The sequence below is a fragment of the Dipodomys merriami genome, unplaced genomic scaffold (genome assembly GCF_024711535.1).
Source record: "Dipodomys merriami isolate MVZ:Mamm:240054 unplaced genomic scaffold, mDipMer1.0.p SCAF_935, whole genome shotgun sequence".
In the NCBI taxonomy this organism is placed as follows: Eukaryota; Metazoa; Chordata; class Mammalia; order Rodentia; family Heteromyidae; genus Dipodomys; species Dipodomys merriami.
This window is the reverse complement of record NW_027206552.1, coordinates 272291-330000: the sequence shown is the minus strand read 5'-3', so window position 1 is coordinate 330000 and position 57710 is coordinate 272291. Positions and strand designations below refer to the sequence as shown.

At 48.0% G+C, this 57710-nt stretch overlaps 1 protein-coding gene across 11 annotated transcripts; it reads right to left on the bottom strand.

Moving 5' to 3' along the window:
• Nucleotides 1-18531: 18531 nt before the first annotated feature.
• Nucleotides 18532-47383, bottom strand: LOC138821754 (anomalous homeobox protein-like). Of its 11 annotated transcripts, none has more exons than XR_011370209.1 (9): nt 47219-47383; nt 34219-34487; nt 33296-33423; nt 32121-32244; nt 31268-31484; nt 30776-30890; nt 23951-24011; nt 23481-23731; nt 19002-19082 (listed from the first exon to the last, which is right to left on the bottom strand). XR_011370209.1 is itself a non-coding variant. In XM_070014174.1 (9 exons), exons 1-8 carry the CDS (start codon nt 47292-47294, stop codon nt 23974-23976), a joined length of 1284 nt encoding a protein of 427 aa, XP_069870275.1. In that variant the 5' UTR covers nt 47295-47383; the 3' UTR covers nt 19002-19082; nt 23951-23973. The 11 variants fall into 11 exon arrangements, 10 of the variants coding, with proteins under 10 accessions (XP_069870280.1, XP_069870275.1, XP_069870281.1 ...); XM_070014174.1 differs by lacking the exon at nt 23481-23731 and adding an exon at nt 29346-29662; XM_070014173.1 differs by lacking the exon at nt 19002-19082 and adding an exon at nt 29346-29662 and having other exon boundaries at nt 23648-23731.
• Nucleotides 47384-57710: the final 10327 nt, after the last annotated feature.

Sequence of the window (57710 nt, the reverse complement as noted above, 5' to 3'; positions counted from 1 at the left end):
CACAGCTGACTGCTCATTCCAGTCTCTAGTATCCCCCAAAGTTGGGCATAGCAGGGCCCACACCATTGAGCGGGGTAGGGCACGGACTCAGAGCAAACCAACCTCACAACGGCTGAGGCCATGGGAGTGGCCTAACATACACTCTAAACCATTCAGGTTTGGAATCCTGAACACTAACATGTGCCTCAAACATGCCCTAACTCCAATCATAGCCATAAGAAATACCCTAACATGTGCACTAACCCTTACACGTACCTGAACCCTAACATGTACCCAAACCCTAACACATACCTGAACACGTGCAGTAAAACACACATGTACCCTAAGATGTACCCCCAATATACTCTAACATGTTCCCTAACACATAACTTAACCCTAACATGTATCCTAACACATACTCTAACCCTAACATGTGCCCTAATTACTAACGTACAGTAACAATTACCCTAATGCAGTCTAAACCATACACGCACCCTTACATACACCCGAACAACAATGTGTCTTAACAATACCCTAACATGTACTCCTAATATATACCATAATCCTACCAAACATACCTAAAACCTAAACCATGACATAACTAAACCCTAACACATACCCGACCTCTAACACAAACCTGCTACATACTAAAATTTTACCCTTACCATAACACGTATTGTAACATATAATCAAGATACTAACATGTATGGTAACAATTATTCTTACATGAACTTTGAACAAAACAGTTACTCTTACATGTATCCTAGCATGTACCCCAAACACTCTAATGTATACCCTAAGATAGAAATTAGAAGATACTCTGACATGTAACCTAAACATAACATGTACCTTAACCACTGTCACGTACTATAAACCTTACATATACCCTAAGAAGTACCCTAAACTTATGCCAACACACATCCTAACATGTTGCCTAACCCAAACCATAACTGTAACCCCAACATACTCAAACATGTACTCAAACACACACTCTAAACATGTGCACATATCTTACAACGTAATCTCGTGTACTTCAAGTCTTGAGTGCACGCTAACACATGCACAACATATACTGTTTCCTAACATATACTCCAAATAATAACTCATATCCTAACAAGCACCCTAACACTTATTCAAAACCATGCAAGTAATCTTAAACTCACTCAAACGTGTACCCCAAAGTAACCTAATATACACCCTAATATGTGCCCTAACTTTACCAAGTATTTTAACCCTAACAGATTTCCCAATAGTACTCTAACACATTAAACATACTCTAGATACTAACATAAATGGTAAAAAGTACCCTAACATGTACTCTATAAAGCATACAGGTAAGCTTACATGTACCCTGAAATCACCTAATATACTCTAACCCTGACCCTAACATGTATTCTATCAAGTACCTTGACAGGTACTGTAAAATATGCAAGTATCCATACATGTACCCTAACATGACTCAAACATAAGCTAGCATGTACCCTAACATCTGCTCTAACATACCCTAATAAGTACTGTAAACCACACAAGTATGGTTTTTTGCATCCTAACATGTATCCCCAATGTTCCATAACACAGCCTAACATGTGCCCTAACCCTAAAAGATCCCCTAACACATACCATAGTATCTGCCCTAAGACACACTCTAACAAGTGCCCTAACATGTACCGTAACCCTAACAAATCCCCTATCAAGTACCCTAATTCTAAAACATACCCTAACATGGACCCAAACACATAGCCTAATGTGTGCCATTACTTTACCATGTATATTAAACCTAACAGATTTCCCAATAGCACTGTAATGCACTAAACATGCTCTGGACCCTAACCCATATGGTAACAAGTACTGAAACATGTACTCTATAAACCGCAAGTGTACCCTGAATATACCCTAACAAAATATAATCCATACTCTACTAATAAATATGGTAACAAGGACCCTAACATGTACTCTAACCCATAGTTACCCTTACATATACCCTAACTCATACCTTCACACAAAAACTAACCCAAACCTTACTATCCTTACACATACTCTAATCCTAACATGTATATTAACATGTGCCCCAACCACTAACACACACAGTAACAAGTACCCTAACACATACAGGTACTCTTATAAGCACCTTAACATGTACCCCAAATGTACCCTAACACTAACCCTAAGCAATACCCTAACACACGTCATAAACCTAACACAATATTGACTTGTGCCCTGAAACATCATAGTTCCCTAACATGTGCTCTTTTACCTAGGTACCCTTACAAGCACCCTAACATGTACTCGAAATGTAACCCAACACATACCCTAACACGTGCCCAAAAAATAACCAAAACCATAACCTTAACCAATACCCTAACATATGTCCTAATCCATGTCCTAACCCAAACACATACTCAAACACATATCCTAATAAATACCCTAACCACTAATACATGGTCTAAACCATACAGGTAACCTTCATGTACCACAAATGTATAACCTGACACATGACCTAGTGCTGGCTCTAGTCCTAACATGTACCTAAACCCTAACATGTACCGAAAATGTTCCCTAGCATATACCCCATCATACACCCTAACTCTGGCCCATACTCACACCCTAACATATGCCCTAACCTAAATCCACACACAAACATGTACCCTAACACCTTATGTACCTTAAAATGTGCCTCAATAATAAAATGTATGGTAAACATTAACATGTATCCTAACAAGTACCCTAACACGTACTCCAAGTGATCCTTACATGCACCCTAACATGTATCCTTACATGTACCCTAACATGTACCCTTACACATACCTAACCCTAACACATAGCTTAACCCTAACAATCCCAAACACTTACCATAACTGTACCATGTACCCTAATGTATACCCTAACCACTAATATGTACAGAATCAAGTACCCTAACATGTACTTTAAACCATAAAGGTTTGTGTACACCCTAACATGTACTCCAAACCTACCCTAAATGCATGCCCTAACATGTACCCTAATGTACCTTAAACCCAAACATTATCTTAACTTGTTCCCTAACATGTACCCCACCATACACCCTAACTCTGAACCCATACTCACATCTTAACATGTGCCTTATCCCACACTCATACTCATACCCTAAGACATACCCTAAGCCACTCAGCAATCTTATGGCCTCACACTAAACCAGCTGCTAACCCAAATCCATAACTGTTTGACTAACACTTTCTACAACTCCCCAAACCTACATTAATCCTTTACTAACAAATTACCTAATCCTCACTTGTTCAATACCCACTCTGAAGACTGCTCCATAACATATCCAATATCCTAACCCATCCCACAAAGTTCTTCCTTGCACGTTCCCAAACTAACTCTGAACCTAACTTTAACATGTATTTTAACCCTAACAGATTTCACAATAGCACTCTAATACATTACACATACTCTAGACCCTAACACATATGGTTAAAAATAGCCTAACACATACTCTGTAAACCATACATGTAACCTTACATGTACCCTGAATGTACCCTAGAATTCTCTAACCCCGACTTTAACATATACCCTAACATGTACTCTAACAAGCACTCTAAAAAACTGTAACCCTAACACACATCCAAACATATACTCTAATACAAGCTCTAAACACTTACATGTATCCTACAAGTACTCTAACATGTACTTCAAGTATTACATGTACCCTGAAGTGTGTACAACACAGGTAACCTTACATATACCCCAAATGTATAAGTACCCAAACATGTACTCTATAAAGCTAACCTTAGCCTGACCCATTCCATAATCCAAATGTTAATCCCTTCCATAACTCCTAACTTCACCAGATCCCTAACCCATTCTCTAACTAATCCATTATCATATGGTAACATTGACCCTAACACTAACTTAGCTATTCATACAAACCTGCTCTGTTTGGCTAATTGAAAACCCAGCACCTGATCTAACCTAGTTCTGATCCATAACAAAAAATTTAATTCTAACTTCCACCCTGAGTAGCCCTAAAACACCCAAACTTAACCCTGCCCTTAGCATCAACAACCCTACACCTATAACCAATTCCTCAACAATTCTTTCATAACCTTATGCCTCTCATAGCTTTGGGAAGTTGGTCAAAGCTCCTGAATGTGTTAGGTACACACTTTGTGAATGGATTTGAATTAGCTCACAGCATAGGACAGAGGGCAGGGATGGGACTTAAGAGTCATCAAAGTTGTTCTGACAAGTAACAACTTACAAGCAGGAAGGAGTAGGCCTCCCTTCCTCACAAATGCCTTCACCCCTTCTCCAGGTAACATAAGCACAGATGAAAGCACGGTAGACATGAGGATGCAGACCTAAGTTGGGTCTCAGTCTGCCAAAGCATACATTGAGTTGTTGAGCAAGATTCTACATGCATAATTCAAAGTGTGTGAACTCTCCCCAGCTTCTCCTGACACTCAGTACATTTTCTCCTCAAAGTGCCTACAGGCAGAGGCAGGCAACCAGCAACAAAGGATAGGCATCCAGGAGCCCTGTCACAGACAAGGGGGACCTGGTATGTCTGACAAGGAAAAGAAAAAGGCTAGGTTATGCCTTCTGCTTCCCTCAAAAAATCCTTATCAGAATGTGGACATGACTCCAGTCTACAGAAACTGACTGGCTTCTAATGCATAAAATGGAGAGCTTAGTGTTGAGGTGTTGCCCTAGCCTGTGAAGAGCCCTGAACATAGTATCACCAGAATTCAACAAAGCAAACTGAAATACCTTGGAATGCCTGACAAAATGTCTGTAAGGTGTATGTAATGAAAACAAACATGTGTCACACATCCTCTCACCCCCTAACAACCATACCTTATGCAGGACATAGCTGAAAGCTCAGTAAAGACTTGGTGCCATGGATACAGGCCTGGGATGAGCCTAATGTGGTCAAATTTGTTCTGACAGGTATCAACTTACCAAGCAGGAAGGGAGAGGCTTCACCTCGTTCTCCAGGCCCAAGTGTAGACATGAAAGTATAGGTAAAGACTTGATGCAGACTCCGAGAAATGCCAGCGGCAAGAGCAAGTTCTGATGGGATCCGATCCGTCCAGACCATCCCACATTAGTCTATACACCATGAAGCTTCCAGGCTCTCCCCATTTTATCCTGACACTCTGCGTGTTTTCTTCTCAAAATACCTATAGTCAGAGAAAGACAACATGCATCAAAGTCTGAAAATCATGGAAAACAGCTCCGGACGCCTGGCTCAGTGCCTAAACGCACCGAAGTCACCTCAGGAAGGGCACAAATGACACACCGGGAGAGGCAGGCCGCACTGCTCCACCCTGTGCCCCACCAGCACCACCCCGGGCCCCGTCCGCACCTGGCCGGAGGCCGCTCGTCCTCCGCAGCCGCCTCAGGTCCGCTCAGCTCCGCTCGTCCTGGCTCAGCTCCGCTCGTCCCCCGCAGCCGCCTCAGGGTCCGCTCAGCTCCGCTCGTCCTCCGCAGTCGCCTCAGGGTCCGCTCAGCTCCGCTCGACCTCCGCACCCGCCTCAGGGTCCGCTCAGCTCCGCTCGTCCTCCGCAGCCGCCTCAGGGTCCGCTCAGCTCCGCTCGTCCTCCGCAGCCGCCTCACGGTCCGCTCAGCTCCGCTCGTCCTCCGCAGCCGCCTCACGGTCCGCTCAGCTCCGCTCGTCCTCCGCAGCCGCCTCACGGTCCGCTCAGGCCCCGCGTCCAGCCTTCTCCACAGACAAGCTGACCGCGGAGAGCCCGCGTTCTTCCAGGAGCTTCCCCCGTAGAAAAGCCGCTGGCGCCTGACAGGACCGGGTCGGAAGCCCAGCCCGCCACAAGACCACAGCTCCTCAGGCCCGCACTCGGAGGAAGGAGCTGCCCGCGGCCTCAGAAAGAACCGAACCAGACTAGTCCAGCCCTCCGGCCCGCCCCCGCCCCGCTCACTTCCTCTCTCCTGCCCCGCCCCTCACGCGCTCTACCCCACAAGCCCCGCCCATATCCTGCTCACTGCCAATCTAGTTCTGCCCTTCCCATGCTCTATCCCCCGAAGTCCCGCCCCTGGACCACTCACTTCCTCTCTCTAGTCCCGCCCTTACCCCCTCCCGCACAAGCTCCGCCCTGCTCCCCGCAGGCCCCGCCCTGCTCCTGCAAAGCGCCGCAGGCTCCGCCCCACTCCCCACAGGCCCCGCCTTGTCAGGCAGAGCCCCGCAGGCCCCGCCCTGCTCCTGCAAAGCGCAGCTGGCTCCGCCCCGCTCCCCACAGGCCCCGCCCTAGCCCGGCAGAGCCCCGCAGGCCCCGCCCTGCTCCTGCAAAGCGCAGCTGGCTCCGCCCCGCTCCCCACAGGCCCCGCCCTAGCCCGGCAGAGCCCCACAGGCCCCGCCCTGCTCCTGCAATGCGCCGCTGACTCCGTCCAGCTCCCCACAGCCCCCGCCTTGTCAGGCAGAGCCCCGCAGGCCCCGCCCTGCTCCTGCAAAGCGCCGCTGGCTCCGTCCAGCTCCCCACAGACCTCACCTGGTCCGGCAGAGCCCCGCAGGCCCCGCCCTGCTCCCGCCCCCCCTGCTCCTGCAAAGCGCCGCTGGCCCTGCCCCCTCCCCACAGGCCCCGCCCTGCTCCCAGCCCCCCCCTGCTCCTGCAAAGCACCGCTGGCTCCGCCCCCTCCCCACAGGCCCCGCCCTGCTCCCAGCCCCCCCTGCCCCTGCAAAGCACCGCTGGCTCCACTCCACTCCCCACAGGCCCCGCCTGGTCGGGGAAAGCCCAGCAGGCCCCGCCCTGCTTCCGGCCCCACCCTGGTCCTGCAAAGCCGGAAGACCCCGCCCCGCAGGCCCCGCCCTGGTCCCCGCAGAGGCCCCGCCCACCCTGCGCCGAGAGGCGACCCAGCAGCAGGCAGCCAACCAATGGTGGCGGGCCAGCGCTGCAGGGTGCGCTGGTGGTGGTCATGGGAGTCCGCAGCGGGTCCGCGGCCAATCTCGGAGGAGGAGTGGCAGAGGGGGAGGAGGCGGGGTTAAAGCCAGCGCCCGTGGGCGGGGCCAGCAGGGTGGGCTGCGGGGCGGGGCCGGGATTCCCCGCCAAGGTGGTGGTGCTTGTGAGGCTTGGAGGCGCAGGGTGTGGCACGCGGGCAGGGCCTGGATTTCCTGTGGGGCGGGGCCGGGGAGGGGAGGAGATGCGGGGGCGGGGCTTGTGGGGAGGGGCGGGGCTAGGAGTTCCCGGGCGCGGTGGCCCGGGCAGTGCATCGGCAGTGGCGGGAAGTCAGAGGCGCCAGGGCCCACGGGCGGAGCGCTGGACAGGCCGGCACCGCCTGCTTTCGAGACCCTACAGGAAAAAAGAAAAGCACAAATAAGTCCCGAACCCGCGTGATCCGACCCCATACTGGAACTCAGCACACCCGTGCGGGGTGGAGGGGGGGAGGAGTCCGTGTCTGTGCAGGGGTGAAGGGAGGGGTACCGGGGTCAGGAGGAGGGCTCAGGTGGAGGAGGGCTCAGATGGAGGCGGGATCAGGTGGAGGAGGGATCAGGTGGAGGGAGGTCAGGTGGAGGAGGGATCAGGTGGAGGGAGGTCAGGTGGAGGAGGGTCAGGTGGAGGGAGGTCAGATGGAGGAGGGTCAGGTGGAGGTGGGTCAGGTGGAGGAGGTCAGATGGAGGAGGGTCAGGTGGAGGGGGGTCAGGTGGAGGAGGGATCAGGTGGAGGGAGGTCAGGTGGAGGAGGGTCAGGTGAAGGGAGGTCAGGTGGAGGGAAGTCAGGTGGAGGAGGGATCAGGTGGAGGAGGAATCAGGTGAAGGGAAGTCAGGTGGAGGGAGGTCAGGTGGAGGAGGGTTCAGGTGGAGGGGGTCAGATGGAGGGAGGTTAGGTGGAGGAGGGATCAGGTGGAGGAGGGCTCAGGTGGAGGGGGTCAGGAGGAGGGGTCACGAGATAGGGGTCAGATGGACAGGGGATGGTAGAAGAGGGCAGGATCCCCTCCTCTGAGCCCAGGGGCATTTAGGGACAGGGATGAGTGGCCGTGGGGTGGTCAGAACTTGAAGACAAGGGACCGGGCAGGGGCTGAGATCAAAGGCGGCAGCAGAGATGTCTCCTAGACTTAGGGGACAGGGTGTCCTGGGGTTCAGGTCTCCTAGACCTGAGGGTCAAGGTCTCCTGAGGACAGGGTCTCCTGGGGGACAGAGTCTCCTAGGCCTGGGGTCAGGGTCTCCTGGAGGTCAAGGTCTTTCTGGGGTTTCATGAATGTTCCTGGGTCATCTTCAGCGGCCTGAGGTCTGGAGTCAGTGTCTGCCCAAAGAGCAGCAGAGGCTGAGAGTGGGTACAGCAGGTGGCTGGCATGTGGCATGTGCTGGGGACCCAACCCTGTGCCTCAGGCTGCCCAGGATTCCTCCCAGGTGACAGCTGCTGGGTATGCGGGGGGGGGGGGGGGGAGGTGCTAAGTGTCCCCATGGAGGGTCTGACTGCTAAGTATCCCCACAGTGGGCCTGAGTGCTGAGTGTCCCTGTGGTGGCTGAGTGCTGAGTGTCCCCACAGTGGGCCTGAGTGCTGAGTGTCCCTGTGGTGGCTTAGTGTCCCCACAGTGGGCCTGAGTGCTGAGTGTCCCTGTGGTGGCTGACTGTCCCCACGGCAGGCCTGAGTGCTGAGGCACCCTTACTACACCCAAACACCAACGTCTTTCGTAATGCATACCCTAACATGTACCCTTAATATATACCACAACACATACCTAAACCATAACACATGCCCTAACTGTAACACAAACCCTGCCACATACTATAAATTTTACCTTACCCTAATACATACCATAACATACACTCTAAACACTAACATGTATCATAGCAGTAACTGTTATGTGAACTTTGAACCATACAGTTACTCTTACACATACCCTAGCATGTACCCCAAACACTCTAATGTATACCCTAACCAAAGATAAAAATTAAAAGATACGCTAACATTTACCCTAGACATAACATGTACCCTAACCCTATCATATACTGTAGACCTTACATATACCCTAAGTACCCTAAACTTATGGCAACACACATCCTAACATGTTGCCTAACCGAAATCATAACCATAACCCTGAGACATACCCAAACATGTTCCCGAAATCTAACACATTAATGTGTCTCCTAACAAGTACTCTATCATGTACTATAAGCCATACATGTACCAGTATATTTACCCTAACATGTGCCAAACATACCATGTATCCTAGTATGTACCCAAAACACTTATTCATATCCTAACAAGTACTCTAGCACATACTCAAAACCATACAGGAACCCTTACATGCACAATAACATGTACCCCAGAGTAAACTAATATACACCCTAATATGTGTCCTAGCTTTAACATGTATCTTAACCATAACAGATTTCCCAATAGTATTTTCACTCTAACACACCAAACATGCTTTAGACACTAACACATATGGTAACAAGAACCCTAACATATACTCTATAACTCATACAGGTAACCCTTACATGTACCCTGAATGTAACCTAACATACTCTAACCAAAACCTTAATCCTGACCTTAACATATACCCTAACATGTACCCTAGCCACTAACCCATGCTCTAACAAGCATCCTAACCCATACTCTAATAAATACATGTGCCCATACATGTACTCTAACATGTACCTCCAACATACCCTAACATGTTCCTTAACCCTAAGATATACCCTAATATACACCCTAATATGCCCTAACAAATATTTTAATCTAAACAGGTACCCCAATGGGTACCGCCAATGTACCATAGCACATATCCTAACATGTGCCCTAACCCTAACAGTAACCATAACCCTACCCCAATTGAGTACCCTAACACTAACACATTCTGTAACATACCCTAATGTGTGCTCTAACCCTAACCCAGACCATAACACCAACAAATCCCTTATCAATTATCCTAACTCTAACATATACCCTAACATGTACCCCAACACATATCCTAACACATACCCCAATACATAACAGATATATTAACAAAATGTACTGTAAACCATAGTTACCCTTACATGTACCCTAACTCATACCTTAACACAAAAACTAACCCAAACCTTAATACCCTTACACATGCCCTAAGGCAAACGCCAACATGTATACTAACGTGTACCTTAACCACTAATACATACAATAACAAGTACTCTTACACATACAGATACCCTCACATGCACCCTAATATGTACCCAAATGAACCTTAACACTAACTGAAACTCCAACCCTAAGTAAATACATGCCCTAACCGTAACGCATACCCTAGCCATGTACCCTAATCCTAACACGTCATCTAAACCCATATCCTAATTAATTCCCTAGAACATACTCAAAACCATGCAGGTACCCTTACAAGCACTCTAACCCCAAATGTAATCTAACATATTCCCTAACACATGTGTTAACTTTAACAAAACCATAAACCTTATACCCTGAAACATGTCCTAAACCTAACACATACCCCATCACATATCCTAACATGAACCATTAACATTAGCACATATCTTGATATGTAGCCTAACTATGAACACATACTCTAAATGATACATGTGCCTAACATGTTCTCCAAATGTATGGCATAACAGTAGCCTATAACTTGCCGTGATCCTAACATGTATCTTGACATGTTCTCTAACATATATACATATCCTATCTCTGGCCCATACTAACTCCCTAATTTGTAAACCTAACCATAACCCATACCTTGACATGTACCATAACTAACACATATCTTACCATGTACCTTAAAATGTGCTCTAACCTCAAAATATTATTTCAACATTAACATGTATCCTAACAAGCACCCTAACAGTACTCAAAACCACCCTTAAATGCACCCTAACAAATACTCTAACATGCTTTAGCCCTAACAGGTACCTTAACCCTGTCATTTCCTACGCTAACATGTACTCTAAATCATAGCAATACCATTACATGCCCTGTAACATGTACCCCAAACCTACCCCAATGCATGCCCTAACATGTGTGCCAAAACCTAACACCCTAACATGCACCTTAAAGCCAAACACTATCTTAACGTGTTCCCTAACATGTACCCCACCATACATCCTAATTCTGACCCTACTCACATCCTAGCATGTGCCCTAACCCAACTCATACCCTAATATGTACCCCAAGCTACTCATCATTCTTATGTCTCACTCTAAACCATCTACTAACCCCAATCCATACATAACTACACAACTAACACTTTCTGCAATCCTAACCCTAATAAGTTCACTAATCGTCACCTGTTCCATAATCAACTTTGAAGACTACTCCATATCCATACCACATCCATAACCCCAACCCATCCCACAGAGTTCTTCCTCACACATTCCCTAACCCTAAACCTTTCCTGGACCCTTACTCTAACATTTCCTCAAGTGCATCCCCAATATCACCCTTTGTCTACCATATTCCCTACACCCTTTCCTTACCTTAAGCCTGACCTATTCCATAATCCAAATGCTAGCCCTAACCTCACCAGATCGATAACTTTAACCCATAATCCTAACACTGACAATGACCCTGACTCTGACCCTAACCCACAACCCTAACCCATACCCTAGCACATGCTCCAACATGTACCCTATCAGTTATCCTAACACATACCTTTACTCTAAAACCCTAAACTGTAACACATACCCTAATAAGTACCCTAACAAATATAGTAAACAGTGTCACATTCTATCAAGTACCCTAACAAGTACTGTAAACCATACAGGTACATTTACATACACCCTATGATCTACCTCAAATTCACTTTAACACATACCCTAACACTTGCCCTTAACCCAAACTATAACCCTAATATACACTATAGCATATACCTTAACCCTAAAAATACCCAAACTCTAACACAAACCCTGACATATACCATAAACTTCATCCTAACTCAAACACAAGACATAACATATACTCTAAACACTAAAATGTGTGGTAACAACTACTCTTACATGCACTGTAATACATGCCCAAACATACCCTAATACATAACCTTAACCCTAAGCCAAACACTAACAAATACTCTAACATATACCCTACTGATTAACACAGACCCTAACCATTATCATGTACTGTAAAGCTTACATATACCCTAACAAGTACCCTAAACTTATCCCAACATACTTCCTAACATGTTGCCTAACCCAAACCATAACTGTAACCTTAACACATACCCAAACACATACTCTAACACACACTCTAAACATTTACATGTATCCTAACAAGTATTCTAACATGTACTTCAAGTCATACATGTATCCGAACATGTGACAAAACATACCCTGTTTGCTAACATGTACTCTAAACACTAACTCATACCCTAACAAGGACCCTAACACTTATTCAAAACCATGCAAATACCCTTAAATACACTCAAACTTGTACCCAAAAGTAACCCAATGTGCCCTGACTTTAACAAGTCTTTCAACCCTAACAGATTTCCCAATAGTACTCTAACACATTAAACATACTCTAGACACACATACTCTAACAAATACCCTAACACATACTCTATAAAGCATACACGTACCCTGAATGTACCTAACATACTCTAACTCTGACCTTTATATATACCCCAAATACCTTGACACGTACTCTAAAAAATAAATGTACCCTAACACGTGACTCAAACATATCCTAACATGTACCTTAACCCTAACATGTACCCTAACATGCACCTTAACATCCCCTAACAAGTACTGTAAACCACACAAGTATCCTTACATGCACCCTAACATGTACCCTCAATGTTCCCTAACATATAGCCTCACATTTGTTATAGTCTTAACATGAACCTTCACCCTAACAAATCCCCTGTGAAGTATGCTAACTCTAATACATACCATAATATGTGCCCTAACACACACTCTAACATGTACCGTAACCCTAACAAATCCCCTATCAAGTACCCTAACTCTAACACATACCCTAACATGGACTCAAACACATACCCTAATACGTGCCATTACTTTAACATGTATGTTAAACCTAACAGATTCCCAATATACTGTAATACACTAAACATGCTCTGGACAAGATCCCATATGGTAACAAGTACCAATTCACATATTCTATAAACTGTACGTGTACTCTGAATGTACCCTAACAAACTGTAACTTAACATGTACCCTAAACGTAGCACATCCCCTAATAAATACTCTAAATTCTAATACATTGTCTAAACCATACAGGTAACCTTATGTGTACTCCAAATGTGTAACCTGACACAGGCCCTAGTCCTGACACATACATGTACCCTAAAATATTCCCTAACATATACCTCATCACACACCCTAACTCTGGCCCATACTCACACCCTAACATGTACCCTGACTGACATCCATACGCCAGCATGTACCCTAACTCTAACACCCTATGTACCTCAACCCTAAAATTTGTGGTAAACATTAACATGTACCCTAACAAGTACCCTAACGTGTACTCTAAGTGAGCCTTACATGCACCCTAACATGTACACAAAATGCTCCAGTGCTCTGCTTTTCCACAAGCCCTGCCCCTGGGCTGCACACTTCCCTGCTCTAGGCAGAAGGTGCTCTAGGCAGGTGCACCGTCCATGGAGGACACTGGGTGCAGTGAGGGCTGCTTCCCACCAGAGGGCGCTCTGGGTGTGTGCACTGTCCTCCTCACCACCAGGGGGTGCAGTGACCACTGCTTCCCACCAGAGGGCACTCTAGCTGTGTGCACCGTCCTCCTCAGGACCAGAGGGTGCAGTGAACACTGATTCCCACCAGAGGGCGCTCTGGGTGTGTGCACTGTCCTTCTCAGGTCCAGAGGGTGCAGTGAACACTGATTCCCACCAGAGGGCGCTCTGGGTGTGTACACTGTCCTCCTCTTCTCAGGTCCAGGGGGTGCAGTGACCACTGATTCTCACCACATGGTGCTCTAGGTGTGCACATCATCCTCCTAGGACCCCAGGGCCTCCCACTAGCCCCTCCCCTGAACCCCTCACTTCTGCTCCCTTGCCACACCCCTCCTGTGCTCTGCTTTTCCACAAGACCCTCCCTTGGACCGCTCACTTCCAAGCTCTTGCCCCTCCCTTCTCATGCTCTGTCCCTCCACAAGCCCCCATTGATCTGCTCTTTTGCACGCTTGCCCCATCCCTCTCAAGCTTTGACCCTCCACAAGCTCTGCCTCACTTCCAGGATCTTGCCCCTCCCCTCTAGTGCTCTGCCAGTCCACAAGCCCCGCCCCTGGGCTGCTCACTTCTGGGCTCTTGCCCACCTTTCTCAAGCTCTGCTCCGCCCACAAAACCTGAGGGTGCAGTGAGCACTGATTCTGGCCAGAGGGCGCTCTAGGTGTGGAGCCTTCCTGGTGTGGGGCCTGCCTGGTATGGGGCCTGGTGTGCGGCCTGGCGTGGGGCATGGTGTGGGACCTGCCTGGTGTGGGGCCTGCCGGTGGTGGGGCCTGCCTGGTGTGGGGCCTGGCTGGTGTAGGGCCTGCCTGGCGTGGGGCCTGCTTGGTGTAAGGCCTGCCTGGTGTGGGGCATGCTTGGTGTGGAGACTGTCTGGTGTGGGGCCTGGCATGGGGCCTCCCTGGTGTGGGGCCTGCCTGGTGTGGGGCCTGGCGTGGGGCCTGCTACAGGGCCTGTCTGGTGTGGGGCCTGCCTGGTGTGGGGCCTGGAGTAGGGCCTGGTGTGGGGTCTGGTGTGGGGCCTGCTTGATGTTGGGCCTGGCATGGGGCCTGGCGTGGGACTTGCCTGGTGTGGGGCCTGCCTGGTGTGGGACCTGGCATGGGGTCTGGTGTGGGGCCTGCTTGATGTGAGGCCTGGCATGGGGTCTGGTGTGGGGCCTGGCATGGGGCCTGGTTTGGGGCCGGCCTAGCGTGGGACCTGCCTGGTGTGGGGCCTGCTTGATGTGGGGCCTGGCATGGGGTCTAGTGTGGGGCCTGGTATGGGGCCTGCCTAGTGTGGGGCCTGCCTAGTGTGGGGCCTGGTATGGGGCCTGGCGTGGGGCCAAGTATGTTACCTGGTGTGGAGCATGGTATGAGGCTTGCCTGGTGTGGGGCCTGGCTTGGGGCCTGGTATGGGACCTGCCTGGTGTGAAGCCCGGCATGGGGCCTGCCTGGTGTGGGGCCTGGTGTGGGTCCTGCTTGGTGTGGGGCTTGGTGTGAGGTCTGCTTGGTATGGGGCCTGGCATGGACCCTGGCATGAGGCCTGGCGTGGGGCCTAGTGTGTGACCTGGAGTGGGGCATGGTGTGGGTCCTGGTATGGGGCCTGGAGTGGGGCCTGCCTGGTGTGAGGCCTGCCTGGTGTGGGGCCTGGTATGGGGCCTGGCGTGTGGCCTGGTGTGGGGCCTGCCTGGTGTGTGGCCTGGTGTGGGGCCTGCCTGGTGTGGGACATGGTATGGGACCTGGTGTGGGACCTGCCTGGTATGAGGCCTGGTGTGGGCCCTGCCTGGTGTGGGGCCTGCCTAGCGTGGGGCCTGGTGTGGGGCATGGTGTGGGTCCTGGTGTGTGGCCTGCCTGGTATGGGGCCTGGCGTGGGCCCTGGCGTGAAGCCTAGAATGTGACCTGGCATGGGGCATGCTGTGAGACCTGGTGGGGGGCCTGCCTGGTGTGGGACATGCCTGGTGTGGGGCCTGCCTGGTGTGGGGCCTATTATGGGGCATAGCATGGGGGGGCATGTCTGGTGTGGAGCCTGCCTGGTGTGAGGCCTGTTGTGGGACCTGGTATAGGGCCTGGTGTGGGGGCTCCCTGGTGTGGAGCCTGGCATGGAGCCAGCCTGGTGTGGGGCCTGCCTGGTGTAGGGCCTGGTATGGGGCCTGGCGTGGGGCCTGCCTTGTGTGGGTTCTGGTATGGGGCCTGGCATGAGGCCTGGTGTGGAACCTGCCTGGTGTGGGGCTTAGTGTGGGGCCTGCCTGGTGTGGGGCCTGGTATGGGGCTCCCTGGTGTGGGGCCTGCCTGGTGTGGGGCCTGGTATGGGGCTCCCTGGTGTGGGGCCTGCCTGGTGTGGGGCCAGGCATGGGACCAGCCTGGTGAGGGGCCTACCAAGTGTGGGTCAGACCCGGCACTCACCACTCCAAGCTTCTGAACTCGTCCCATTCTCTCACTGCAGCACCTGAGGTCAAGGGCAGTCTCGGGAGAACAAAGAATCGGCGTCCTGCAGGCCCTCCGCTGCTGAGCGGGATCTGGAGTATGGCTGAGAAGAAAAAGAAAAAGCCATCTCAACCACACTGTCTGCTCCCACCTTCTGCTACCAGACCCAGCTCCTAAGGAGACAGATCTCAGGCCAGGCCCGAGGCAGTGATGGTTTACTCCTAATAACCCTGCCAGTGAGAGAGTCCTCCAGGCACAGAGAAAGATCACAAAGGAGTTTTACTAATGGGTCTGCAACTACTGCGTCCTGAGCTCTGTCAGATCTAGGAGCAGCTGCAACCTACAAGGCTTTTGTTTTCTCCTTCCCACAGGTGTCAGCTCTCTGCAGGCCCCTCAGCTCTCCAGGCTCTCTGCCTCTCCGCCAGCCCCTCAGCGGAGCCACGCCGGCCTGAGGAGACCCTGCGCCGGCCTGAGACCCCGCGATGGCCTGAGGAGACCCCGCGCCGGCCTGAGGAGTCCCTGCACCGGCCTGAGGAGACCCTCGCCGTCCCCTCCGCTGGTCCCTCAGCCCAGCCTCTCCCGCCTCAGGAACCCCTCTGCCAGGCCCCTCCGATAGCTGGATCCCATAAGCGCCGCTCACTTCCTGTCCTGCTCTATTCCACAGACCCCGCCCTGTGCCGCTCACTTCCTGTCCCTAACCCCGCCCCTCTCCTGCTCGGCTCCACAGACCCCGCCCTGCGCCGCTGACTTCCTCTCACTAACCCCGCCCCTCTCCTGCTCTGCTCCGCAGGCCCTGCCCTGCGGCGATCACTTCGTCTCCCTAACCCCGCCCCTCTCCTGCTCGGCTCCACAGACCCCGCCCTGCGCCGCCCACTTCCTCTCCCTAACCCCGCCCCTCTCCTGGTCGGCCCCACAGACCCCGCCCTGCGCCGCTGACTTCCTCTCCCTAACCCCGCCCCTCTCCTGCTCGGCCCCACAGACCCCGCCCTGCGCCACTCACTTCCTCTCCCTAACCCCGCCCCTCTCCTGCTCGGCCCCACAGACTCCGCCCTGCGCCGCTGACTTCCTCTCCCTAACCCCGCCCCTCTACTGCTCGGCTCCACAGACCCCGCCCTGCGCTGCTCACTTCCTCTCCCTAACCCCGCCCCTCTCCTACTTGGCTCCGCAAACCACGCCCTGCGCCACTGACTTCCTCTCTCTAACCCCACCCCTCTCCTGCTTGGCCCCCACAGACCCAGCCCTGCGCCGCTGACTTCCTCTCTCTAACCCCGCCCCTCTCCTGCTCGGCTCCGCAAACACGGCCCTGCGCCGCTGACTTCCTCTCCCTAACCCCGCCCCTCTCCTGCTCTGCTCCACAAACCCCACCCCTGAGCAGCTCACTTCCTCGTCCTAACCCCACCCCTCTCCTGCTCTGCTCTTCCCACAAACCGAGAGGGTGCAGTGACCACCGATTCCCACCAGAGGGTGCTCTAGGTGTGCGCACCATGCTCCTCTCCTCAGGACCAGAGGGTGCAGTGACCACCGATTCCCACCAGAGGGTGCTCTAGGTGTACCCACCGTGCTCCTCTTTTCAGGACCAGATATGCAGTGACCACTGATTCCCACCAGAGGGTGCTCTAGGTGTGTGCACCATGCTCCCTTTCTCAGGACTAGGGGGTGCAGTGACCACTGATTCCCACCAGAGGGTGCTCTAGGTGTGCACACCATGCTCCTCTCCTCAGGACTAGGGGGTGCAGTGACCCCAGATTCCCACCAGATGACACTCTAGGTGTGTGTACTGTCCTCCTCTCCTCAATACTTGGGGTGCAGTGACCACCGATTCCCACCAGAGGGTGCTCTAGGTGTGTGTACCATGCTCCTCTCCTCAGGACTAGAGGATGCAGTGACCACTGATTCCCACCAGATGGTGCTCTAGGTATGTGCACCAAGCTCCTCTTCTCAGGACCAGAGGGTACAGTGACAACTTGTTCCCACCAGATGGTGCTCTAGGTGTGTGTACTATGCGTCTCTCCTCAGGACCCGGGGTGCAGTGACCACTGATTCCCACCAGATGGTGCTCTAGGTGTGCACACCATGCTCTTCAGTACTCGGGGTTCAGGTTCTCACCAGATGGTGTTCTAGTGTGTGCACTGCCCTCCTCAAGACCCCGCGTCCTCCCACAAGCCCAGCCCCTGGACCCTCACTTCCACTCTTGCTCCACTCTTCTTGTGCTCTGACATGGAGACCCAGGCACGAACCTGGGTTCAAGCAGCGCCGATGAGGCCTGCCCTCCCTGCCACTGAGGCCTGCCATCCCGGCCGCCCATGCCTGCCCTCCCGTCTGGGTCCCGCCCTGGTAGTCTCCTGCTCCTCTGCCTGCCTGCCACCCGCTGCCCGGCCTGGCCAGGCCTGAGCCCCACTTCCGGGACACTGATGCGAGGTGTGGAGATAGGGGAGGGCAAGAGGGGAAAGAGGGAGGGAAAGGGAGGAAGAGGGAAGGAGAGGGCAGCCCAGACCAGGGAGCAAAACAAGGAAACACGAGCTGGGTTTCTGTGGATGTTTATTGATTATTGTTTATTGATTATTCCACTTTCCTGGTAGAAACCGGGAAAACATTTCTTCTCCACGAGTCTCCCTTAGACCTAGACCTGTAGAGCAATCCTGTTGGTGACGGATGAATTTAAATTAAAACATTCAGTCTTCTCCTGACTCCATCGACCAATCTTTCCTTCAAAACTTTTAAACCAGGCCGGGTGCCAGTGACCCATGCCTGTAATCCTTGCTACTCAGGGGGCTGAGATCTGAGGATCTCGGTTCAAAGCCACCCTGGGCAGAAAAGTCCATGATACTCATCTCCAGTAAACTACCAGATAACTGGAAATGGTGCTGTGGCTCAAGCGGTAAGAGTGTTAGCCTTGAGCTGAAGAGCACACGGACAGCGTCCAGGCCCAGAGTTAAGTCCCACAGCAGACAAAAAAAAAAAAAAATTAAACCAGGGAGTCAGCAAACGGCCACGGCGACTGGAGGCCAGGAATTCAGAGACACGTGCCATCTTCACAAAGCTTCCACCCAAGGTTGGTCTATGTGGACTTTCATGCTCCCTCATAAACTGCAAACACAAATGAAAAAAGAATAGTTTGTACTCTTCCTCTCCCTCCCTGCCTCCTTCCTTCACCCACTCTAACCTCATCCCTGCTTGCCCAAATAATACTCCGGAAACAGTAAGGAGATCTTAATGAAACTCATGCTAGAAAACACAGAGACAAAAACAAAAACAAAAACCACTTAAGACAAAATGAGGCCAGAAAGGGGACTGTGCCTCAAGTTGTACAATTCCATCCTAAGTTAAAAAGCTAAGGAACAGCGCCAAAGCCCGAAATTCAATCCCTATAACCAGCACAAAAAAGGGAGGGGGGGGTTAAAGAAAAAAAACATGGATGCCTATTTCCACACTATCCCACACATGGTGTTTACATGTCACAGCTGGCATTTCCGATATAAACAGCAGAAGGCACCCTAGGACCTGGGACGGCATCAAGAGCCCCAGTATGGCTCTGAATGGAAAATATTCCACAGATATTCTCTTGCCTGCCTTCTCATTGAAACATTGGAGAACATTCTACATCGGTCATTTAGCACAGGGAAGAGCACAACTACTACAGAAATACCTAGAAGTGAAATGACAGGGTCATAGTATAAGACATCTGTTATTTTGACGAATTCTCCTACAGTGGCTTCCTAATTTTGTGTGCCTCTACCCACAATGCATGCCAACAACTCTCTGAACTGAGAATGTGGAAATGAACTCAACACAAAACTCATTAATAAAGTACCAGGCCCAGCATGTGTGAGGCTCCTGGGTCCCATACCCAAATCTACAATGCAGTTCAGAATATGGAAATGGTAGATGAACTCAGACCTACTGTGTATTTTCCTAACACCTAGCATAATTTACAGAGCTTCAACAATTAGTTACATTTTCCTTCCTTGTTGACATCTTTGGATTGTGTGCCTCTCACATCATTCAGTGGTCTATTCTTGATCTATTGAATCTCTTTGTCTCTGGACAGTTTTGCAGCTTATCTTTGGAATCTTAGGGAGGTTTGTACTGATTTCCTTTGAAACATTTCAATTTATCTGACTTTTCTTTGATGGCTTATGGATTTGTTACCCTCTATAGAACCTACTAATCTTCAGGCTTCTTCCTGTCCAGCCCAAACGTCACAGTGTCCTTTGCTGACACCTTCTTCACTTAGCCTCTGAGGCTCCAGGGCTCACTGCATGCTTGGGACACCCACTCTATATAGACAGCTCTCATGTTGATCATGTGAGGCCTGTGCTTATGTTGCCCCAAAGGTTATGAGGAGTGTCTGACACTCAGATGTGCCTCGGGTTATTATCTCAAGTCAGGAACATCAAAACCCCAGACTCTGGCTTATCTACACTATTTGCCTAGGGCTCAGTGAGTACCGGTAGAGGCTGGATTCTCATGGATGCCCTTGTGCAAGTTTGCACTCCAGATGGACAGTATCTTCTCAGAGCCACGTACTGTGAGCCTCCACCTCCATGTCTCCTGGGATCTGGATATGGTGAGCCTCTCTGTGCATTCAGTTACCCTCCAACACCAGTGGTTTCATGCATGCCTTCACATACTCTAGCAGCAAGACCCTGCAATCAAGTTGATTCATACCCTGTCATGGGACCTACAGAGGTTGGTTGCAGCCTCTGGTAAACCCTCAAGATCATGAGTTCAAGGCCAAACAATGAAACCCTCTCCAAAAATAACATGTGCAAGATCATTAGCCATAAGGTAAATGCAAATGAAAGACACAAGACCACTTCAGAAGTGGCAGAAAGTAGGAGGTGGGGTCTACAAGGAGAATGTAGGTCACTGGGTGCTGTTTCCTAAGACCCCAGACTGAGATGCTTCAATGGAGCAATTCTTCATGGCACACAGGGAAATCATATATATCTAATTTATTCCTAAACCCTGAAACTCAGATTCTATCTTGGCTGCACAAATGACTACAGAACAATTATGGAGAATGGACCATATCAAACTCATATAGGAAAAAATAAATACAGACACAAACTTTATGCCTTACACAAAAATTCACTCAAGATAGTCCATACCAGGGTACAGTGGCTCAAATCTGTAACCCTAGCTGCCTGGAGTATAGATAAGGGGATGATGGTTAAAGGCCACACTGGGCATAAAAGTTCACAATGCTTCATCTCAACTAATGGCTGGTGATGATGACTCACACCTGTTAATGTTGCCACAGGTTGAGCAAATGGTTGGAATAGTGTTATGTGCCTGTTGTCCTCAGCAATGTATAGGGAAGTACAGGTGGGAAGATCACAATCCAGGCTGGGTGTAAAGCAAGACCCTACCTTAAAAATAACAGGCACAGGGCTGGGAAGGTGGCTCAGTGGTAGAGCGCTTGCCTTTCTTGCATGAGGCCCTGGGTTCAATTCCTCAGCACCACATAAGCAGAAAAAAAAGCCGGAAGTAGCACTGTGGCTCAAGTGGTAGACCGCTAGCCTTGAGCTGAAGAGCTGAGGGACAGCGCCCAGGCCGAGTTCAGGCCTCACAACCAGACCCCAAAAAAAAAAATAAATAAAAGAAGTCTCATCGTTCCAAGATGTCCTTTAAAATGGTTAAGGTTCATCAGAATGGACATCCATACACCTCTTTTGGCAGGGGACAAATCCAGAAAAGGGAGAGGTGAAGGTAGGACCTATTGTCAAGCTCTTGAGGGCATAGGTCCTGTCCCACAGGGACAGAGTGGGACAAACAGGGCTCTGATCACTGCGTAGGTAGGTGTCCCAGCTAAGCAGGCCATCCCACACAAGTGTCAGCTCCAAGCAGACTTGTCCACTTTCCCAAAGACAGACATGATACAGCTAGCTAAATCAGGTATTTAGAACTCGCAGAGCCTATGGCTTTGCCCAGAATATGAAGGATAAAATTGTCTTGGAGATCCTCAAACAGCTTGTCTGTGGCCAACTCCATCACTGACTTCCGAATTTCTGCATATCTAGGCCCTGTTGGACACAAGAAAGGCCGTAGGCAACAGCAGGAAGATTTCCTGGCACAACTATAGTATGCATACTCATGGCAGCTGAAGGTACAGAAGTTGCTGCCACCACCCTAGAAGTCATGAAGGGGGGCAGCTGGGTGGGGATCTGAGGCCCAGTCTTCCTCCAGCAGGTAGATGGGTGGCTGTCCCCAACAAAGGCACTCAGTATTCACTCTGATGTGGCTCTAGGAGGATGAGTCCATATTCTCCTCCCCTTCATGGACTCACTGGGCGGCGGGGGACCGGCGTGAGGGCCTTCAGACACTGCGTTCCAAGGTTCTGTTCCTTTAGCTGCACCATTTCTAACCCACTCTCCAAAATTTCTTTTCTTCTTTGGTGCCAGTTCTATTCAGGAGTATCACGCTACCACTTGAGCCACAGCTCCAGTTCTGGCTTTTTTTGGTAGTTTGGTAGAAGTAAGAATCTCACAGACTTTGCTGCCTGGGTTAGCTTCAACCCACAATCCTCAGATATCAGCCTCCTGGGTAGCTAGGATTACCTGTGTGAGCCACTGCAGTGCAGCCAAAATTCCCTTTTCTATGACAGTCAAGATTCTCCATGTCCTGACTCCACCTTCAGGTCTTCCATTAATGGTTCCACATCGCACATGCACAACCAATGGAAAGGACCAGCTTGGGAGTGTCTGAAAGGAAGACTGGGGTCTGATGTTGAGCATACCCAACCCACGCACGGCTCTCCTCTGCCATGGACAGCTAGGCAGATGGGCAGATGGCTGGTCACAGACACACAGAATTACAGTCTACTCCTTAGCTTTTACAACCACCAAGAAATTCAGCTTCTAGGAATTTAGCATGAAGAAATAACCAAGCAAAGAGCAAAGGGAAGAGAAAAATGGATGCTTAGTCTGATGCTGTTTATGAAACAGACACTGGAAATAGTCAATGACCATCACTAGAGTAGCGGAGAAGTCAATCAACACAACCCCATAATGAAACACTAGCACAGGACTGAGAGTCAGGCATGAATTTACATGCTAGATTTGGACGGATGTCAAGATGCATAATTAAGTGGAAAGTGGGACACATACAAAACACTGAACTTTAATATAGTTGAATAAAACAGTCCTTTTGCAGTCACAATGAAGTGCCACCTGGCACAGAAATCCACTCGAGCCCAACCTTCCGGGACAAGCTCCTGAAAACATTTTCCTCTCGGTACTCAAGGGAAATACTCCTAAACACAGCAACACGAGAAGTCTCCCCATACCTTACAGTGATAACAAATGGATGGGGAAGGCCTTGTGCACAGAGAAGTAGGAAGGGACATTCTATTCTCTGGAATCCTTGCTGACAGAACTTATCAGTAGCTTAAGTATGATTTATCACTTCACAAACAGAACAGACATTCCTTCAACTTGACCCCATGAATATGTGCCAGATGCTTCCTTCTATATAGACAATTACCAACTAAACTATTCAAAGAAGCCTTGCAGTTTCAGGGGAAAAAACCCTTCATGATCCATGAAGAACCTCTCATTTTATTCAGGAAAAAGCTCTGCAACTTGTGTTGAACAGCTGGGCAATCCACATCTCCTTCTCTGGCGCTGGCTTGGACCCCCAGGGCTGCCTTGGCCCAGGCTGCCCCCTGAAAACTCAAGGAGCATTCTGGCTCCCCAGACAGCATCACAAGAGACCTTGTTGCGAGACCACTGCACCTGAAAAACAACACAGCAGTACACGTGGACATGTGTTCCGCCAGGCTCCAAGACTCTCTGGCCTCAGGAGAACCCCTGCCCAGTCTGAGGCTACTTATGTCCCACCATGAGTCATATTTACTCCTCTTCACTGTTTCCTTCATTTAAAAAAGCACTAATTAAGCCCTCCTCAGCCATTAGCTGTGTATCAGGGTTAGGAGAAAAACAAGCAGGTCTTACCTGGCTGGAGGGCAGGGGATGGCTCAGCTCCATGGTAGACACAGGCACAAACTCTGCAGAGCTAAGAAAGGTACAGGGTCAGAACAAGCTACGTATCAGGGGATTAATCCATACACAATTCTAATCTGCACATCAGGACAGGTTATGGCTCAAGGTGCCAAGACCCCCAAGTCATATACCTACAAATCATAAGCCAGTTGAGGGGTTCAATTCCAATGAACGCTCTTTCTGTGTTGACGGTTAGCTAGGAGGGGAATGTGGTTCACAGCAGGAGATGGCAAAGAAGGGATGGGTCTGAGTTGAGAGTCTATCTGGACCGAGTCAGGGAAAACAGGAGGGACAGCAGAGACTAGACAGGCACAGTGGTCAATGCCAACACATACACACTATCACATGACCTGACCATTACACTCCTAGGAGTGCTCCATGGGAAATGAAGGAGGCTACCAAGAGGAACTATGTGCAGGAACGTCCGTGAAGACCTTCTATGAGATTTCACCAAACCACAGACACGGAATGCCAGCCACAAGAGAACGCCCTACAAGGCCACCCACCCACACTGGTGATTAAGTCTCAGCAATAAAATGAATTATTGATATACTCAACAACAAAGGGAATCTCAAAAGTTACACGAAACGGAGCCAGAGAAAATGGAAGCAAAAGAAAAAACCTGAGTACTAAGTATAGAATTCTATCCACATAATGCTCTATACAATACAGTTTGTATTTTTTGTGCCAGTCCTAAAATTTGAACCCAGGGATTGGGTGCTGTCCTTGAACTATTACCTTTTTTTTTCTCGATGCTAGTGCTCTACAACTTGAGCCATGGTTCCACTTCTCTTTTTTTTTGTGTGCATAAACTGGTCCTGGAGCTTCAATGCAGGGCCTGGATACAGTTGCTGAGGCTTTTTTGCTCAAGGCTAACACTCTACCACTTTGACCCATGGCTCTACTTCCGGTTTTTAGGTGGTTAACTAGAGATGAGTCTTATAGACTTTCCTGCCAGCCTCCTGAATAGCAAGGATTACAGGCATTAGCCACTGGCACCCAGCTTCGGGTAATAATTTTGACAACACTGGTAACTGATCTAAAGGCCTCATCTTTTCTATACAGGTGCTTTACCACTTGAATCATGCCCCCAGTCCCACTACAACTAGTCTTCACTGACAGAAGCAGATCTGTGGTTCTGTGGTGGCAGAGTCCTGTTGGGTGAAGGCAATAAGTACATTCACAACCTCCACCAGACTCTGTGGCTTCACAGTATACGTGAAAATCACACAGAGAAAACTGTGGCTTGTTCAACCTACACACTTGCAAGTAAGATGTTTGAAGAAGGATTCAACCAGCTACCAGTGGTTCATGCCTGTAATCCTAGGTATTCAGGAGGCTAAAGTGTGAGGACCACAGTTCAAAGCCAGACCAGGCAGGGAAGCCTACAAGACTCATCTCCAATTAGACACCAAAAAGTTTTTAAGTGGAGCTGTGGCTCAGGTGGTTGAGCACCAGCCTTGAGAAAAAAAACTCAGGGAAAGTGTTGAGGCAGGAGTTCAAACCTCAGGACTGGCACACACGAAAGCGTTCACAGCCATCACATCAGGGGACTACAGGTAGGAGGCATGGGGAAAAGAGAAAATGTCAACGTAGCCATATGGATAAACCACAGTGGATACACCCCATCTGACTGTGACTGTGAATGCAAAAGCGACTGAATCTGTGTGGTTTGGATTCTTTTACAACTCTGTTATCTCAACAAGCAAAGCATTGATGTGGGGAATGTTTCTCCTATGTTACATACTCCTTTATGTTTCTTCCATTACTGGGCACCCACTTGAATCATATGACCTTTAGTTCCCAAATTAAGAGGATCCCACATCCTGAGGACATTGTCCTGCTGACTCCCTAGCATAAATAGGACATGTGTCCTCTTCAAAAAAAAGACCATACCATCGTACTGTCCCATCCCTTTCTTCAACCTGCAGTCTCCTGGTCCCGTTCTGCAGCATGGGGGCCTCCATTATCATCTCTCCACCCAAGGACCCTGAACCAACCCATCGACCATCCACTGTCTCTGCATTCCCTCATGTGGTTTAGTCAGCTCTGTACCTCTGAACATCCAAAATATCGACATTGTCACCTGGGCTATAGAACCTCTCCTGGGCTATTTGAACTCCTCCCAAGCCTCATCCAAACTACAATTTGGAAGGTAATTCCATAGCCTGTGGGGAAGAAACACCAGAAATTGGCTAATGGGGCCCAAGGTAACATTGAGTGACTGAGCACAATCCAAAGGATGGGATGCCCGCATCTGCTGTGATGTCTAGGCAAACCACTCTGCTTTAAGAAGAAGCAGGATGAAGGGACTGTTACAGTTTTTGAGGACCAGAAAGAAAAGGTCAGATCTGCATAGACCAAGGTGATAAGTCTATAAATCAGCTCTACCCCACCTCATAGCCTGCAGAGAATGTCTCCAGACCTCCAGCCTCACCTGGGGGAGATGAGACACTCACAGGCCTGCAGTGGAGGCTGTGTCACCAGGAAGCGGCGCCCCTCTGCCTGCCCACCACTTGAACCAGGGCCTTCTTCTGAGTACATGACCTGGGGATTGTCACGACGTGTATCAGTATATCCTGCAGGTAAAACACACACACGCACACACACACACACACACAACCTGCTGGGAAGGAGGAGCGTGACACGCATGAAACTACGGCCTCAAGTCAGTCATCGGGCACTGTTCTTGGATCTAAACCCTCCAGAGCAAAGAACTGTCGGAACGGCAACAGTAACAACCTTTGAGTCTTCAGAGATCACATGAAAGTCAGGCAATGCTCATTTCAACCTGTGTTTTGCAACTCCAGAACTCCTGACAGCCAGTGCCAGAGCCTACAACACAGTCATTCAGGTCTGAGTAGGCACATGTGTAGGACAGAAGAGGCCTGTTTCTGTCTAAACTAAGTCCATGGGTGGCATGGACTTTAAAAAGCCTAGCCTCAAACAAAGAAACATAGACAGACCATGGTGAGAGTCATGCTTTGCTCCCTTCTAGCCACCAGAATGACCACCTAACCTGGTAGATGGATGCACAGGACCTTCTGATGTCAAAGGCCCCTTCCTGACTACCCAGTGTGTGACTCTCCCTCTACTTCTGCTGACTCCTCATCCACACAAGACTTAAAGGGATTCTGAGTAGAGAAAACAAAGCTCTGGTATCAACTTGGACATTCAAGATCACAGGTAATAAAACAGTAAATCATAAATTCTCTCCTGGAGAAAAACAAAATCAGAAGCACCACATTCAATGTCTGCAGTTCTGCAGAGTGAGGAAAAACAGCCACATGGCAAATGCCTACAGAGTCCATGAGACTCAGGATTTATGACAAGGAATATTACCAAAAAAAATCATAAGCTTAGACAAATTTTCCCCCAAATGTACTATTTCTTTTTATGCCAATGCCTGGGCTTGAATTCAGGGCCTGGGCGCTGTCCCTGAGCTGCTTTTGCTCAAGGCTGGTGCTCTACCACTTGATCACAGCACCACTTCTGGCTTTTTCTGTTTATGAGGCACTAAAGAATCGAACCCAGGGCTTCATGCATGCTAGGAAAGCATTCTACCACTAAGCCACATTCCCAACCCCACAACTTTCTCTTTAAACCAAAAAGCTTAACTGGAAAATGATCTAAAGAGACCCCTATCTAAGGCCATCAGTATGTTTTAGAACACCAGGTAAAAAAATAACCTCAAAACTCCAAGGTAAGATATATAGGTTAGTTGGGTGCTGGTGGCTCAAGCCTGTCATCCTAGTTACTCAGGAGGCTGAGATCTGAGGATCAGGGTTCAAAGCCAGCCTGGGCAGAAAAGCCCATGACGCTCTTATCTCCAATAAGCCACCAGAAAACCAGAAGCGGTGCTGTGGCTCAAGTGGTAGAGCACTCGCCTTGAGCTGAAGAGACAGTGCCCAAGCCCAGAGTTCAAGCCCCACCACCACCAACAACAACAAAAAAGAAACAGAGGTTATCTGCTCAATAATAAACATGTGATTCATCACTAAATGCTACAAAAAATTAACAATGTCTTCAAATTTCTGTCCCTGCCAAATTGTTACTAAAAGGTAAGGGAAAATTAAAGACATTTTTAGAACACGAAAGGATTTAGAACCTTTATCTCACAAAAACCATCTTGCAAAGCTAACTGAAGGTGTTTTTTAACAAAATAAGAGAGTCAAGAGAGAAAAAACTGACAGTAATCTGGAAACAAACTCAGAGAGCAATTAAGGGGGCATTGAACATGATGGCTTTACCCCAGATCTAGGAAGCCATCATTTGCTTGTCAACAGGAGGAGGGGCTCCAGCTGTGAGTTTCAAATGGGATACTGAATACACTAGAAGATATTACTAGAGTATAAGAGCAGATGGCATAAGAAAAAATAAAAGGCGGCTGGGAAGGTGGCTCAGTGGTAGAGCACTTGCCTTGCATGCATGAGGCCCTGGGTTCGATTCCTCAGCACCACATAAGCAAAAAGAATAAAGCCAGAAGTGGCGCTGTGGCTCAAATGGTAGAGTGCTAGCCTTGAGCTGAAGAGCTGAGTGACAGCGCCTAGGCCCAGAGTTCAGGCCCCACGACTGGGGGCCTGAAAAAGAAAAAAGAAAAGGCAATTCACAACTCCAAGAAAACAAAAGCTGAGGGCTGGAAATGTGGCTTAGTAGTAGAGTATTTGCCGGACTAGCATGCATGAAGCCCTGGGTTTAATTCCTCAGTACCACATAAACACAAAAGGCTGGATGTGGTGCTGTGGTTCAAGTGGTAGAGTGCTAGCCTTGAGCAAAAGCAGCTCTGGGACAGTGCCCAAGTCCTAAGTTTAAACCTAGGACTGGCAAAAAAAAAAAAAAAGCTGAAAAGTTATACCCACAGAATACTAAAAAATTCAGGTAACTCCACAGTGCCTTATAAGAGTCTGATGTATTGGAGAGGCACAAACAAATATATAAACAATATTTAAACTTTTAGTTACAAATAAACTTCAGAAACAAACTAAAATAGGACATTTCATTCTGAGTTGAGGATAAAAGAGAAAGTGGTCTAAGGAGCTTACCCTCCTCGAGGCCAGGTGGCACAGTAAGGTGACTTCAGCAGAGTCACAGAGAGGCAGCTGTTCCCTATCACTTCAACTCTTTTCTGTCTCATTTTTCATTTGTGTGTATTTTTCTTCAAATTACAACTTACAAAATCCAGATGTGTATTGGAAGAATCTGTCTTTCTTCTGCACTGCTTCTGGGTCTCATCAAACCACACAGATTCAAGCAAAAATTCATGGCCTCGCCTGATACTACCACAAAACACTGGAGTAGTTGTACTGTAATGATGCTTAATCTCATAGTCTATGAAAACTACACCCACCTGCAGGGCAAGGATCACCAACAGAGGCAATGGGCACGGACATGGTGGAACCTAGTAGGTGCATCCTGGAGTCCAGCCTGCAGCTATGGGCTTGCTGCCCAGGCTGGAAGCAGACTTCCTTGGAGGATGGCAGTGCAAAGGACATCATCCATGACTCAGAGGCAGCCATAGGAGGACCCGGCATGTTGCTGTCCACAGTCAGAGAGCCGAAGCTGGGGCTGAGGCCGACGGGACTGAGGGTGGCAGGGTCATGATCAGGCCCCGTCCGGTACCTTTCGCCTTCTTGGAGAGATCTGAGGTATGTGGAAAACAATGTCCTATGGCAGGCAGAGACAACAAACTCGGGGTTTTTGAGTTCCCCTCCTGATTCAGCCACTGAAGACTGTGGCACCCAGAATGTCACTCATCATGCTGCCCGGACCCTTCCCCCTGAGGTTGGTGCAAAGACTGACCATTGATAGCTATGGACCATGGAGACTTACTAAAGCCATTTACTTGAAGCCTACAATACCTCAGCCCTTTATCCACAATGACTGCCCAAGAAATGTTAAAAACTGAAAATGATTAGCAAGACACATTAATCATGTATAAACAATAGTTAACTTTAAAGTACTATTAGGAAGTAACTGATTAATAGTTTAAGGAATTAGCATTCCACAAATGTTCATGATGTGCTTCTAGGATTTTGTTCAACCTTCCCTCGACCTTCCCAGCAGCACACACGGCCTACCATGAACCCCATTTCACAGGACAGAGTTCAAAGGAACCTCCCTGGTGCCATACACCTGGATGGTACCAGACCCGCGTTATGAGCCAGACATGCCAACACCAAGAGATGCTGTGTCATGAGCCTGTGCAGAAAAGGAAGGGGGTGAAGTGGGCACAGATGATGAGCGGACAACTGTGAGCTGGACCGACCCCAACACTAGGCCTGAGGTGACTGGCACTGGACCAGGCACACTTCCTGTCCTCCTATCACTATCAGGTTGATCCCTCCTCACAAGTGAGCACAGAGAACAGGGAGAGGCTTGGACAACAATGACACACAAGGGTTTGAGAGGTACCCAATGCTGCAACCCCACAAGATACAAACCTGGCAAAACACTACCCAATGATATTGGATTTGTCTTTAGATGGTAAGTCTGGACTGAATATTTTTCCATTTTTTTCTAAGTATTTTATGTCATTAAAAAATTACACATGAGGTCAGGCCATATTTTAGTCAGATTTCAGGGACAAAGCATAAGGTCATACGGAAGTTTCCCATCTAGGACCTTGATGTGGGCTCCTTGGTTTCCCTGCTATGTCACTGGCAGGTGTCCTAGCATTAGGACCTAGCATACCCAGGCCCACTCAACACTCTGTCTCCACTCAAGGAAGTGGAGGCTAAGTAGGTAAGATGGTCCTATGGTCTAAATGTAAGGCCATACCTGGCAGCCAGTGGCTTTGAGATTGAGTTGACTCCAGGAAAGCCCAGGGCAAGGGGCAGTGGACGCCACGAAGCTTGAGTAGGAGACCGTAGATTCCTACCTTCCTCACGTCCTGCTGAAAGCAGATCAGAGAAGAAAGAGCACATGAGGCTGCGTGTTCCGGTCCCCTGCCCAACAACTAAGTGCAGCCCTGCTGGTTAGAAATAGACATGGTCTCATGTCATCCCAACACTGTTCTCTGTCCCTTGGGTCAGACTCTGGTCTGCATCAACAGTCCAGTATTACAATCCTGGAGCTTGGCTCACTTCTCAGATCTATTCACTATCCCTTTCCTTCTGTCCACATGAGGCCTCACTTTCAGAATGGCACCCAAACATATGGTAACCTGAAATACAAGGGAACTACTGGCCCATCATGGCCACTCCTGTGCCAGACGGATCCTGTCATAAATCAGCCCCAAGTACAAGGAGGCCAGATGTCCTGGCAGCTAACCTGACCACTGAGGCCTGCCCACCAATTCTGAGTCACCACAGGGATTGCATGAGGGCTGCAGGAGGGTAGGGTCCCACTCCTTTGTGCTGCAAACTTCTGAAATGGCCTGCTGGGCTGGATCCACGCGCTGGAGAAGGTATCTTTGGCGTCGCCGGTAGTTGGCAAACCAGTTGTGTACTTGCTTAGCTGTCAAGCCTGTCTCCAAAGCCAAAGTCTCCTGCACCAAAACAAGAAGACTTCTGACCCCGAGTTACAAGGGATAATTTGCACACAGGTGGCTGAAACAGCTCAGATGCACCAAAAAAAAATAAGTGAATATGATTCCAGGTTGTCCTGTGCAAGGAGGGCAGACATGGCCATCCGTGCATTAGTACACTGGAGAAAGGATTGTCTCCTGAGCATGTCCTAAGGCAGAGAAAGCAGGGTCTCCATGAACAGGACACACAGGCCTTACCTCCTAAGTTGATCCCAACCCTGAAGTGCTAAAGCCTAAGCATTCCATTCCCTAAGCCAGGAAAAGGGCCAGGCTGAAGGCCTACATTGCCCCTCATCAGAGATCTTCTTTCCTACAGCACTCACTGGCTAAGAATTCCAGGTCAAAGAACTAAGGGCCTCTATAGATTTCAGGGTGAGAAATGGATGATTTTCACATGAGAAGAAAACAAACCTTAGAGAGCAAAATTCAAACAGCACCAGCCCCCCGGGAGGCACACCAACAAAAGATGTATGTGTGGGAGAAAGAAGAAAGAGAAATGTGGAGAAAGGTACAGGAGCCCCAGGAGAGAGGCAGAGCCAAGTAGAGGAAGAAGGAGCCATAGAGGGGGAGGACATGAGGAAAGCCACTTGTTCTTACCCGCTCTGCCTTGCTGGGGTTGGTGCTCACACCTGAGGCAAAGTCCTTCAGAGTCTGACGAACTTCTTGAGGAAAGTTCCGGCTCTTGGGGCTCTTGGGGCATAGGGTAGGGGGTGGTGGGTTCCTGGGGGAAGGGGGATAGTGGAGGAAGCTCTACAGAACAGAAGCATCTGCGCTCTGATTAGGACCTGGTCTTCTGAGGAAGATGATGAGCATGTCCTTCTGTCCCACAAGCCTCCTCCTAGTGGTCCCTTTCTCTGTCTCCACCTTGTGAGACCCACAGCCTCTCTCACAGGAACATAACATCCCCATACGTAGTGACCACAGGACTCTAGCAATCTGCCTGGGAACCCTGTCTCTGGGCCCTAATGATGCTGACAAACATCTCAGCCACCTTGGTCCCTCCTGGTTTGCAACTCCTGCATGCTCTGCATCTGCCTCCTCATGACCCAGTCTCTTCATCATGGCTCTCCTGTCACAGTCCTCTTGTTCTACAGATGGCACAGCCCTTTCCTCTCCTCTTAGCTCCAAACCTCCCACCCTTACCCATGGTGACTTTCTTTGTTCCTGTTTCCAGGGATGTCCCCTGCTGGTCCACCACACTCCCCGATCACGTTTATATCCATAAATGGTCATAATGGGGATGAATATTAACACAATGTCTAATTACAGATGATCATTAAGATATTCGGCACCTATCATTTGCCAAGCATGCGGTTAAACAAGGGACACGTAACTCTCCTGAACTGTCAACGTTCTCACGCCGCTCTTTAAAGGGTCCAGCAGCCACAAGGGCAATCTGGAGCAGAGACATGGGAATTCGCTGATAACCTAAGACATGTGACGCAGCTCCCACTTGCCCTCCAAGTCAATCAACCATGTCCATGTGCTCCTAGCCCAGCCAGTCCAGTGGGATGCCCACCAATGGGCTCTGCCTCAGTCTCCCTGCAGAGGAGCCTCTTTTTCCAGCTACCACCTAACAGAAGTGGAAGGAAGAGTGCGGTGTAATGATGGAAGCACAGTAGGTCCTACTGCTCATTAACAGTGTGACAATCTGCTTATTGAGACCTCCTCCCACTGTCCCCTCATTTCAGGGTTTGGATGGGAGATCTACTTCTCAGGGGCCCAGGGAACCAGCAGAGAAAGTTTTTCTGTGGAATACAATGAAGAGGTACCTCTTTCTGCATCGGAACTTCTGCACAGGGCTTAGGGTGGCTACGCCTAGCCTCCTCATGGCCAGGCAGTAGTGGATGTCATTCCAGAGCTGCACCAGCTCCTGACTGCCGCCTGAAACCCGGCACTCCTGTGGGAAGAGCTTGCTGAGTGCTAATTACCCCTGCCTACCCTGGAGCATGTAGAGACCTCTACCCACCCACACCAACCCACCTTGAGTAGAGTAGTGGAAAGACCAGACACCTGAGTTCAAACACATTTATCCACAATGTGCCATTGTACTCAAGTAGTAAAGATACATTGATCCCCACCAGACCTTAGACCAGCCATTTACTACAGAAGCTGTGGCAGACACTTCATGTCAGTCATGAATAGACAAGTCCTCACACACACATGCATATAAAACATTCAAAGAAGCAGGGCACCGGTGGCTCACACCTGTCATCCTAGCTACTCAGGAGGCTGAGATCTGAGGATAGCGGTTCAAAGCCAGCTTGGGCAGGAAACTCTGTGAGACTCTTATCTCCAATAAACTACTAGAAATGAAAGTGGTGCTGTGTCTCAAGCAGTAGAGCACTCGCCTTGAGCTGAAGAGCTGAGGGACAACGCTCAAGCCCAGAGTTCAAGCCCCATGATGGGGACACACACACACACACACACACACACACACACACACACACACACACACACACACACTCAAAGAAACAGATAATCCAAGTTCTCAGCTGCACCTTACAGGCGGGAAATTGAGGCGCAGAAAAATCCCATGATTTACCTCTAGCCATACAGCAAGAGAAAGAACAATGGTCGAAGCAATGGGGACCGATTCGACACGCAATGTTTGACAAACATCACACCTGGCTATTACATGAGCTGTCTGCCGGTTTCTCTATCCCCGTCTGCAACCCCTCCCGCCCCGTCCTACCTCCAGAAGCTGGCAGGCTGCCTGCAGCTGCTCCTGCTGAACCAAGACACGGGCACAAGCCAGGACCACGGCCCCATTGTCCAGAAGGTGCGGACGAAGTTGGCTGGCGAGAACAGCTGCCACCAGGGGTCGCAGATGCGTGGGGTCATCCCGAAGGTCCCAGCACAGCTTCGCCGCAAGGGTTACCAGCTCTGCTGGGGGCGGACAGGAAGCCCCGTGCCTCCTCAGCAGCCTCAGGAAGTTCTGCATCCGGTACCAGGCAGCCCGCTCTGCCAACACACAGCAAGCAGACGGCGCTAGCACAGACCCGTGTCCCGGCACTGGTCCTCGGGGTAACGCCTGACCGTCCACCCAGGGACACTCGAAGGTGACAGGAGCTGGCCGGGTACGAGGCGGGGTGGTCGATGTGCCCCCCGATTTCACCCCAGCCCTGCTCCGAACAGCTGGCCGCGCAGAGGCCCGCCCGGTGCTGCCTGCTTTCAGGCCCCTCCTCTGCCCTCTGCCCTGCTCGCTCCTCCCGTCTCCGGACCCTTCCCCTCCTCTGGGTTCTGTCTGGAGCCCAGGGGACACAGGCGCTCTTGGGGGCTGCAACCTCTTCACCCCCTTCACGGTACACGTCTTTAGGAATCGGAATTCGCAGGCCAGGCAAAGGCCTGGTGAGCGGCGCCCGCCCACTGCCGCACGCGCCCCTCGGCGGCCCCGCCGGCCCGCCGGCCGGCTCCGCGGGCGAGGCCGGGCCGCGGGCGCTCGGGGCCGGCGCCGGCCTCCTCCGAGCCCCTTCGGGGCCTGAGCTCTGGAGTGGGGCCGGACACCCACTCCGCAGGCGGCGGGCCCGGCCGGTGCGCTCCGGCAGCGGCTCTGCCCGCAGCGGCTCTGCCTACCCGTCCGCCCCGCGGTCCGGTCCCCCCGCGCCCCGCGCCGGCCGGGAAGGACGGGGCCTCCGCCGACCCCTGACGGGGAAGGGGCCCTCTGAGGACCCACACGTCCTCCAGCGACGCGCCGGTCGGGGCGCGGTGGGAACCCCGCGGAAGGATGGGCTGGGGCCGCGGCCCGAGCCTGCGAGGCCCCGCGGGGCTGCTCGCGCGGAACAGGCCGCCCGTACCTGTCGGTGTGCGGCTCCGACGTTCGCCGAGATCCTGACGCCAGCTCACGTAAGCTCAGTTCTCAGCCGGCGCCACGCGCCACACCTCTAGCGTCCGCGAGGCCCCGCCCCCCGCGCGGCCCGCCCCGCGCCCCGCGAGGCCCCGCCCCGCGCCCCGCGAGGCCCCGCCCCGCGCCCCGCGAGGCCCCGCCCCGCGCCCCGCGAGGCCCCGCCCCGCGCCCCGCGAGGCCCCGCCCCGCGCCCCGCGAGGCCCCGCCCCGCGCCCCGCGAGGCCCCGCCCCGCGCCCCGCGAGGCCCCACGCTGGCCAGCTCCCTTCCGGCGGATGCCCGCGGGCGCCCCCAGCCTGCTCGGGATGGCTACAAAGTATCCACCCGGCGGGGTCCGGCCGAACGCGGGGCCCGGGGCCACAACCCCACCGCGCCGTCGAAACCCCTGCGGGAGGAGAGCGCCCGGCCGCCTAGGCGGGCTCCGAGGCCCGGCTGCCTGCCCGGCAAGCGGCAGCTCTGAGGCCTCGGCCGTCTGAAGCGCTGAGGGCAACGCGGCCTCGAGCTCTCAGGGGCCAGAGCCCCTGCAAACCTCCCATGCCCGCGCCGCCCTAACCCAGCCACGAGTCGGAGGCCAGCTCGGGAAGCACGGTCCTCACCCCACCTCCGGGCGACCGGAGTCCCGGGCCCACCTCCGGGTAACCGGAGTCCCGACCCCACCTCCGGGCGACCGGAGTCCCGACCCCACCTCCAGGAAACCGGAGTCCTCACCCCACCTCCGGGCGGGCGACCGGAGTCCCGACCCCACCTCCAGGAAACCGGAGTCCCGACCCCACCTCCAGGAAACCGGAGTCCTCACCCCACCTCCGGGCGGGCGACCGGAGTCCCGACCCCACCTCCGGGCGACCGGAGTCCCGACCCCACCTCCGGGCGACCGGAGTCCCGGGCCCACCTCCGGGCGACCGGGAGTCAAGTGGAGCTCCGCGGTGAGTGGCAGGCCAGCGACAGCGCCCAAGCCCGCGTTCAAGACGGGGCCGGAGGGACCCGGCCGTTCCTCTGGCGTCGCTGTGCGAGTTGAAGCGTCGAGAGGACCCGGAGCTTAGAGCTCGACACGGCCCCGAACTGGCACCGCTGATCCCCGTGAACGTGGCCACACGCTTCGGCCTCACGGACCAACACCCCCGGCGCGCGCGTGCACGCGCACGCACTGCGAGCGCCCTTCCAGCAAAGGAAGGAAGCCGAGGGCCACCGCTCCCCAAACGCAGCCCCGGGGAAGGAGCCTTCGTGGACACCGCTGGCAGTGGCTAGGGCTGGAGCGCTGCCTTGCGGGCATGAGGCGCTGGGTTCGATTCCTCAGCACCACAACAGCAGGAAAAGCCAGAAGTGGCGCTGTGGCTCAAGTGGTAGAGCGCTAGCTTTGAGCTGAAGAGCTGAGGGACAGAGCCCAGGCCCTGAGTTCAGGCCCCGCGACCAGACACACACCCCCCCAAAAAAAAGAAGTAAGTGTATTTCACAAATATAACCTTCATATCTTTTCCTTTTCTAGTGCTGGAAAAGGAGACCGGGACTAGAAAGTCTTACAAGCCAATGATAAAAGTTTATTGATTTAAATGGTTGTATAATGATTCCTATATTTACCTATTTCCCACTTAACATAAAGCACTAATCTAGCAATTTTCTCTCACACGCAGTATTTGACTTCTATCTTTAAAATTATATTAGCACTCTGGCTTCTACTAGATAAGGTTGCATGTGCATTGCATTAGATGACATAGCAAACTAAAACCTACCTAACCTAGGGTAGTATTAAACAAAGATTTGTTTCTAACACATTTATAAGATTATTTCTTTGTTGCTTTGTATGTCCCTCCCCCATGGTATAACCCCTGCTTTCACTGTATTGAGGTTGTATAATTTGTGGAGAAGGGAAAAAACAAATCGTTTAAATAGGGATACAGTGGATCCATTGCAACAATAACATGTACAAGTCCTTATGTGGAAAAACGAACTTTACAACTTTGGGGGGGGGAAGGATTAGGTGGGGGGTGAGGGGAGGATGGGAAGGGATGGGAAGGGGAAACAAAGGAGGAGGCTACAATGCTTGATAAGAAATGTACTCATTATCTTGCCCGTGTAATTGTAACCCCTCTGTACAGTATTTTCACAATGAAAAAGAGATGACAGAGCAATGAGATATGCAAAAAAATTTAAAAATAAAGATTTGTGTCTTACTTTAAGCTACCTACCTTGGTATATTGAGGACAAAATATACTTTATTGTGTTCCATTCATGGGGCTTGAAGTAAGAGCCTGAGCACTGTCCCTGAGCATTTGGTCAAGGTTTGCTCTACCACTTGGGCACTTTTGGCTGCTTGTTAAGAGTCTCATGGACTTTCCTGCCCAGGATGGCTTTGAACTACAATCTTCATATCACTGGCAGCTGGCTGACAAAATGCACTTTCCCTATGTTTCCCAAAGTTACAATATATACCTTTTTTTTTTTTTGTCAGTCATGGGGCTTGAACTCTGGACTTGGGCGCTGTCCCTGCACTCTTCAGCTCAAGGCTAGTACTCTACCGCTTGAGCCACAGCACCACTTCCAGTTTCTAGTGGTATATTGGATATAAGAGTTTCACGGACTTTGCTGCCCGGGCTGGCTTTGAACTGTGATCCTCAGATCTCAGTCTCCTGAGTAGCTAGTTACAGGCGTGAGCCACTGGTACCCGGCTACAAATATATCTTTTTGTTTGGGGGGGGGCGGGGGGTCTGGTCATGGGGCCTAAACTCTGGGCCTGGGTGCTGTCCCTCAGCTCTTCAGCTCAAGGCTAGCACTCTACCACTTGAGCCACAGCACCACTTCTGGCTTTTTTCTTTTTGCTTATGTGGTGCTGAGGAATCGAACCCAGGGCCTCATGCATGCAAGGCAAGTGCTCTACCACTGAGCCACCTTCTCAGCCACAATATATATCTTTTTATGCAAGGTTTCTCATCTCTTCTCTAAATCATTTTTCTTCAAACCAGAAATCCTGAGACCAGAAAACATCACAGGAATTACACATTCATAAATCATTACTTTTCTCATTTCAAGTAATAAAGACACTTTGGAAAAACAACATGAGCTGCTTAGAAGAATGTGTACTGTGTTGTTTTAGGGTGAAAAACTCAGTAAATGTCAGTTAGTTCCGCTTGAAGTATGGCCTCACTTAATTCAGTAGCTTCTTTGCCAATCCTCTGGTTGGTAGACCTGTCCTTTGGTGAGAGTGGAGTGTTAAAGTCTCCTAGTATTATCATATTGGGATCTATTTTATTCTATAAGTTTGAGAGTATTTGGTTAACATATTTGGATCCTCCAATGTTTGGGGAATATAAGTTGATGATGGTAAAATCCTCCTCTTGGATTGCTCCCTGTATTAATATGTAGTGTCCTTCCTTGTCTTTTTGTATTGATTTTAATGAAATCAATGAGATTGCTACTCCTGCTTTCTTACTGGGGGCATTTGATTGGTAGATGCTTTTCCAACCCTTCACTCTGAGTTTGTTTGTATGTTTGGCTGAGAGGTGGGTCTCCTGAAGGCAACAGAAGGATGGGTCATGTTTTCTGATCTAATCTATAGTTCTTTTTCTTTTGATTGGTGAATTAAGACTGTTAATATTAAGAGATAGTATAGAGAGATGCATTGTGATCCCTGTCATTCCATGTTTTCCTATGTTTTTCTTCTTTCCTTTCCTCCTGTGCTTGCTCAGACTTCTATTAATGCCTGTCTGGTGCTAGTCCCCATTCCTGGTTGCTTTCTTCAGCTTGTGTTCCCCCTCTTAGTATTCTTTATAAAATGCTGGCTTAATGTTTATAGATTCATTTAGTTTTTCTTTACTATTAAACATTTTCAGTTCTCCATCGAATGTGAATGCTAGCTTTGCTGGGTATATCAGTCTGGGTTGGCAGTTATTGGTTCTTAGGGGTCGCATGGTACTTTCCCAGGCCTTTCTTGCATTCAGTGTTTGTATGGAGAGATCTGCAGTGGTTCTAATTTTTTTTCCCATTGTAGTATAGCTCCTTCTTCATTTTGCTGCATGCAAGGTTGTTTCCTTATTATTCAGATCTATCATTTTTACTATAATTTGTCTAGAAGTGTTTCTGCTATGGGCTCCTGATGGGTTTTTTGTTTTTGTTTTTGCCAGTTGTGGGCGCTGTCCCTCAGCTCTTCAGCTCAAGGCTGGCGCCCAACCTTTGAGCCACAGCAACACTTCTGGCCCTTTCTGCTTATGTGGTGCTGAGGAATCAGATCAAGGGCCTCATGCACAAAAGACAAGGATTCTACCGCTGAGCCATCTTACCAGCCTGAGCTCCTATTATCAGGGGCTGGTGGCCTGAGCTGTCCAATTCCCTGCCTGGGATATATGGGTTGGGTTCTGGTGGGGTTTGGGCTTCTGGTTCTCTTGGCTTGGACACCCAGGTCTTTTACTGTCATAGGCTTGATTCACAGGGGGTGCAATTTTGTTTTCCCCCCTCTATGGAGGCGTATGCTCAGCTTCTGACTTCAGTTGGGAGGAGTTGGCTGTGTTGCTCAAGCACTGGTCCCCAGACCTGGTCCTGGCCCCCTGCCTGGGGCACGCCAGTTTGACCTGTGCTGCTGTGTATCCCGCCTGGGTTAAGCAGCCTGGAGTACACAGTTCAAGTTTCTTCCAATGTTGTCTGTTGTGAGCCAGGGGCGCTGTTCCTGGCTTGGGCATTTAAGTTCCCTTCCAGGCGTTTAAGCTCCCTTCCAGGGGCGCTCTTGCTCTAGCCTGGCCAGCTGGGTGTACTCCACAGGCTGGTGGAGCTCTCAAACAGTTCCCAGTTTTAATGGGTCCTGTAGTCAAGGTGTTGGGGTAGGGGTCTGAGTCAGGGTCTGGGTGTTCCCACCAGCTCTGGTCGCCCTTGAGGAATATACTGTCCCCTGTGGGGTACTCATCTTGGAGCTACTTGTTTTGGTGTGATGTAGGTTGCCGGTTGCTGCTGCAATCAGAGTTTAGTTGAGATGGTTGTGGGCTGGGCCAGGTGGTGGTGGCTCTGCATTTTTCTCCTGTCTCTGCCTTTGTTGATGCTGTTCGGGAGGCACCACAAGATGAGCCTCCGGCCTCCAGCCCAGGGGGGAGGGGGAGCTCCGCGCAGGTTCTAAGCACTGGGGTTTGTCTGTTTGCGCTCAGAAGACCTTGCAGGTCTTCTTGCTCTGGCGTTCTATGGGCTACCCGTGTTTCTGGGGTTCCCGCTGAGTGGATTTGGTGGGGTGGCACCTCTCTGCTAGGATAATGAGGGGTAGGGGTTGGATCTTTGTGCAGGCTCCCGGCTCAGAGGTTTCTCTGTTCGTGGCTATCAGCAGGTCCAACACTGGTACCTCGGTCATCTTCTGCTCAGGTGATCTGCAGATGACCCTGTGTCTCTGGGACTCTGGCAGCCCCCACCAGGCTGGGCTGACCACAGCTTGGCGTGCTGCAGCGCAGCCAGTAAAGGTTGGGGGAGGGGTCTTCGTGCTTTTCTTCTGAAATTCTTTTCTTTTTTTTTTTTTCCCATCTCCTGTTTTTCTCTGGGTGTTCGTCTTTTTGTTGGTGGTGGTGGTGGTCTCTTGGGGAAATTAAGCGTTGGAACTCAAACTCTCTTTTTGGTTGGAGAGAGCTGTGGTGATTCCCTACTGCCCTGTCACCATCTTGGTCCCCCTCCCTCATGTATGACTTTTACAAGTTAAATGACTAACTATGCAAAGTTATATTATGACACACAGAAAGATATCTAAATTATCTCTATAGGTCTAAAGTATTTCTGTTATACGGGTCATTACATTTACTCAGTAACACAGCAAAAACAATTTGTATGCTAATATTGTTGATAGTTAATCTCATAAAATCCGGAATATCTGAAAGTTTCCCTTACAAATGCTTATTCTTTGTGGTGTTAGGGATAAAACACAGGGCCTCATACTCTATCATGCTACACAACTTCTCTAGCACTGAGCCACATCCTTAGTCCTCTTATTTATAAAGGAAACTCTTTCCAAACTAATAGGTGTTATTAGAATGATTCTTGTGATACACAATGACGTGACCCTTCCTGTTGAGGTTTTACCTTACTTGGTACTCATAAATCATTCCTTTTATTTTCTATTTGCTACAAGTTTGTCATTTGTGGAAGCATGGCCTTCGAATTCTGGGCCTAGGTGCTGTCCTTCAGCTCTTCAGCTCAAAGCTAGTGCTCTACCATTTGAGTCACAGCACCACTTCTGGCTTTTTCTGCTTATGTGGTGCTGAGGAATCAAACCCAGGGCCTCATGCATGCAAGGCAAGCACCAAACCACTGAGCTACCTTCCCAGCCCAAATTATACTATTGATACTTAAAATGTATGCAATTTTGGTAAATCTGCCACTTGTTGATTATAATCCCTCTCAGATAGTTGAACAGATAGTTGCTGGGCTAATGTACCTCCTACAAGTATTATTTATATAAGGTTGCAATGTGTTTCATGTACGCTTATTTGGCAATCTTCTGTGATAGTTCCTCACTCAAGCAGTCATGGTGAAAGCTCTACATTCTAACCTCTTCTCTCTCTCTCTTGTGAGTGTGTCAGTCCTAGAGCCTGGGTGCTGTCTCTGAGCTTCTTTTGCTCAAGGCTAGCGCTGTACCTCTCAAGCCAAAGCTCCACTTGTTTGTTTTTTTGGGGGGGGTAGTTCAGTGGAGATAAGAATCTCACAGACTTTCCTGCCCAGGCTGGTTTGAATCATGATGCTTACCTTTCAGCCTTCAGAGTAGCTAAAATTACAGATGTTAGCCACCTGCACCTGGCACGGTCTTAATTTTTAGTGAGGATTGAAAAAAACAACTCCATCTTGATTTTGACAATTTATACTACACACAACATTCATCTATAGAACAAAACAGAACATTATAACAGATCTTTTTCTGAAAAAAAATTTTTTCTGGGTCCGGTAGTGGGGCCTCAACTCTGGGCCTGGGCGCTAGCCCTCAGCTCTTCAGCTCAAGGCTAGTGCTCTACCACTTGAGCCACAGCGGCACTTCCAGCTTTTTTTTCTTTTTGCTTATGTGGTGCTGAGGAATCGAACCCAGGGCCTCAGACATGCAAGGCAAGCACTCTACCACTGAGCCACCTTCCCAGCCCTTTCTGAAAAAATTTTAGAGTCATAAACAAGTAAAATAATTTGAAGAGTAGGGTCTTTTGCCTAAAAAGGAAGACCTTTGTACAAACAAAATTTAGCATGCAATATGAAGTTATTTACTGATTCCCAAAAATGACTTTCCCAGGGTAAGTTCTGATTTAGACAAAGGGAAAAAAAATACAACTGAAAGGAAATTGAGAATTCAAGCCACACACTGGTGGCTCACATCTGGAATCCTAGCTACTTAGGAGGCTGAGATCTGAGGATGGCAGTTCAAAGCCAGCCTGGGAAGGAAGTCTGTAAGACTTTTTATTAATTTTTTTGTCAGTCCTAGGACTTGAACTCTGGGCCTGGGTGCTGTCACTCAGGCGAGTGCTATATCACCTGAGCCACAGAGCCACTTCCCGTTTTCTGGTGGTTTACTGGAGATAAGCCCCATGGACTTTTCCTGCCCAGGCTGACTTTAAACTGAGATCCTCAGGGGCTGGGAAGGTGGATCAGTGGTAGAGCGCATGCTTTGCATGCATGAGGCCCTGGGTTCGATTCCTCAGTAGTACCACATACACAGAAATATCTAGACATGGTGCTATAGCTAAAATGGTAGAGTGCTAGTTTTTAAACAAACAAATAAATAAATAAATGAAATAAACTGAGATCCTCAGATCTCAGCCCCAAGTAGCTAGGATTACAGGTGTGAGCCACCATTGCCCAGCTTGTGAAACTCTTACTTCCAATTAACCACCAGAAAACCAGAAATGGTGCTGTGGTTCAAGTAGTAGAGCACTTGCCTTGAGCTAAAGAGCTCAGGGACAGCTCCCAGGCCAAGAGTTCAAACCCCACAACTGACACACAAAAAAAAGTGAAAATTCAATAAGATATAAGATTCCAGACAATGGGTGAATCATCACAATGAGACTCACAGCTAGTAATGATTTTTTTTTTTAGTAGAATGTGTGAGTAGTGTAATTCTAGCATTCTGGAGGCTGAGGCAGGATTACAACCTCCACGGCATCCTTATCCACACAGAGACCCTAACTCCAAATGTAAAAACCAATCCCAAAACAAAAAGAATTGGAATAGGTCAGGCAATTCTAAACTATGTTTTCTTGTTTAATACTGACCACAATTACGTATGTCTCATTTAACATTCATCATAATCACAATGTATGTACTATCATTCTATCCCATATAACAGACTGTAAGTCAGAAATCAGGCATAGAGAAGCTAAACAGCATGCTCAAGACCAATTAGATAGTTACAGACAGAGGTGAGACTTCAACCTAGTCGAGTTCATGTTCATGCTCCTAGTCACCACCTTCCTTTATAAAATACTACCTTGAAATGGAGGGTTCCTTGGGCAAGGGTGTCATTATCTAACAGCACACTTGTAAATGCTGCAAGGCACTCCTACTCTCATTCAGAGACCCCCTTCCTGTTGTGTCCAAACTCCAAATGTTATACTAAGTCCTAACATCCAAATTACTGTATTTGAATTGTCATGACCCGGTGCCACCATGTCTCCGGCCACAACTTGGAATAGGAAAGTTTGCTGGCAGTTGGTGTTACACTTCCTTCATAGAATAAAAAACTACATCTTGGTTTTGACTACTTTCAAATTTCTTACAATTATCTCAGCAAAACCAATGAGACCATAAAACTCACACATATTTCCCATCATTTAAAAAATAATTTCTGTCCTTTAACGATACTTTCTATTTAACACTTGACTACATGAAAGTAGGTACATTTTTAATGGATAATGTGTCTTTTTTTTTTGTTGGTCTTGGGGCTTGAACTCTGGCCAGGGCACTGTCTCTCAGCTCTTCAGCTCAAGGGTAGTACTCTACCACTTGAGCCATAGTGCCACTTTCCAGTTTCTGGTGTTTTATTGGAAATGAGTCTCATGGACTTTTCTGCATAAGCTGGCTTTGAACCATGATCCTCAGATCTCAGTCTCCTGAATAGTTAGGATTGCAGGCAAGAGCCATTGGAGCTGGCTGTAAATGTTCTTTAACAGCATTTTCTATGCTGCTATCCAAAATATAGCTAGAATACATAAATTCATATAAAGCACAAAAACTTTACTCAGTGTCCCAAAAGACTAGCAGTCAAGTAAACAATAGCATTAAAAACTCACTGGAATATTACTTTCAATCTCTTGGTATAGTAACTCCAACCTTTTTTTTTTTTTTTTTTTTTTTGTCAGTCGTGGGGCCTGAACTCTGGGCCTGGGCGCTGTCAAACAGCTCTTCAGCTCAAGGATAGCACTCTACCACTTCAGCCACAGTGCCCCTTCTGGCTTTTTCTGCTTATATGGTGCTGAGGAATCGAACCCAGGACCTCATGAATGCAAGGCAAGCACTCTACCACTGAGCCACCTTCCCAACCCCAACTACATTTTTTTATAGTTCTCAGCAACAATTCTACTTACAATGGTAGACCAATTTGTTTATGTTTCTGGAGAGAATAATGAGGCTAGATATTTTCTCAATCTGTTCAAGTTTTTGTCAGATTGTAGCAGTTAGGGCTTGGTCTAGAATGCTCTTATGATGCACAAGCATCCCATCTATAATCCCAGCTACTCAGAAGATAGCAATCAGGAGGATATTTTGAGTTCGGCTACAGAAGAATGTTAGTAAGACTTCATCTCAATCAATTCAAGAAGTCAGGTGTGGTGGTGCATGCAGGGTCCAAGCTATGCAGGTCATAGGTAGGGTTACATCTGAGGCTGACTCCTGGCAAAAACATGATGCCATACCTGAAAAGAGCTGGTGGTGTGGCTCAAGTGGCAGGTAAGAGTTCCTAACTAGACAGTTTGAGGCCCTGGGCTCAAATCCCAGTATAAGTTTTATAAAAATGCTCCTAGGTGAAGTAGTAGGATTTTTTAGAAAGAAGAAAACCTAGATGATTATAGGCAAGAGTGAGGAGCTCTGAGATCCCAGCTCAAAGTTACATCTAATTATCCACAAAAAAGCCAGAGTGGAGTTGTTGCTCAAGTGATAGAGTACTGGCCTTGACAGGACAGCATCCACACCCTAAATTCAAGTCCCATAATGGTATACACATGCAAATAGGAAAAAAGGAAAAAAAACAAATAAAAAACAACCCTGGTGTGTCTGTGTTCTGAAATGAAATTTGTTGTTTTCCAACCCAGGATCATTTATGTGAGATACAATAGTGTAGTAACAAGATTGAAATCATGGTTGGGAATGTGGCTTAGTAGTAGAGTGCTTGCCTAGGATGCATGAAGCCCTAGGTTCTATTCCTCAGTACCACAAAAACCGAAAAACCCAGAGGTGGCACTGTGGCTCATGGTAGAGTGCTAACCTTGAGCAAAAAACAAAAACAAAAAACAGTGCCTAAACCCTGAGTTCAAGCCCCAGGACTGGCCAAAAATAAAAAAAAAATTAAAAAGGTTGAAAGCATTTTCATGTAGGTTCAATTTGTACAGCATTTCTCCAGAAGTTCTGCAATACACAGTAAAGCTATTGTTCCTGGAGAGTGTTGTATATTCAATATATTAGTAAGTGATTTCTCTGGTACTATTTGTTTGGTATCTTAACTAACAAGCTACTAACCAGTGCTGTCCCACACTGACTACATGTGAATAACTGCTCCCCAGTATGAGCTATCTGGTGAACTATAAATGGAGAGTGCTGGCTGAAGATAACCCCACACTGATCACACTTATAGCCTTCCTCTCCAATATGAATCCTCTGGTGCTTAATGAGGTCATTCTTCCGGATGAAGGCTTTCCCACACTGATAACATTCATAGGGTTTCTCTCCAGTATGAATTCTCTGATGAACAATAAGGGCAGAAGTCTGACTAAAGGATTTTCCACAATCGTGACATTCATATGGTTTCTCACCAGTGTGGGTTCTCTGATGTGAAAAAAGATGAGAGCTTCTACTGAAGCCTTTCCCACAATCTTTACATTCAAAAGGCCTCAGTCCAGTGTGAATTCTATGATGAACAACAAGGTGAGACCTCTGGCTGTATGACTTCCCACATTCATTACATTCATATGGCCGAACTCTGATATGAGTTCTTTGATGCAGAATGAGATGACTGCTCTGCCTGAATGACTTTCCACACTCAGGACACTCATAGGGTTTCTCTCCAGTATGAGTCCTCTGGTGCCTAATGAGCCGGGAGCTGTGAACAAAGGACTTCCCACACTGATGGCATGTGTACAGCTTGTCTCCTGTGTGTGTCCTCTGGTGGGTAACCAGGTGGGAGAACCAGCTGAAGGACTGTCCACACTCTTTGCATTCATAGGGCTCCTCACCAGTATGGGTTTTTTGATGTCCAATAAGGTGTGAACTCCGGCTGAAAGATTTTCCACATTCTTTACATTCATAAGGCTTCTTTCCACTGTGAATAAGCTGGTGCCTGGTAAGATTAGAGCGCCAGCTGAAGAATTTTCCACATTCCTTACATTCATAGGGTTTTTCTCTATGTTTACCTTTTGATATGCAAAGAGCTGTACCAAGAATGTGAGAGTTGTCATTATCAGGGCACTTGTAGGAGGTATCTCTAGTGTAAGTTCTTGCAAACTGAATAAGGTGGATGTTTTCAGAGGTTTGACCAAGTTCATGAATGTTGCTTGAACAGCTCTCCTGACGCCCACTCAATTCTGAATCATGTTTTAAACTTTTGGTTTGTGAATCACAATTACTCAAATACTTTCTCAGTATGAGTTGAGCAGGAAGAAGACAGCTTCCCTCATATTTACATTCACAAACCTTCTCTTGGTAACTTACTTTCTTTTGATGAAATGTCACTCGTCTCAAATGTTTCTTCTGATTTTCTTGATATTTGCCTATGTGGTCTCCACATTTCCAGACATCATCCAATGAGAAATACCACAGATCATCCCTTGTAGTTCCTTTAACTTTAATATTACAGGTTTGTTTATCTCCAGAAGTCTTCGTACTGGAAATTGATTTAATTTCTGAATCTGAAAGAAATGAAAAGCTTTTGTGTAACTAAAGAAAGTATGAATACTGGGTTGTTTATAAGGCTAAAGAACATAAAACATATTTACACCTGCTTCCTGTTATGGTTTCTTTCTTTTTTTTTTTTTTTTGCCAGTCATGGTGCCTGAACTCTAGGCCTGGGCACTGTCCCTCAGCTCTTCAGCTCAAGGCTAGTGCTCTACCACTTGAGCCACAGCACCACTTCCAGCTTTTTCTGCTTATGTGGTGCTGAGGAATCGAACCCAGGGCCTCATGCATGCAAGGCAAGCACTCTATCCACTGAGCCACCTTCCCAGCCCCCCAGTTATGGTTTCTTAAGTTCAGTAGAAAAGGAGAAAGGGAAACACTGAGCTATAAAAACACAAGGAACAAGATAAGAAAGAAGCACCCACAGTTCTAAGCAGGAACACATGGTGCCAGAAGATTCAATGGGGTAGCGGTAAGGGAATTCCACAGAAAGAGCTGCCTTCCTATTTCCTAAATATTAATATACACAATTGTACATTGTTGCAGGATGTCCCCTAACACTTCACACCACTACAATCTTAATATCCTTAAACTATGAGTCTAATCACATGTAAGTGATCCCTTCTATTCAAACCACCAAAGCAGAAGACTAAGGCCCTGACACACAGCCCTCTCAGAAGGGCCACAGTATAATCTAGAAGAGTAACCACTCAGAAGTCAAACTGAAGCTTTATTATTGCTGTGGCTGAATTTAGACAAGTTACTAAACTCTAAAACACATTTTGCTCATCATAACCCAAGGATGATGGTATTTGTCAGTAAAGTAATCACAAGCACACACACACACACACACACACACACACACACACACACACACACACACACACACACACACACACCACACACACGCGCACACACAATGAGCCTATCATAGTTTCTGTCATATTTAGGTCAAAGAAATGTCACAGATAGCCAGACACCAGTGGCTCATGCCTGTAATACTAGCTACTCAGGAGGCTGAGATCTAAGGATCACGGTTCAAAGCCAGCCTGGGCAGGAAAGTATGTGAGACTCTTATATCCAATTAACTACCAAAAAACCAGAAGTGGTGGTATAGCTCAAGTGGTAGAGTGCTCACCTTGAGCTACAGAGCTCAGGGCCAGTGACCAGGCCCAGAGTTCAAGCCCCAAGCCTGAAAAAAAAAGCTACTAATTGTAACCCTTATACTAATTTTCTACTGTCACCTTTGATTCCTTTGGCCTGAGACACTGCTCTTGTTGGAATGCTGAATGTTCCCAAAGATCCACACGTTAAAGGCCTGGTTTCCACCATGGCACTACTGAGAGGTAGTAAGAGCATTAACAAGGGGGGAAGGGAGTTCCAAGGAGGTATTTAATTCATTTGGGGCATGCCACTGAAGTGGAAAATTGGAATCCAGCCCCTTCCTCTTTACCTTTGCTTCCTGTACATAAGGCAAGTTTGAGGCCCTGAGCTCAATGCCAGTGCTGACAAAAAAACAAGTTTTATAAAAACCCTCCTAGGCTAAGTAGCAGGATTTTTTTTAGAAAGAAAAAAACCTAGCCAAGTGCTGGTGGCTCTTGCCTATAATCCTAGCTAGGATTATAGCTCTGAGAAGCTCTAAGCCAGCCCAGGGAAGAAAGTCTGTGAGACTCTTATATCCAGTTACCCACAAAAATGCCAGAAGTGGAGCTGTTGCTCAAATGGTAGAGCCCCAGCCTTGAGCGAAAAGGTTAAAGGATAGCACCCAAGCCACATTTTGCTCTGCCACATGGTCTCACCAGGAGGCACTATCTTACCAGTGGCCAAATTCACGGGCCCACTGGTTACAGAGTATTATAACCCTTTTCTCTTCATAGGACAATTATCTCAGGCATTTTGCTGTGGTGATGGAAAGCTGACTAGTACAAACATCAATATTACACTGCAGGAAACTAACTCAGAACTTGAAGTCTTACCCATATTCTCCTAGATGGTCTACGAGTCTGTTCTCTATGTATGCTAATGCACATAATTTCCCTGCTTAAGTGATGTATTTGTTTTTCAGTGTCCTTAATATGTAATATGGTAATTGCATTTCTAGAACAAAACACAACTTACACAATACTATGTCTTAGTACATAATTGAGTTTGAACTGTGTCCTAGAAAGAAGATATACTGAAGTCCCAACACCCAGTATCTTAGTATGTGCCCTTTTTGGAAATAAAAATCATACAATGAGTAAAGATGAGGTAAGAATGCAGCGAATGAACATCTAATTCAGTATAAATGGTATTCTTATAAAAAAGGGAGAAAACAGCTGGGTGCCAATAGCTCATGCCTGTAATCCTAGCTAATCAGGAGGCTGAGATCTGAGGATCACCATTCAAAGCCAGCCTAGAAAGACAGAGACTTTTATCTGTAATTAGCCACCAGAAAACCAGAAGTGGAACTATAGCTCAAGTTCAAGCTGTAGCATAACCAGCCTAAAAAAAAAGGGGGGGGATGGGAAGGGGAAGGTCACAGAAATAGATGATCAGAGAAACTCCATATGAAGGAGAACTAAGAATGGAGTAATGCACCCACAAGCCAACAAGTCATTCTGAGATTATTAGAAGGTGGAAGAGGCAGAAGGATCCTCTCCTAGAAGCCTGGCATAGACCCACTGACACCTTGACTTTGAATTTTTAGTCTCCAGAACTGTGAGGCATGAGGCAAAGTCTCTCGTTTTAAGTCACTTAGTTTCTTGTACATGTTTTGTATACCTTACCCAAAATTGTTCTGAGTAAAAGTGTTTCAGAGTTTGGATTTCTTCATATGTTAGAATATTTGCATATATATAAGGAGATAAGGGGGGATTCAGGTCCAAACACAAAAAATTCATTTATGTGCATATATGTGCATATATGCACATAAGCTGAAGGTAGTTTTATACAATATTTTAAGTAGTTTTAATGCATGACACAAAGTTTCTACACATTAAACCATCAGGAAGCAAGGGAGTTATTACCTCAGCACCCACACAGATGGTCTGTGGTTACCTAGCATAATCATCATCATTCCTGTGATTTTATATGATACATGATACTGATCAGCAACCATTTCTTACACACACATTTTTTTTTTTTTTTAGTCTGGCATGGGACTTGAACTCGGCCTGGGTGCTGTCCCTGAGCTTTTCAGTTCAATGCTAGCACTCTACCACTTTGCATCACAGCTCCACTTCCAGTTTTCTAGTAGTAAACTGCAGTTAAGAGTCGTATGGTAGCCGGGCGCTGGTGGCTCACGCCTGTAATCCTAGCTACTCAGGAGGTTGAGATCTGAGGATCTCGGTTCAAAGCCAGCCCGGGCAGGAGAGACCGTGAGACTCCTATCTCCAATAAACCACCAGAAAACCGGAAGTGGCGCTGTAGCTCAAGTGGTAGAGCGCTCGCCTTGAGCTGAAGAGCTGAGGGACAGCGCCCAGGCCCAGAGTTCAAGCCCCACGGCCGACAAAAAAAAAAAAAAAGAGTCGTATGGACTCTCCTGCCTGAGCTGGCTTTGAAATACAATCCTCAGATCTCCTGAGTAGCTAGGATTATAGGCATGAGCCACCAGTACACAGCCATAAAAAGTTAAAAAAAAAAAACAAAACTTGTATATCCATGTTTCTTGCTGCACTATTCACAATAGTCAAGTTATAGAAATAGCCTAGATACCCTACAATAGATGAGTGGATCAAAACAATGTGGTACCTATACATAATGGGATTTAACACAGCCTGTAGAAAGAATAATGTCATTTGCAGGGACATGGATGGACCTAGAACAAATCATGTTAAGTGAGGTAAGCCAAGCTCACAAAGACAAACAGCGCACATTTTCTCTCATATGCAGAAGCCAGATCTAAAATACACAAAGAGATGATAAATTGCACAGGACTCTAGTCATTCATATACAGTGAGACCAAAGGAAGATAACCTTAGAGGAGGAACACAAAAGCACAATGTCTCTGTGCCTCTAGTACATTTATCTGTAAGGAGGGTTAAGAAGGGCACAGAAATGGAGGAACAAAGGGTAAACAAATGCAGCCATAGTACTCACTAGACAGTTGAAAATGTTGAAAATGAACTATACAACTTATAGATATGGTCAGAAGAGAAAATCTGTGAGAGCGCAAAGGAAGAGGTGACACTGTTGACAAAGAAATGTACTCATTATCTGACTTATGTAACTGTAACCCCTCTGCACATCACCTTTATAATAACAACAATAATAACAATAAATATAATTTTTTTTAGTCGGTTGTGGGGCTTGAACTCTGGGCCTGAGTGCTGTCCCTGAGCTCTTCAGCTCAAAGCAAGCACTCTACCACTTGAGCCACAGCACCACAGGTTTTCTGGTGGTTTATTGGAGATAAGAGTTTCACGGCCTTTCCTGCCCAGGTTGGCTTCGAACCTCGATCCTCAGATCTCAGCCTCCTGAGTAGCTAGGATTACAGGTGTGAGCCACCTGTGCCCAGCTATAAATAGAATTATTAAATAAATTAAAATTTTTAAAGTATTTTCATATTACTCTTCATTAGTTTAAAGATATCCTGGTCATGTAAGTGAATGAATACACATACAAGTGCATGGCATAAATAGGTCAAAAGAAAAACAGCCGGGTGCTGGTGGCTCATGCCTGTAATCCTAGTTACTCAGGAGGCTGAGATCTGAAGATCACGGTTCAAAGCCAGCCTGGACAGGAAAGTCCATGAGACTCTTTTTTTTTTTTTTTTTTTTTGACGGTCGTGGGGCTTGAACTCTGGGCCTGGGCGCTGTCCCTCAGCTCTTCAGCTCAAGGCGAGCACTCTACCACTTGAGCTACAGCGCCACTTCCGGTTTTCTGGTGGTTTATTGGAGATAGGAGTCTCACGGTCTTTCCTGCCCGGGCTGGCTTTGAACCGCGATCCTCAGATAGATCTCAGCCTCCTGAGTAGCTAGGATTACAGGCGTGAGCTACCAGCGCCCAGCATCCATGAGACTCTTATCTCCAATCAACCACTAGAAAATCGGAAATGGCACAGTGGCTCAAGCAGTAGAGTGCTCATCTTGAGCTGAAGAGCGCAGGGACAGCACCTAAGCCCAGAGTTCAAGCCCCACGACCGACCAAAAGAAAAAAAAAAAAGAAAAAAGAAAAACGAATTTTAATGAAGAAATAAGATACCTTTTTCTCCAAATGCAAACCAAGTGTGCTAAGACTGCAGAAAAAAAGACTAGTGAAGAGAAACAGAAAGTAGATTACCCTGAACCCCTCTCAGAAACAAGGACCTAGAGAGTCATGACCTTATCTCAAGAGGTTCCAGCCCCTGGAGGGCCACATGGATCACTGTCTGACAGCTCCCATCTGGTCCTTACCTGGTTGGGTCTCACGGTAAATCCTTCTCTCCACCAGCCAGGGCTCTTCCCCTTTCTCCAAACAATGAATCAAATCTGGTTTAGGAAGCTGAAACCCTGTTCATATGAGAGACAAAGGACTGTGTAAGAGTGGGAGGGCTTCAGAGCAGAAATAAACAGGAGTTCTAGGTTCAGCTCATCTTCACCACTGCACATGTCTTGTGGCTACTCTGAAAACTGACTATGGTCCAGCGCTTCTTGCATGCATGAGGCCCTGGGTTCAATTCCTTAGCACCACATAAGCAAAAAGAAAAAAGCCGGAAGTGGCGCTGTGGCTCAAGTGGTAGAGCGCTAGCCTTGAGCTGAAGAGCCTGAGGGACAGCACCCAGGCCCAGAGTTCAGGCCCCACGACCAGACCCAAAAAAAAAAAAAAAAGAAAGAAAAGAAAAGAAAAGAAAGAAAGAAAACACAAAGTGAAACTAATTTTTCCACAAAAGCAGAGAATACAACCCTGCTCTATGCCCTAACAAAATCAGGTCACTAAACAAAAAGTCCACCATTTGACACAGGTCTCAGGCTCTGTACCAGTGAAGGTCACTACGGTGACTTCTTCAAAACAAAGGTCAGTCTTACCCAAGAAAACCAGGTTCTTGTAATTCTCCAACATCACATCTTTATATATGAACTGCTGAGCAGCATCCAGAAGCTTCCATTCTTCCTTGGTAAAATCCACCAGCACATCCCTGAAGGTCACTAATGTCTAAAATATCAAACAAGTTTGCACTTAGCCACATACATACTTTTGCCTTTCCATTCATGATCCCCAACAGAAAAGAGGGTGGGCTTGCAGCCATGGACCAGAATCTGGTCCATGACTTGTGTCATGTTTATGTTTAAGGACTTTTAAGTTGAAAATGAATGACTCCTAGGTATATATTTTCCAAAAACAAGGTCCATGAGTGCTTTAGGTTAAGGAACTATGAGAAGCATTTCATTTAAATCAAGTTTATGCCAAACATGTACAGAAGGAAGAATCTCACACCAAAACTTAATTCACGTGATTATAACATGTTGAAATAAGAATCTTGTTCGTGGCAGAAAAACAGAAGGAGAAATACAGGTCAATTATGCCTTAATATTAAAAAAAAAAAAAAAAAAAAAAAAAAAACCAAAGCCAGATGCTGGTGGCTGATGTCTATAATCCAAGCAACTCAGGAGGCAGATTGAGGACTGCAGTTGAAAGCCTGACTGAACAGGAAAATCTGTAAGGTTTGTATCTCCACTTAACTCTCAAAGAAGACAAAGTGGAGCTGTGGTTCAAGAGTGCTAGCCCATGGGCTGGGAAGGTGGCTCAGTGGTAGAGTGCTTGCCTTGCATGCCTGAGGCCCTGTGTTCAATTCCTCAGCACCACATAAGCAAAAACAAAAAAAAAGCCAGAGTGGCGCTGTGGCTCAAGTGGTAGAGTGCTAGCCTTGAGCAAAAAAGAAGGGACAGAGCTGAAGAGCTGAGGGACAGCGCCCAGGCCCAGAGTTCAAGCCCCATGACCGGACACAAAAGAAAAAAAAAAAAAAAGAGTGCTAGCCCTGGCTAGGAATGTGGTTTAATGTACAGTGCTTGCCTACCATGTATGAAACCCTGGGTTCACGGGGCTGGGAAGGTGGCTCAGTGGTAGAGTGCTTGCCTTGCATGCATGAGGTCCTGCATTTGATTCCTCAGCACCACATAAGCAGAAAAGTGGTGCTGAGGCTCAAGGGGTAGAGCACTAGCCTTGAGATGAAGAGCTGAGGGACAGCGCCAAGGCCCAGAGTTCAGGACCCACGACTGGCAAATAAATAAATCTAACAAAAAAGAAAGAAAAAAGAAAAAAAAGAAACCCTAGGTTCAATTCTCAGTACAACATAAACAGAAAAAGCCAGAAGTGGCTCTGTGGCTCAAGTGGTAGAAGGCTAGCCTTGAGCAAAAAAGAAGGGACAGTGCCCAGGCCCCGAGTTCAAGCCCCAGGACTGGCCAAAAAATAAAGGGACTAAACATAGACCCAGCAATCTCACTCCTTGGCATTTACCAAAATGACCTCAAACAAGGCCATTATAAAGCTACCAGCACAACCATTTTCATTATAGCATTATTTACCATAGCTAAGATATGGAACCAACCCAGCTGCCCCTCAGTAGATGAATGGATCAAGATGTGATATATATACAAAATGGAGTTCTATGCTTGCATTAGAATGACATTGCCTCATTGATAAGGAAATGGAAAACCTGGAGAAAATTACATTAAGTGAAGTAAACCAGGCCCAATTAAAAGTAGGTTGCACAGTTTCCCTCATTTGATATAAGTACAATATTTCTATTATATTCTTTCTTTCTTTATTTTATTGTCAAGGTAATGTATAGAAGTGTTACAGTTACATAAGGTAGGGAGTACATTTCTTGTTGAATTTGTTACCCTCTCCCTTACTTTTCTCTTACTTTCCCTCTCCTCCCCCGCCCCAAACCTCCCCTTCTATGATATTGTTAACAGGGGATTTCGATAGCCAATTGCTAAGTGCATAGACCCATACATAATGAAGTATCAACATGAACTCCAAGAATTGGAAAAAAGTGGTTCTTATTATGTCCTGTATTCAGTTATTTCCTTCCCTTCCCCCCCCCCCCCGTTTCAGTTTTATGTACTCTTTGTCTTGTATATAAGTTTATCCAATCTGTAGAAGGGAAAGGGAATCACAGAAAAAGCAGGACAAAGGATGAACTAATGCAACTACTATATTCACTTGATACTATGTTGGAAATGAACTATACAACTTGAGGAGGGCAGTTTAGAGAGGGGTAAGAGGAAGAAAATGAGGGAGGGGATTACAGTGTTTAAAAAGAAATATGCCAAGCGCTGGTGGCTCTATCTACTCAGGAGACTGAGATCTGAGGATCACAGGTCAAAGCTAGCCCGGGCAGGAAAATCTAAAGACTCTTATATCCAATTAACCACCAGAAAACCAGAGTGGCATTGTGGCTCAAGTGGTAGACCACTCACCTTGATCTGAAGAGCTAAAGGACAGTGCACAGGCCCAGAGTTCAAGCCCTACAACCAACCAAAAAAAAAAAAAAAGGAGAAAGAAATGTACTCATGGGCTGGGAAGGTGGCTCAGTGGTAGAGCGCTTGCCTTGCATGCCTGAGGCCCTGGATTCGATTCCTCAGCACCACATAAGCAAAAAGAAAAAAGCCAGAAGTGGCGCTGTGGCTCAAGTGGTAGAGCACTAGCCTTGAGCTGAACAGCTGAGGGACAGCGCCCAGGCCCAGAGTTCAGGTCCCATGACCGGACCCCCCCCAAAAAAAAGAAATGTACTCATTACCTTATTTATGCAACTGTAACCCCCTGTTCATCACCTTTACAATAAAGATTTTTTTAAGATTTGGAGTTGAAAAAAATGCTCATTTAAATTAACTTCACCAAGTCAAGTTTTCCTAGCTATACGATACTAGCTACTTCAGAGGATTACATTATGCTACCAAACAGAACCACACTGTAGTAAAGAGATAGCATTTTTTTTTTCTCATGGGATCTCACGTGTTGTTTAAGCTGTCATTAAAGTCATGATTCTGAGTGTTTCCTGAGTGCTGAGATCAGAGGCATGTACCCAGCTATGAATCATAATTTCAATAATTGTTCAGAAATCTCTTTTGTGCTATTCTTTTGCTGGAAATAAGCTCTGAGTTGCACTACTTATTTGTTCTTTGCATTTTTATCTCAGATGAACACAAGTTTAACACAACCTAAAAATAAGTTGATTTGTTTCTGAATTTAGTGTTTATCAAGAGACACTTTGTACTTTAAATATTAGTCCCTAGTCCATTTTAGATCATGTCATGTAGATTTTTCCACTTGGATATACCCAATTTTTTCCTACTTTTATGTATCTTTGAAATGGTCCATAATCAAAGAAGAAGTGATTTCTCTTTCATATTAACTATTTTATTTATTTATTTATTTTTTGTCAGTCATGGGGCTTGAACTTTGGGCCTGGGCGCTGTCCCTCAGCTCTTCAGTTCAAGGCGAGTATTCTACCACTTGAGCCACAGTGCCTCTTCCAGTTTTCTAGTGGCTTATTGGAGATAGGAGTCTCACAGACTTTCCCTACCAGGCTGGCTTTGAACAGTGATCCTCAGATCTCAGCCTCCTGAGTAGCTAGGATTACAGGCGTGAGCCACTGGTGCCCAGCGTCATTTTAACTCATTTTTCAGCCAGTTTGGGGTAACTTCTCAGCTGCATGTCTCCTTCCTGAAAAACTCTCTCCCCCTTGGTACGCTGCACTCTAACAGGCTTTCAGTCTTACTTTGTAGAAGGCTCTGGCTCAGCTACCTTCATGAGCTATCAGTTCTACCAACCTGATTGTTTTCAGTTTTGCTTAGCTTTGTCTCTGTGACTTCTTCAGACCTCTCATTCACCCCCACATTGTTTAGGCAGTGGTCAGATCCAGAGTGCCCACACCTCCCTCAGTTCTACTTAAGCTACTTTGAATTCTTCAAAATGCCCTGGTGCTCTCAAAACTTCACAAATCCAGATTTCATACTTATATGGAAAATTACAAGTCATCATTTTATGTTTTAAGATAAATGTAGTTTTCTCTAGTTTTAACTCCTGTTAAACGCACACCCCAAACACTTGCTCACAATATGCCACTGTTACACAGGTCGTGTAACAGAGCTTCCTGCTGTGGGCTGAGCTTCCACGCACAAGCCATGTCACATTAGCTCTCTCTCAACTTGTTTCCCTACTTTCCTGTCCAAGCCTGCAGGAAGTACCCTCTCAAGAAGGAGGCAGAGGCAATATTTCCCACCTGGGTATTCCCAGAAGGCGCTGCAACCAGGACCCTATCTTCCTCAGAACTGTGTGTCTTGGTATAGTGACCCTTAGTAATTACCTAAGTTCTCACCATGCTCCTCCAGACAGATATCCC

Bases quoted from the DNA above. Each gene is read 5' to 3' on its own strand.
- LOC138821754 (XM_070014170.1), bottom strand. From the start codon at position 47,294: ATGTGGAGACCACATAGGCAAATATCAAGAAAATCAGAAGAAACATTT. The intron at 33,424-34,218 runs GTAGGACGGGGC...CTCTTCCCACAG, and splicing joins CAGCCTGCCAGCTTCTGGAG to GAGTGCCGGGTTTCAGGCGG. The intron at 32,245-33,295 runs GTACCTCTTCAT...CCCTTCCCCCAG, and splicing joins AAGTTCCGATGCAGAAAGAG to GAACCCACCACCCCCTACCC.